At 40.9% G+C, this 72,089-nt stretch overlaps 2 protein-coding genes and 2 long non-coding RNA genes across 7 annotated transcripts; 1 reads left to right on the top strand and 3 right to left on the bottom strand.

Moving 5' to 3' along the window:
* Positions 1-16,530: 16,530 nt before the first annotated feature.
* Positions 16,531-16,986, bottom strand: LOC130137074 (uncharacterized). The gene has a single exon (XM_056307805.1). It carries the CDS (start codon positions 16,984-16,986, stop codon positions 16,531-16,533), a length of 456 nt encoding a protein of 151 aa, XP_056163780.1.
* A 24,279-nt stretch (positions 16,987-41,265) lies between these two features.
* LOC130137095 (uncharacterized) lies at positions 41,266-44,416 on the bottom strand. Its single transcript, XR_008815748.1, has 2 exons — positions 44,174-44,416; positions 41,266-41,628 (listed from the first exon to the last, which is right to left on the bottom strand). It is a non-coding gene; the product is annotated as an uncharacterized LOC130137095 (long non-coding RNA).
* Positions 44,417-44,687: 271 nt separating this feature from the next.
* Positions 44,688-46,862, bottom strand: LOC130137094 (uncharacterized). Of its 2 annotated transcripts, none has more exons than XR_008815746.1 (2): positions 45,594-46,862; positions 44,688-44,862 (listed from the first exon to the last, which is right to left on the bottom strand). It is a non-coding gene; the product is annotated as an uncharacterized LOC130137094 (long non-coding RNA). The 2 variants fall into 2 exon arrangements; XR_008815745.1 differs by having other exon boundaries at positions 45,961-46,862.
* Positions 46,863-55,869: 9,007 nt separating this feature from the next.
* On the top strand, positions 55,870-64,812 carry LOC130137093 (uncharacterized). 3 transcript variants are annotated; one of them, XM_056307832.1, is made up of 3 exons: positions 55,870-56,455; positions 57,078-57,179; positions 57,294-57,650. In XM_056307832.1, exons 1-3 carry the CDS (start codon positions 56,372-56,374, stop codon positions 57,384-57,386), a joined length of 279 nt encoding a protein of 92 aa, XP_056163807.1. In that variant the 5' UTR covers positions 55,870-56,371; the 3' UTR covers positions 57,387-57,650. The 3 variants fall into 3 exon arrangements, 2 of the variants coding, with proteins under 2 accessions (XP_056163807.1, XP_056163806.1); XM_056307831.1 differs by having other exon boundaries at positions 57,270-57,650; XR_008815744.1 differs by lacking the exon at positions 57,294-57,650 and adding an exon at positions 64,797-64,812 and having other exon boundaries at positions 55,874-56,455; positions 57,078-57,190.
* The last annotated feature ends 7,277 nt before the right edge of the window (positions 64,813-72,089 follow it).

The raw sequence follows: 72,089 nt of genomic DNA, 5'->3' as shown, positions 1-72,089 counted from the left end.
TATATATCAAGTTTCTTTACTAACTATATTAAAGAATTTATCTTTTTTCTTTACTATTAGCGAGATTTTATTACGCAAGGTATGTAAGATGTTATAGAAATATGTAAGAATACACTAAAAATATTATACATGACAAGATATCTTGATCTCTTTTCATTAACACTTTATAGATGATATTAATTTTTATTAATCTAAAATAATGAGATTTCACTGGCAGTTTAAAAAAAATTCTTATTTTATGCAATGTTTTGATTTAATTAAATTTCATCTTTAGAGTTTCATATTGGAGAATGTAATTGTAATTTTATTTTGGAAATTCCTTAAATAATTTTTTTTGCTTCATTTGATCATATATATACACAGACCTTTGTAGAACTTTCTGATTTTTACGATTATATCAGAGACATTGAACCTATAGACTTCTTTCATATGCTTTATAAATCCAGTTCTAATAAACGTAAACGTTCAGATTAAGTTTTTTCAAAGTATTTGGTCGGTATAAGACCTTCTTTTATACAATTAAGATTTGCACCATTGTCAAAAAGGGCTGTTATTTTCAAAATAAATTCATTATGAACTTTTATAGTAATATTGATAATCCATTTCCTAGTTGTTATCTAAGAAAGCATTGAAAGGAAGTTTGTATCAGAAGGAGAAGGGAGTTTATATATATATATATATAAGAAGACTAATAGACAAGATTTGATGGTGATATGCACAACAAAAGCGAAAGTTTACAAACAAATGATTGTGCTAAAAAAATGTCTAGTTAAATTATTTCTAGATTCTACTTGACAATTTATCCATAAATTTGATCGACAAGTAGGTTTCTTGGAAATTTCTCTTTTTGACAAAACTAATTTTTATGGAAGTAAATCTAAACATTAAAAAAATAGTGCCTTTGAATAATACACGGGAATTTTGTCTTTTTGGTAACTTTATCCCACATAAAAATAGAAGCATTGAAAAAAGGGAAAAAACCACCAAAATCCCCAAACTTTGCCATCTGTGACACATTTACCTCGAACTTTTTTTTGTGACACCAAAAATCCCGAACTTTGCTTTTTGTGACACATTTACCCCAATGTATTTAGTCCATGGCCATTTTCGTCTTTTTTGTTTTTTCTTTTTTTTTTCCTTTCCGGCGAGGGTCCCCCTCGCCGGCGTCGAGTGAGGGCGGCCCTCGCCGGCGTCGGCCTCGCCCTCGCCTGGGCGAGCGAAGGCGGCCCTCGCCCGACTCGGGCGAGGTCGACCCTCGCCGCGTCGGGCGAGGGTCGACCTCGCTGAGTCGGGCGACCCTTGCCGGCGTCGGGCGAGGTCCGCCCTCGCCCGGGCGAGCGAGGCGGCCCTCGCCCGATCTGGCGAGGTCGACCCTCGCCGACGTCGAGCGAGGCCGCCGCTGGGCGAGGGTCGACCTCGCTGAGAGTCGGGCGAGGGCCGCCCTCGCTCGCCCGGGCGAAGCGACCCTCGCCGCCGCCGCGAGGTCGCCCTCGCTCGGCGCCGGCGAGGGCTCCCTCGCCGACGCGCCAACGAGGTCGACCCTCGCCCGACGCCGACGAGGGTCGACCTCGCTGAGTCGGGCGAGGGCCGCCTCGCCGCGTCGGGCGAGGGTCGCCTCGCCGGGCGAGCGAGGCGCCTCGCCGATCTGGCGAGGTCGACCTCACCGGGCGAGCAAGGGCGACCCTCGCCAACGTCGAGCAAGGGTCGCCCTCGCCTGATCTCGGCGAGGGCCGCCCTCGCCGGCGTCGGGCGAGGCCGCCCTCGCTCGCCCGGGCGAGGGCGACCCTCGCCGGCCGGCGAGGCCGTCCTCGCCGGATCTAGCGAGGCCGCCCTCGCTCGATGCCGGCGAGGTTGACCTCGCTGGATCGGGCGAGGCCGCCCTCGCACAGGCGAGCGAGGGCGGCCCTCGCCCGAATCGCGAGGTCGACCCTCGCCGGACGCCGACGAGGGTCGACGTCGCTCGAGTCGAGCGAGGGCCGCCCTCGCTCGCCGGGCGAGGCGAACCTCGCCGGCGCCGCGCGAGGCCGCCCTCGCTCGGCGCCGGCGAGGCCCCCTCGCCCGACGCCGGCGAGGCCCCCTCGCCGGAAAGGAAAAAAAAAAAAAGAAAAAGCAAAAAAGACGAAAATGCCCATGGACTAAATACATTGGGGTAAATGTGTCACAAAAAACAAAGTTCAGGGTTTTTGGTGTCACAAAAAAAGTTTGGGGTAAATGTGTCACAAATGGCAAAGTTTGAGATTTTTGGTGATTTTTTCCCAAAAAAAAAAGGAAGTAAATAAATTGTGGACCACCACATTAAATTGTAATAAAATAATTGAGGGCAATCTTTTTCTTTTCCAGTAAAAGTTGGGTGGATTTCGTCATATCCCGTCTAATCAGATGAAGCTTCTCCTTGAATTGCTCGCTGCACCGTGCTCCACTGCATTCATATTCCGAAACGAAAAAGGGTTGCTAAAATGGGCTCGTCCATCAAACTTTCCGTAATATTCGTAATGATTCTTGCCTTCCCACAAGCTGGCTCCGCAGATCGAAGGATATATGCTGAAGTCAAAATGTTCAATGCTTTACCAGACAGACCGCTGCTTACTGTTCACTGCAAATCTAGAAAGGAAGATCTCGGCACCCATGAGATCCTTCCTGGTTCTGAATGGGGATTTCAACTCCCCATTCCTCATGTCACCATGCTATACTTATGCAGCTTTGAATGGCTTGATACATCTCACACTTTCCTAGTATATGTTGGGTCTAGAGATATTGGCCGATGCCGCTATTGTGATTGACATATACTACCTACTAGTCCGTGTTTAAACGAGACGTTGATCCGTGAAAAATGGTTCTCCTAAAATCTGTGCCACAAGCGAAACTATTGCAACAAAGGGTTCTAATGATTCGACGTTTGGTTATCGATAAGATGTTATTGTAAGCTCTCGTTCGGATGAAATTATTATTGTTGTGTATGTTTTTTCATGGTGTCTGTTTGAATAATTAAATATTAAACCAGCCTTTCATCTAACATCTTAAATTTTTAGAAAAGTTGGTAGGCAGTAGTCCTACAAAATCTCACAGTGTCAATGCACGAAGATGTCCTTTTGTGCCTTCACTTGCATACGCAAGTGTAATAAAAAACCATCGCATAATTCCTTTTTTTTTTTAATTAGGGGGAGAGATTTGTAGAAGTAGATGGAGAAGAAGAAAGAAAAGTAGCAAATAAGGAGTTGGTTTGAAGTCGACACTGATGTACGTGTGGGAAGAGACCGGGATTGAGTTTTTCTTATATGAATCCAAACCCTTTCTGCAAAAAAATGGATCAATGCCGCGTTAATACCACACACCGAATCGTTATTTTTTTCAGAGATGCTCATCAAGTGTTTGATGGAACGCGTGAGTTATATCCGCGACCCTTGACTCGTCTTAATGATCGATTAGGAAGCAAAACTGACATATTCTAAATGATTTTGTACAAAATGCTGATCAATTGATTGAAAGTTTTCTTCATCTATCTAGGGCTGATCTGATTTCTATTATATCTTGTGGTCTCTGGACTCACGGCTGAATATATCATTCTGCTGCTGTTGTTGCATTTGTGTGGCTCCGTTATGATTGGTGGTGTTTCCAGACGAGGAATATTGGCGGAAATCTCTTATACGCTCATTTGGGTTACTAGACGATGGTTGCGGCCCGGTGGCCAGAGTCGAACGACGGTGGCGGTCCGTTCAATGCTAGGACGTATTGAAGACGCATTGTTCACTGATAGGGTTGAGACTGCTCGATTAGTGAAATGGAGTTCTCAGATACCAAGAGGAGGACGACATGATGGGAGTGGCAAAGCTAGAAAAAAGAAAAATGAATAAAAAGAAAATAATAATGGGCTTACTATGATTAAAATGGGAAAAGGGGTAGTCATACTAGAAAATGGAGTTACTGTGTGGGCTTTAATAGAAATTTGGCTAAATAGTGTGATATTTGAAACTGGGCTTTGAAAGTTATTTTTTTAATTGAAACGGGCTTGCTGTAGGAACCCAGTGGTGACTTAAGCCCAGATCCATGCCTGAGGGCCAGGCCCGAGTAGGAAATGTAGAAACAATCAAGATATTTGAAGCTAACTTAATCTCTCTCTTTCAACTCTAATTGCAATCTCTTTGTTTTCTCCACAAGTAAAAAGAGATTGGAAATGCCATACATTTCTAAGAAGCTGTAACCGTAGATATAGATACAAATAGATGTCAAGAAAAAAAAAATTACGAATATAGATATTGTAATAAATGAATTACTACATTTTCCCACACTATAAATCTATGTGGCCGTCATATTTGTCATCTTAACACTTGAATAGTTATCCATCTAGTCCCTAGTTTTGACACATGCTTTTCTGTGTCGCAACCTTTCTGCAGGTGAACCACCTATGGGAAAATTAATAGATTACTAAACAAGAATGGAGGTTCCTCTCATGAGATAATTGTTCTCATTTAGCGCGGACTCTCCCAAGTCTTACCAACTGTAATTTGGCATTTGATTCAACATGCTATTTATTTTACCTTTTGGTGCGCACTAGCGCCTCAGGGGAGGTAGTAGTATCAATATTAAACTTATACTGCTTGAGGAATGCATCAGACAACTCTTCCCGGGTCTCCATCTGGCTAATCTTCTTGATGATGTACCACTATAGAGCAAGCCTATCTAGGATTTCTTGAAATGTTTGAATCATGAGGCACATTCTCGGCATAGTGTGTCATCTTGACTAGATAGTATTCTAGGTGGACTTAAGGACATGTAGTGTCGTCATACTTGCAAAAATCTAGCGTTTTGAATCTTTTGGGCACTTTGACCTTTAATAGTTGGGAAGGATTCTTAGGAACATCCTCTTCAAAGCCCATGAGAAGCCTTAACTTTTCCTCGACTTTCCGGATGCGTTTGTCTCTTTTATCTTCAGGCGGGTGTACGATTTCCGGGGAATCGTCAATCGGTATACCTTTGTCTGTGTCTTTCGGGTCAACTCTTGCAGGGTGCCCAGAGCAGATGGGCCATCATGGAGTTGCACAGGCAAGGGGGAAGCCAGGGGATTGATTGGCATTTGCTCTTATCGTCAGGACAGTCAAGTGAAGTTGTCTAACGTTGTCCATCTTGATTTCAAGGTTGGTGATTCGAGTGATTTGCTCGTTTGAATCGGCCATCTTTGCTCTGGAACGAGTGTGGATCAACAATCTCCTTTTGGTCGTGATGTGAAAATATTACCTTAAGTTAAGAGAAATGGACAATATGTATAACAACTTGGAAAGATCAGTCCACAACAATGGTCAAACGTCACTTTACTTAATGAAAAATTGTTCGATTTACAAAATCAAATTCTCTAGAACATCAAACTAGGAAAATGACATTACGAACTAGAAACCATCAGTTTAAAGTATTTTTTAAATTGCCTACTTGCCATGGACCGACTTGAAATTGAAAATATGACAAATAAATGAATAATATGGAGAAAAGTGTAAGAAACTTATTTGAGCAATGAAGGGTAACAAACACAGAGACATGCGTATGTATGGGTGAAGTTCAATACTAAAGGTGAGATACACTAAAAAGGCTTGAAAATATGGTCCAAGAGGATATACAGACTAGCCAAACATGCCTGTTGGCTAAATCGGGTCCTCTTGATATTGGCTTAGTCGAAAGGTCCTCAGACTCATGGGCTTGCGGGTAAAGAAGAACACTTTCGACACCCAAAAAAAGCGGGATTAAAAGGGTGGCTCGTGGTTTGCATGCCTACAGATTGAGCGGGATCCTCTTAAGACCATCCTTGTTGTCTTCCCAGTATGTGACCCAGGTCCGATCACGGGACATGTGTGCAAAGGTGTAATGCTAAAGCATGTAAAATAGGCACAACAATTTATATTATGAATACACCGCTTCAATAATAAACTAAAGCATTCATTCAGAGCAACTCCCTGCAAAACAAATGTTAGTTTACACTCCACCTCTTCTAACACCCATTTGTAAAACAACTTAACACCTAACATTAGTAGCGTACCTGACTTCCGTGCTGCTAAGCAAGAACATTTTTCGAAAAGAGAAATCTAAGCCTAAGTCCACTATGAATTTTAATTCAAAGTCCTCACGGTATTGCCAAGCTATCGTGATAGTTCCTCAAGTGAATCACCCAAGGGAAAGCTAATGGATTATTAAACAGGAATGAAGGTTCCTCTCATGAGGCAATTGTTCGCATTTAGTGCAAACTCTCCCAAGCCCCTATCAATTGCAACTTGGTATTCAATTCAACATGCTATTTATCTTATCTTTTGGAGCAGCCACTAATTGGTTATTGGTTGATTAGACACCCAAGTAAAATGTGGGAGTTCATTTTACTTTTGTGAAGTAGAAATTCAATGGATTCAAGGATTTAATTACGCTAGATTAATCTAACACCCTTTCTGTACCGGTTTCCTTTATTCCGAAAATGTTTTGCATGCAATCTTTATCCATTTTTATCCTATGCCACTAACATGTGAGAAGTGATCATGCGGGTGCACAATCAAGAAAGTAACAATCAATAATCGAAGTAATAAATAGATTGCAAAAAATTTAAAGAACCTGGATGTGATGGGCAAAGCAAAGCATATCACTACCCGTCGTCACGAAATTTCTGCAAACCATTACTCAAGAAAATATGCAGACAAAATGCATGAACGGTTATGCATGATTGTGTGTGATAAATTTTAAATAAATATACTATGAAATTAATTCTAAATGTTACCTATTAATTGTAAATGATCTACTAAATGCCATGAGATATAGATTTTACAAAAATAGTAACCTAATTAATGCAATTCACAGGAGACTCTCTAATGTATTTTTGTTCTTTTTCTTTACAAAAAGACAAATGCCCTAAAGTCTATAAATCAAATTTTCTTATTTTTTATTTTATAAAAATGATAAATCCAAATCCTATAACTCGAATAATCTAGCTATACAACTAACAATTATATGATGCAATGCTATATGATATGAGGCTAACTAAATAAAAGTTTACATGGAACCTAAGTGAATTCTAAAAGACATTTTTATGTGATTTTTTTTAGTTTATGAAAACTATGGACTATCCTAAATCTATATGCATTATGAGACGAATCATGCATACCCTAATATGAAAACCCTAAAGTGTAAGTGACATGCAATGACGATTGATAATATTGCGATGCAATGAAACACGCATTATATTTAAAATCCAACGTATTATTGATAACGTGCTACTTTCAAAGCAATTGAATTGCAAACCAGTCATTGGAAGTCATGCGAGATGATATTAGGGTTTGACCTTACTGCCTAAAGGTTAGGAAGCCTACTATGCCTTACCAGGAGGAATGGTGCTCACGGTTCATTGTAAATCTAAAGACGACAATCTCGGCTTTCACCAGATCCCTGCTGGTTCTATGTGGGGATTTAAATTTTGACGCAGTTTTTTTGCGGCACGCTATTCTTCTGCAGCTTTCAATGGCCTGGTGAATTTCACTATTTCAATATATCTGTCCAGGATAGAGATGATAACCGATGCAGCTATTGTCGTTGGAATATATATCCTACTGGTCCATGTTTATCCGACATGTACTGTGAAGATTGGAACGACTCAAACCTATGCCACGATCGGAACTTGTGCTGCAAAGGGTTCCCATGATTTGACATTTAGTTATGATTAAGATGATATCCGTTTGGATGAAATGAATATCGTTGTCTATGTTTTTTCATGGTGTCGATGTGTGAAAATGTCTTTTTGTGCCTTCCCTTGCATATGCAAGCGTAATACAAATCGATTGCATATATCTTTTTGTTTTTTATGAGGAGGAGAGATTTGGAGAAGAATATGGAGAAGAAGAAAGGAAAGTAATAGCAAATAAAAAATGGAGAAAAAGATTTGACAAAAACTGAAGAGAGTGAACACGAAAAACAAATGTAAAGCAAAGCAAGCTTCTCTCCCCCGGGAAGCGATAGAACCGACCGGCTTGTTTCTTGATTTCAATCTTTTCGAAGTGAGAATCAATGTTGATTCCCAGTTCTAGGCCGAGATCCGAGTCAATCTACTTAAGATCCGATTACCCTAATCTGGGCCCATTATGTCCAAAATGGTCAAAGGTTTCTAAGGGTAAATGCAAAAGATCGTGTGAATGTGTTCAAATAATTTAAAGTTTGCTTTAATTTATCTAGTACTTTTTTTTTGGTAAAGTAAGATAGTATATATACTTTTCACAGCGAAACATACAAGGAAACTAGTCGTACACAAAAAACCTCGCACTTGAGGCGGCACAACAAGTGTCCCGACAGGTGCAAAGGTGTAACGACTCAAACAAGGGCTACAAGCAACAGAAAAGCCACAGAAAAGGCCAACCGAAGCGGGGGCCAACAGACTACATTCAAAGTAATCCCACAGAAAAGGCCAACCGAATCATGGCCCAACAGACTACAGACACAGTAATCAGAGGATTAATCAAAAATGGAAGAGGAGATGCCCCATTTTTGCTGAATTCTTCTGTTGTGGTCATTGTCTACAACAGGCTTCATGGAAAAGCCTTTGTCCCTTACCAATTTGGTGAGGTGATTGCGGAGAGCTGGCATTAAGAGGGAATGGTCCCTGAATAGGATGTTGTTTCTCACCGACCAAATTATATGGCACATTGCGCCAAGTGCAAAACGAGCAATTTTTTTATGGAAGTTCTGCCCCCCAATGATACGGACAGCCCAATGGAGGTTTTCTTGCCAAGATCTATTACGCCACATAAGGTTGCAGTTATTTGCCCAGAAAGCAGCAAGGGACCCGGTAACGGCACATCCAAAAAAGAGATGGTCAATAGAATCGGGTCTGCTTCTACAGAAGGCACATACACTTTCGGGAATTCTGTGATAGCTTAGCAAAATAACTTGCGTAGGTAGTCTATTCAGAGATATGAGCCATAGCAAGAAGCTGTACCTTGGCGCAATGGCTCGATCCCATATGAAGGAACTCCATGGAACATTCGTGCCTTTGTTTCTTATGAGTTCCCCCGCCGAAGAAGTGGAAAACTAACCAGAAGAGTGGCCTTTCCAGGATATGCGGTCAGGTCTTTCGGCATCAAGAGCTGGTATTCTATCTGACCAAGAGTTGAAACTGGCCAGAAAGTTAGAGTGTTGCCAGACTGAAGAGGAAAAATCCCGAACCGATGCATTTCTCGGGATGCCTGAATAGTATATATCTTTATCGGAAAAAAATTTATAGAGAGGACTCCTGGGATGCTAGTTATCAAACCAGAATGATACAGAGGCCCCGTCGCCTATCTTCCACAGGAAGTTTAACTGGAAGTCCGAACGAAGTTCAAGGATTTTTTTCCAACTCCAAGAACAGAATGTCGGTTTGTTTGCTACCCAGAAATTTTTCTTCTTGAGAAAGTTGAAGTAAATTCATTGGCACCATAAGGACTCCTTATCGATGAATAGGAGCCATATGTGCTTGAGCGCATGCCAAAGTGTGAAAAATTGGGTGGTTATCCATATATTGAAATAGATCGGAATCTACTAAAGTGGAAGAAGTGGAGCGCACTCGAGAAGGAACTGTTCGCGAGAAGTTAGGTGGCTATCTGTGTTGACTGACACATGAAATTTTTTTTGATTGGTATCCCGAGGAAAATTTTTTAACAATGAATGATTGCAAAGACTTGGGTCAACTCAGTTTGACCGTAATTGACTCGGCCCGTTAGGCCCGGCCTGATAGAACTCGACCCTACCCGGACCTCAACTGTGTGTGTGTGTCTCTCTCTCTCTTTGGCCGAAATTCTCATGCCACATGGCACGCTCTCATTAGTCAAAATTCTTACCATCTACAATTAGCCACACGGCCAAAGGTGTAATCACTTTGACCTCTATCTCTTAAGATCGCGCCACTTTGCCAGCACTCGCGCCCCCAAAGCCTCCTCAGGCTGCGACAATGCCTTCCTGGAGAAGTTCCTCAGTTTCCTCCTCGTTGCTGCCTCTGCCTCCAATAAGACAGCAAGGTTTCGTGCTCGCCGGATCATTTCGGAGGTAATGGCTCGGAAATTCAATCCTCATGAGAAGTAATATTTTTATTTGAAGTTACTTTAGCTGAGAATTACTTAGACAGAGAAATAAAATTAGGGCCGAGTGATATTTTGTGAGGTAGAAACACAAGGCGATTACCCGTTTAAGCATTTTTGAGATGGAAGATAGTTTACTTCGCTTCCATTGAATATATACTTCAACTTTTATCAAGGAAGCATGTGTCCCGACAAGAGAAAGTTAATGAACGATCGTTTCTCTAAATTTACTGCCTTATTTTGTTTTCCTGTGGAAATTCTTTCTCCGAATTATATTATGGTAAATAATGCTGGTTTTGATATTGTTTGGTCATTGCAGATTATGTTACGACTTCCAGACGATGCAGAAGTGGACAATCAAGTGTGGGATGAGGTCTTTCGCGTCTTGTGAATGATTCCGGAAATGCTGGCATCCTTGATTTGTTCCTCGAAGCAATTCCATTGGAGCCCTCTCCTGTGAGATATGCTCGTTCTTATTTTAGCTAATTCTTTTGGGTTTTGCTATTGAAGATGGAGGTGTAGACTCAAGATACCTCATTTGGACTTGCTGAGATGACATAGAAATAAGGAGTACTTGCTACCGTTGGGCAATAATAAAGATACATTGACCAAAAGGCCGATTCACCTGGCTATTGTTTTTGCTTAATTTCGTTCCGCGCACAACGAACTTGGCGCTTGCTAGAAGAGTTCTTATAAGCAAATGTTATTTTCATGTCAAAGGTTAGCTGATCGGATTTTCTCTTATCAAGAGTTATTTTTTTTATAAATATTTCAATTTATAGGTTTTTTACGTTCTTTATTTTATTTACTAATTTTTTATTGTTTATATTACTTCTTTAGTTTGATGTGAAGTTTTTATCCAAGTAACATACACAAGTGAAGAGCTTAAAGTGCGTTAAATGGATGAGTACGAGTTATTTTGGTAATATGAGTTGGGCCGGGTACAAGTCATTAAAATTTACATTGCATAGAAATGAGTCAAAACGAATTAAATTGGTCGAACCATTTTTAACCTAACCCGACCCATTTGACGACCCTACTTGTCACTACTACACAAAACCCTAGGAAAAAAAACACCTCTTCTTTTCCTCTTTAGGGCAATAAGCGGTAGAAGAAGAGAGGGAAAAGAAGCCCCTCTTTTGTTTTTCAAGGTTTTTACCTTCATGGAGGGGACTAACGTTCACTAAGGGGGGCATCGGTGCAACCGAGAGAGAACAATGGTGTGGAAGAAATACATAGAGAAACACTCCTTACCATGGTCGAGAAACACTCTGTTACCGTCAGTGCATCTGAGGGAGTTGAACCTTCGTTCGAAGCCTTTACATCAACGCGCATCGCCATAGCCGGCTTATTTGGAGTCACGGTTCTGCACTCCATCACTGCTCGTCACCGTGGATCTCGTTTCCGTGAAGTATCACCAACAATCTGTCTTGCCCTGCTTCATAGTTGAAAACTCTAAAGCGGTCGAGTCCCACTCGATCTCCCCTAGTTGATTTCAAGTTCGTTTGTCGATGCTTTCCTAAACTTCTTCGGACAAGTTTAATCAGCAAGCGTGGTTGACATCCCTCCTCGGCCAAGTCGGTCTTGAAACATTTTGCGTTGGTCATTTCATAAACGAGGATTTGGTTTGAAGTCGATACTGATGTATGTCTGGGAAGAGACTGGGATTAAGTTTTTCTTATATGAATCCTATACCTTTCGCAAAAAAAAAAAAAAAAAAAGCATTTGGATTAATGCGGTGTTATTGATCTTTATTGCCCCCCGATTTTGGATTTCTTTCCATAATTTGTTTCTCGATCACAGCCCGGATTTCTTTGGCACTTAATCTCTACACCTTGAATTTAGGTGTCAACATTTTTTTTTTCTTACCGAATGAAGCATCTTAATCCTCCATAAATTGCCCGCTACACCGTGCTCCACTGCTTTCATATTCCACAACAAAAACCACGAAGGTTACGAACATGGACTCGTCAATTAAATTTTTCGCAGTGTTCGTAATGATTCTTGCCTTCGTACAAGCCAGCTCCGGAGACTCTGCCCATACCATCAATAGTTTACCAGAAGGACCGCTGCTCACGGTTCATTGCAAATCTAAAGATGGCGATCTCGGCTTTAAGTAGATCCCTGCTGGTTCTGAGTGGGGATTTTCATTTGGACGCCCTTTTATTGGCGGCACGCTATTCTTCTGCAGTTTTCAATGGCCTGGTGAATTCACTATTTTAATATATATATATATCCAGAGTAGAGATTCCGGCCGATGCCTCTCTTGTCGTTGGAATATATTACCTACTGGTCCATGTTTATTCAACTAGTACTGTGAAAAATAGAACAAGTAAAACCTATGCCACGAGCGAAACTTGTGCTGCAAAGGGTTCCAATGATTTGACATTTGGTTGTGATTAAGATGATATTGTAAGCTCTCGTTTGGATGAAATAAAGATCACTGGCTATGTTTTTTTTTGGGGGAAAAGTGTAAAAAAAGTGTTAAACCTATTGTATTGGTGCCAATTTAGTCATAAATCTTCTATCTTTGTGCTAATTCAGTCTTTTCAGCTAATTTAGTCTTATCTTACTAACGTAGAGCTTGACCGACCTACATGGCATCACTTTTAATAATATTTTATTAATTTTCACTTTTTGAAATTATTTTTTTGATTTTTTTTTTCCTTTTTTTTTTTCTTCTACCTTTGGTCAGTGGTCGATTGGTCACTGGCCAAAGGCGATGGCCGGCTGGGCTAACCTCACCTGGGCGAGGTCGCCATTGTCCGCCACAAGGGAGGCCCGGCCGACCTTCACCCTTGCCTAGGCGAGTCTCAGCGAGGGTTGGCCTCGCCCAGGCTAGATCTGGCGAGGCCGACCCTCGCCTAGGCAAGGTATGCCTCAGCGAGAGCTCCCCTCGCTAGATCTGGCAAGGCCGGCCCTCGCTAGATCCAGCAAGGCCGGCCCTTGCCTAAGCCACAACGACCTTGCCGGACATTGCCTGCACCAAGGTGACTCTTGGCAAGGCTGCCATGGCTTGGGCGAGGGCCGGCCTTGCCATATTTGCTAGGGGAGTCCTCGCCGGGGCTCGCCATCGCCTAGGCAAAGGTTCAAGGGTTCACTTGGCCTTGCTTATGGTGGGTGATGACAACCTCACCAAGGCGGGGCCAGCCTGGCCGCAATGGCTGGTGGCTGGCCATCACTTGTGGTCGGTCATTGGCCAAAGGTAGAAGAAAGTAAGAAAAAAAAAAGAAAAAAAGGAAAAAAAATCAGAAAAAATAATTTAAAAATCGAAAAATATTAAAATAACATTACAAATTGCCCACGTTAGCGTCAACGATGCCACGTATGCTGGCCAGCGTCCACGTCAGTAATATTTGGCCAAAATTAACTAGATTGACTAAATTTGCACAAAATCAAAAGGTTTAGGACTAAATTGGTACCAAAAAGGCAAAAAAAGATTTATGACTATATTGACACAAATGCAATAGATTTATGACTTTTCTAACATTTTTCCCTTTTTCTTGGTGTCTAAGCGTGAAAATGTCATTTTGTGCCTTCACTTGCATACGCAAGTGTAATACAAATCGATTGCAAAATCTTTTTTTTAATGAGGGGAAGAGATTTGGAGAAGAATATGGAGAAGAAGAAAGAAAAGTAATAGCAAATAAAAAGTTGAGAAAAAGATCTGACAAAAAAATTGAAGAGGGGTACACGGAAAACAAATGCAAAGCAAAGCAAGCCTCTCTCCCCAGGAAGCGACGGAACAGGGCGGCTCGGTTCTCGATTTCAATCTTTTGGAAGCGAGAGTCAATGTTGATTCCCAGTTCTAGGCTGAGAACCAATCTACTTAATCCAGGCCCACTATATCCAAAACGGTGATAGGTTTCTAAGGGTAAATACAAAAGAATATGTGAATGTGCTCAAATAATTTAAAGTTTGCTTTAATTTATCTAGTATTTTGGCACATGCCAAAGTGTGCGAAAAATTGGGTGGTTATCCATATATTAAAATAGATGGTGACGGATTCTAGAGGGTTTTCGCGAGCGACGCGTACTTGGACCTGCAAACTAGGTATGTCTTCTCGAATTCCCCCTCTCCACTCCACTGAGCTTTCGCAACAAGAGGTGGACCAACTTGATAGAAGTAAAAAGAAGGCAAAATTGAGTTTTGAAGCTCGTATTGGTACGCGAGGAATGATGAATCGCCCTTCTTATCGTGAGCCCCTCTTGGGTAAAAATATTGGAATTTCCATTGAAATGGAAGAGGATTCGTCAATCTGGGACGATTCTGATGAAGAAGTAATTGATGAGGAATATTTCGATTGTCCTGTCATCGGAATTTGTAGGGAAGATAAAAGCCGACTCAGATCCCCTTGGCGCAAAGCATTGATAATCAAATTGTTGGGTCGTAATATAGGGTACTCCTTTTAATATAGGGTACTCCTTTCTCCTGCTATGACTATTGACTATGTGGAAATCGAATGATGAACTGTCAATGGTTGATGTTAGCAATGGATTCTTTGTTGTTAAGTTTAATTTGGTCGAGGACCATGAGTCGGTTTTGAAAAATGGTCCTTGGATGATTTTCGACCATTACTTGGTGATACAACCTATGGTTCCCAACTTTATTTTAGAAAAGGCTACTATAAACAAAGTGACAGCTTGGGTTCACATTCCTCGGCTATCACTTGAATACTTTGATGAATAATTCTTAATGCGCATAGGGAATTGAATTAACCTTCTTCTAAAGGCGGATGCTACAACACTTGCTGCGGAAAGAGGTAATTACGCCCGGATGTGTGTTCAAATTGATCTCACTAAATCTCTTATTATTGCTGGGAATCAATTCAAGATTGAATATGAAGGCTTGCATCTAATTCGCTTTCATTGTGGCTGTCATTGACATAGAACGGAAGATTGCGATGGTAGGATTGTGCCTGGGGAAGCTGAACAAGGCGAAAGATTTCCTACAGAAAATGCTACAACTAGAAGAGATAACTCTGATGCTCCAAAACAAGATGAAAAATTTGGAGAATAGATGGTGGTACAAAAATCGAGGAGAACAAGAACTCAATGAGGACTTTGGGACAATATCACTTGGCTCATGGCTGGCCCTTACAAGGTTAGTGGTGACTTCCTCACATGATAAAATTCTCTTAAGATTGATTGAATCTAAATAAATTTTCCAAACTTACCGAGGTAAGGGCTTGGGAGAACTCGCCTTAATTGAGGACCGTTGGTTCGCAACTTGACAATACCTCTAAACCCATCTTTTCCCCGTCCGTCAGGAGGGTCGGGACAATCTGTAGGCTAAAATGGTTGGTAATCTATTGCAGTGGAAGAAGTGGGCAATTACAAATGATATGCAAACTTGGAAAAGAAACCATTCACTTTATAGTCGAGTAATAGATTGCTGGGTTTACATTGAACATTTCGGTGGAGGGAAACCAACTTCAAAAATTTGACTTTATGAGGTAGTATAGGTGACACAACTCTGCCTAACATTATATCATTGGTGATGTTTGAATAACAACCATATGAGGATGTTCGGGATTACAGCCATTACAAATGCTTGGAATTTGCAAAAAGATCACTAGAGTTGGACGAGAGCAGTTTTGGCATTAATGAGCAAGTCTGACAAAAGTACACTGACACTGTTTTGGAAACAGTCATTGCCAAAGAGCTGTTCTGACAATTTCTAGCGACGTCTATTGTTGGCAACGGCTAGAACCAACGGCTACTTGAGGATCTCGATGGGCAATGGTCTGGATGGCTGGCGCTATATTGAGTCCAAAAGAAGTAATTAGGTTGGGAGAAAAACAAACACAATGAGTCTTGTCCTTTGAGTCTTCTTCTTTGCTCGGTTTTTGTTATTAGCTATTGTTTATCCTGATGTCAATGTCTGTGTGGTGATATTGTTTGTAATCAATGACAAGAGCAAGTGTACAAGAATGATAATAGTACATGACTCCTGATAGTGTGATATATTGAAATGCGATATTTGTTGATTGTAACTTGTCTTGAAGATTACTAGTAGATTTCAGCCTTATTGTAGTTGTTAGTATTGAAAGTGGATGTAGGCTTGGGGATAAAGCCGAATAACTGTCACGCCCCGAACCCCATCGAGCACGCGACATCCCTCTTCGGTCGAATTAGTGCGACGTCCCAGGAAACGTCGCCGACCCAAATGAACCCATCAGAGTTTAATCGCGGCGGAAACAACAAACACCCAGACAATGATTTACCAAGGGTACTAGGGAGAATAAATTGCTAAACCACCAAATCTTATACTATACCTCGATTTAAGTACAATATCCATTTACAATATAAACTTATGCCACAACCGCCATTTACAAACCACGAAGCAAAATATGCACACTGAACTACTAAACTGCAAACCACCGATATCACAAAAAGATTAGTAGTATGGGTAGGCACTACACCAAAATGGGACACTTCCAAACTCTTCCTCAGCTCCAAAACTAATCCCTACGCCCTCTAGATGGCATCCACTCTGACACACTCTTTTCGGAATCCCCATTCGAATCCTCATCAGGCACATGCTCATCCGACGACTCCGAATCAGCCTCAATCTTGATCGGGTTATCCTCATCTCCCGACTTTATCTGACCCTCAATCCTCTCCTCTTCTGGCTCCTCTACTAGCTCGTCCTCTGGCTCATCCTCCGGCTCATCCTCCCTGGGTTCTTCCTCGGGTATTACTCCTAGATCTACATTCATTGGATCATACCTTGCCTGGGATTCTTTCGACTCCGGATCTAGTTCCGGTACTGTAGGATCAGGCTGATGTCCGGACTGGGCTAGACTAGTTTTCAAACTAGTCATCTCTCCATCTGGAAGGGGTATGGCCGACGGATCCCAGTCCCCTATTCCGTCAAAGGGCACATCAACTCCTCGGAGGGGTCCGAGCTCGTCCATCCCGTCCCTAAACATCTAGGCAGTGTAGGTATGGGCCTGCCAAAGAGGTTGCCCTATGTCTACCCATACGACAGAAGTATGCTTAATCCAGGTCAAATTCTCGTCTATCGGGTATTCTACAACATCATGATCAGTATGCATAACAATCCCAAAACGCTGCGGCGGCGACGGCGGAAGGTTCATGGCTCGGGTGGGTGCTCTGAAATGGTTTGGTTGATACAACCATGAGACACTTCTCAATAAGTACACAACCTAAACCTTACCTAGGCTACCACGTATTCCAGACAAGTCCAGACACCGAATCAAGCAACACACAAACAACATCCACACAATCGTACTTACCTGGTTCTCGATACACGCAACCTGCACGTTAGTCTTACATTCACATTTACAAATCGCATGCACTTTCCAACCCAATCTCATGCTCGAAGGCACATGTCAAACACACCACATTCCCGAACTCCACAATTCACACTCGTTCACACACCACCACATCATTTTCATTTAACTTACCACATCGCACCATCTCGTGCTCAATCACTTTCCTCAGCCCGCGTAAACACGCATCAGGCCTACATGATCGCGACCCGCGTAAACACGCCTCAGGCCCGATCCCATTCTCACTTCCTTTCCTCAGCCCGCGTAAACACGCCTCAGGCCTACATGATTGCGACCCGAGCATAACACACCTCGGTCCGATCCCACAGTCGTATCACGACCCGCGTAAACACGCCTCAGGCCTGTTCAATTCCCCACGTAAACACGCCTCAGGGATTTAGTGATCACACAAACATACCAACACACCGTATTTTATCTGTACCCCACGTAAACACGCCTCAGGGCCTTTTAGTGATCACACGCATATCGCACGCCTCAAATCTCACACGTGCACACACTTGGGCATCAATTAAATGCACATCAATGCATCAATTCGAACCATTTCAATTCAGCCTACATACACACATACAACTATCACAAATCACGTCATTTTCTCAGCAAATCACAGCATAACAATTCCCGGCACCACACGACGATTTCACGCAATTACGAACCGAATCAAATTATCCACTCGCCAATCCAAACAGAATTTTCCAGCACCTAAATCAACATTTTTCAGCCCTTAATTGGCCTCTAAATTTTTCACCAAAATACCTCAATCTCGTCCCTAAGGCCCGCAATCAAATCAATCCCTAAATTACCCTAAACCGCATCTAAATGAGTCCGATAATACCCGATGTCCTAGGCAAGGGTTAGATTGCGACTTACTTGGAAATTTCCAAGCAAAATCAACCTATCCAAGGTTGACTAGGCGGTTGGAACAAGGTGGCTACGGCGGTGACCTTGCAGCGGCGACGATCGGCAACGGCGGCGGTGGCGGCTCGGCTTGGGTCGGCTTGTCCACGGTCACGAGAGAGAGAGAGAGAGAGAGAGAGAGAGGGAAACGGCGGTGGCGTGAGGTAGTGAGGGCGAGGCTTGGCGACGGGACGGCGGTGGCGCGGCGGATGGCGGCCGGACGGCGGTGGCGCGGCCAAGGGGAGAGGGGCAATTGGCGGTGAGGGGGAGGAGAGGGAGTTGCCGAGAGAGAGGGCGAGAGAATGGGGGAGAGAGAGAGGAAAATGGGTTTAAAAACCAATAATTTGTGCCCCTAATCGCAAAATGACCATCTTGCCCCTCTCTCTACTTTTCAATCGACGGCCAATATTCGTTCTTATCCTGAGATCGACGGCCGAGATCAAATCTTTTCCAAAAATATCCATGGATAATTTGGGAATTTCATAAAATTCTAAGGGCAAAATTGTCCAAAAATTGTCAATTCTAAAGTTAGGGCGAAATGACCAAAATGCCCTTCCCCAATAACACTTGGCCTTAACAAAGTTCCAGGGGTAAAACGGTCATTTTCCATCCTTCGCCGAAATTCAGTTTTTCTAAAGGATTCGGATAATTCCAAGACTGAACATTCCAATAACAACGTCGTCCAAATATCCTGTAGTGACTTCCTAAATTTTTGATACCCAATTTGATCTCTAATTATTAACTGAATTTTATGTAACGTAACTTGAGCGTGCCTCAGACTAACGGGCGGCTTTTGGGGAAATTCGCATATTCGACCCGTGACTGATACTAAATCAAGTCACGTCCAAGTTCATTCGGATCATGACGACCTCGGTTGTCAATTTAATCGCGAGGATCGATTGCTAGTTCCGATGGGCACGATCGTTCGGTATAGGTTCTGGATCGTTCGTCAACTCACCTCGTGGTCAAACGGAACCACCCGTGATCCACTCGTATGACAATGACGAACCGGCCCATAACTATCCTAAGATCGGCCTACATTGGCTCAAAATGTCACATCGACGATTCTATGGTCGAAAGTCAGTTCACGACCGAATTTCTTTAGTCGCGCGAATTTAAATCCCTAATTAGCCCTTCCCTAACGGTTAGTATCCTAGGAATGATCAGTTCCGAGCGAGACCTAACTACAAGTACGTTAATAAAACCACTCATTTCATAAATCCCAAATGGGCAAATTTCAGAATGTCACAACTCTTCCCCCCTTACAAAAATTTCGTCTTCAAAATTTACAATTCAACCTACTACTCGAACAAATGGGGGTATTGACGTTGTATTAGCTCCTCACTTTCCCAAGTCATGCCTTCTGTCCCGTGATGTTCCACACAACCTTGACCATCGGGATCGTCTTGTTCCTCAGAACTCGCTCTTTCCGATCCTCGATCCTTATTGGTCTTTCAACATACGACACCCTGTCGTCAACTTCTATTTCTTCATAGTTTAACACATGAATCGGGTCCAGTTCATACTTTCTCAGCATCGATACGTGAAACACATTATGCACTTGCGCCAAATTTGGTGGTAATACAAGGCGATAAGCTAGATCTCCAATTCTTTCCAACACCTCAAATGGTCCAACGTACCTCGGACTCAACTTGCCTTTCTTGCCGAACCGAGATAATCCTCTCATGGGCGATACCTTACGAAATACGTGATCCCCTACTTGAAATTCCAAAGGCCTTCGCCTTCTGTCTGCATAACTCTTTTGACGGCTTTGCGCTGTTTTCAGCCTTTCGCGAATAATCTTAACCGCCTCAACCGACTGTTGGACTAACTCTGGCCTGGTTATACTTCTTTCTCCAACTTCGTCCCAACATACGGGCGTTCTACATGCTCTGCCATATGGCGCTTCAAACAGCGCCATCCCAATACTCTGCTGAAACTGTTATTATAAGCAAATTCTACTAAGGGCAATTGTTCTTCCCACTTACCTTGAAAATCAAGAACACATGCCCGAAGCATATCCTCTAAAGTTTGAATCGTCCTCTCAGACTGTCCATCCGTTTGTGGATGATAAGCTGTGCTAAACTGCAGCTTTGATCCCAACGCCGTCTGCAGACTTTTCCAAAAATTGGCGATGAACCTAGGATCACGGTCCGACGTAATCGTCACTGATACTCCGTGCAATCGAACGATCTGTTGCACATACAATTCAGCATATCAATCCAATACGAAGTCCTTTCGCATTGCTAAGAAATGTGCCGACTTGGTCAATCTATCGACAATTACCCATCACAAAATCCATAGTGATATGCTCCCATTTCCACTCCGGAATTTCCAAAGGTCGCAATAACCCTCTGGGTTTACAATGTTGCGCTTTTACTTATTGGCACGTCAGGCACTTAGCCACGTGCTTAGCGATGTCTACCTTCATACCATTCCACCAGTAGTACTGCCTCAGATTCTGATACATTTTCGTACTACCAGGGTGGATGCTATAACTACTACGATGCGCTTCCGATAAAATCTCTTCCTTAAGTTCCGCATCGTCAGGCACGCACAATCGTCCTCGGAATTTTAAGATCCCGTCCTCGGATACTTGGAAGTCCGGTTTCCTCTTAGTAGCATCCATCTCCAGAATCCTCTGAGTTTTTGGGTCTGTAGACTGCAAAACCTTAATCTTAATTTGAATCTCCGGTTCAATCCTTAACGTGGCTAGCAGACTCGAGACTTGACTTACTTCAAACTTAAACTCCGAGTCTCGCACTTTTTCCAACAAAGTCCATTCCTTGACCATCAAGTGCGCGATGCTTGACTTCCTACTCAATGCATCCGCTACCCGGTTTGCCTTTCCGGGGTGATATAAAATATCATAGTCGTAATCCTTTAGTAATTCCATCCAACAACGCTACCTCATATTTAATTCCCTTTGAGAAAATAAATACTTGAGGCTCTGATGATCGGTATAAATCTGAAATTTTTCTCCGCACAGATAATGTCGCCAAATCTTCAGGGTGAACACTATTGCGGCTAACTCCAAGTCATGCGTCGGATAGTTCAACTCATGCGGTCTTAACTGTCTTGACGCATAGGCCACTACTCGTCTATTTTGCATGAGTACACATCCCAATCCTTTCAACGACGCGTCACTATAAATTTCGTATCCTCCGGATCCTGACGGAATAGTCAACATCGGTGCCGTCATCAATCTATGCTTTAATTCCTGAAAACTCCTTTCACATTTGTCGGTCCATTCAAACCTCGTTTCCTTTTTCAATAAATGTGTCAACGGTGTTGCTATGGCCGAAAACCCTTCCACGAAGCGTCGGTAATATCCGGCCAAACCTAAAAAGCTTCGAACCTCTGTTACTGTCGTTGGTCTCGGCCACTTCATTACAGCCTCAATCTTTGCTGGATCTACTTAGATTCCTTCTCCAGAGATCACATGCCCAAGAAATGCTACTCGATTGAGCTAGAACTCGCACTTGCTAAACTTAGCATACAGTGCGTTTTCTCTTAAAGTCTGCAAAACCTTACTCAAATGAAACTCATGCTCCTCCAGGCTCTTCGAGTACACTAGTATGTCGTCTATGAAGACTATGACAAATTGGTCCAAAAACTCTTTGAACACCCGATTCATTAAGTCCATAAATGCAGCATGGGCATTCGTTAACCCAAACGGCATTATTGTAAACTCATAGTGTCCATATCTCGTCCTGAATGTCGTTTTCGGTATATCCTCCCTTCTAATCCTCAACTGATGATATCCCATTCTCAGATCAATCTTAGAAAATACCGAAGCCCCTTGCAATTGATCAAATAAATCATCAATCCTTGGCAAAGGATATTTATTCTTAATCGTCACTTGGTTTAACTGCCGATAATCGATACACAACCTTAGTGACCCATCCTTCTTCCTCACAAACAAGACTGGCGCTCCCCATGGAGACGCACTTGGACGAATAAAACCTTTGTCTAGTAACTCCTGCATTTGCACATTTAATTCTTTCAACTCCGACAACGACATTCTATAAGGTGCCTTCAAGATTGGTTCAGTCCCAGGTGCCAACTCGATTACAAACTCTACTTCTCTTTCTGGCGGCAATCCCGGCAATTCCTGAGGAAAGACATCGGGATAATCGTACACCACGGCTATGTCCTCTAGCCTCAGCTTCTCAGCCGTCGAATCAATCACAGCCGCTAGAAATCCTTCGCATCCTTCATCCAACAACTTAATCATTTCTAGCGACGAAATCCATGAGATCGAGGTTCCCCCTCGATTTCCCACAAATTTGAATTCCGGATGTCCAACAGGATTAAATTGGATCACCCTGCTACCACAATCTACTACGGCCCTCTGCTTATTCAACCAATCCATACCCATTATCACATCAAAATCATACATCGCTAGAACCGCTAAATCAATTCTCTCTTCCCTATCACCAATTACAATCTTACAGTTTGGGCACCCCAACGAGACTAAAATCTTGTCATTCAAGGGAGTGGTAACACACAACACAACATCAAACAATCGCGGCTCCATACCAATCAATCTAACAAACTGTTCAGACACGAACGAATGTGACGCCCCCGGATCGAATAAAGCATATGCAGCATGATCACAGAGAAAAACCGTACCTGTGACCACGCCTGGCGCATTCTCAGCTTCCCTTCTAGCCATCGTATATACTCGTCCTTGAGCCGGTGGCCTATTCTGGTACGTGGGTAAGGGCGGCCCAACTTAATTTCCAACTCGGGGCGGTGGCGGCAGCACAGACGGCCTAGCTTGTCTGTTATTGGGACAGTTCCTTGCTTGGTGGCCCACTCCGCCACATCTATAGCATATAATGCTCCTACTCGGACAGGGTCCAGTCCCATGTCTTCCACCACACGACTGACACACAGCACCCTGATAACGATTCGGCTTTCCGATGTTGCTCTTAATGGAAGGAATAAAACGCTGATTCCCCGACATCGGTCTCTTCCCGAGATTCCGATTGTCCCTAGCCGAAGTGTACCTCGACCCAGAAGCAGTGGCTCTATCTGCTAAGTCACGCTCAATTGCTTGAGCTCGCTCGTAGATCTCATTATAATCCCTTAAATTCAGAGAAATCATCTGGCTGCGAAGGTCCGGCTTCAAACCATCCCGAAACCTCCGAGCTCTGTCCAATGGATCTTCCACCATCCTCGGGGCAAACTTAGATAACCGAGTGAACTCAGCCTCATACTGGTCCACTGTTCTCTGCCCCTGACGGAGCCTCATGAACTCCGCCAACTTCTATTCCCGGGCACTCTCAAAGAAATACTTACCATTAAAGGTTTCCACAAACATCGCCCAAGTCTGGGCGGTACCAACCGGGAACACTCTTCCTCTAGTGGCTTTCCACCAATCGCTTGCATTTCCTTGCAACTGATACACTGCTAACGTTACTTTCTCCTCATCTGTACACCCCAATACCTTGAAGGCTTTTTTCTAATTCTTCTATCCAAAGTGATGCAGCCTCAAGGTCGCCTCTACCATCAAACTTAGGGGGCTTTAACTTCAGAAACTGCTCGACTAGCTGATGCATTAGTCGATTCGCATTTACCTGCCCCTGTCCTTGATTTCCATTGTTGCCAATAATGGCAACAGCTACAGCGGCCTCAACCGCTTGGGCAATAGTGGCATCTCGCTCCTGAGTCTACCTACCAATCAAAGTCCCAACTTCCTCGAGGGTCCTTAAAATTTCATCCACTCAGGGGTCTACTGCAACTCTAGGATTAACTCTGAGATCCTCTGCAGCTCTAACATCAACTCTGGGGTCCTCTACAGCTCGAGCACCACCTCGACCCCGTACTCCTCTTCCTGCACCCCTTCTTATACCTCTTCCTGTTCCTCTTCCTACACCTCTTCCTTCGCTGCTCATCGTCACAATTCTACCACTCTCCCACCTGCTATAATTCCATACAGGAATTAGAGACCTAGGCCAACTATACCAGTCTAGTCCTAGGCAGTAAATGACAATAATCCACTTAGCAGGCAATTCACCAACACAACACAAATCACAATCAATAAGTTTCGTGTACATACCTCAGGTCCAGACGCACCTGCACTTCAATCATTACAACACTCAATTCAATCAACAATCACCACAACAGTCTGGAAATACGCGTAGCGCTAGACACACCTACGGTTCACTAAGGTCTCCCTAGCCAACTACAGCTACCTTAGATGGCTACCCCAGGATTCCCACTCCTTATCACTCCAGGCTTCGACCGACTTAGATCGAGCTATCCTCGCTCTGATACCAATTCAACTAGGATGTCACGCCCCGAACCCCATCGAGCACGCGACATCCCTCTTCGGTCGAATTAGTGCGACGTCCCAGGAAACGTCGCCGACCCAAATGAACCCATCAGAGTTTAATCGCGGCGGAAACAATAAACACCCAGACAATGATTTACCAGGGGTACTAGGGAGAATAAATTGCCAAACCACCAAATCTTACACTGTACCTCGATTTAAGTACAATATCCATTTACAATATAAACTTATGCCACAACCGCCATTTACAAACCACGGAGCAAAATATGCACATTGAACTACTAAACTGCAAACCACCGATATCACAAAAAGATTAATAGCCTGGGTAACCACTACACCAAAATGGGATACTTCCAAACTCTTCCTCAGCTCCAAAACTAATCCCTACGCCCTCTAGATGGCGTCCACTCTGACTCACTCTCTTCGGAATCCCCATCCGAATCCTCATCAGGCACATGCTCATCCGACGACTCCGAATCGGCCTCAATCTTGATCGGGTTATCCTCATCTCCCGACTCTATCTGACCCTCAATCCTCTCCTCGTCGTCGGACTCCTCTTCTGGCTCCACTACTGGCTCGTCCTCTGGCTCCTCCTCTCCGGGTTCTTCCTCGGGTATTACTCCTAGATCTACATCCATTGGATCATACCCTGCTTGGGATTCTTCCGGCTCCGGATCTGGTTCCGGTACTGTAGGATCAGGCTGATGTCCGAACTGGGCTAGACTAGTTTTCAAACTAGTCATCTCTCCATCTGGAGGGAGTATGGCCGACGGATCCCAGTCCCCTACTGCGGCAAAGGGCACATCAAATCCTCGGACGGGTCCGAACTCATCCATCCCGTCCCTAAACATCCAGGCAGTGTAGGTATTGTCCTACTAAAGAGGTTGCCCTATGTCTACCCATACGACAGAAGTATGCTTAACCCAGGTCAAATTCTCGTCTATCGGGTATTCTACAACATCATGATCAATGTGCATAACAATCCCAAAACGCTGCGGCGGCGGCGGCGGAAGGTTCATGGCTCGGACGGGTGCTCTGAAATGGTTTTGTTGATACAACCATGAGACACTTCTCAATAAGTACACAACCTAAACCTTACCTAGGCTACCACGTATTCCAGACAAGTCCAGACACCGAATCAAGCAACACACAAACAACATCCACACAATCGTACTTACCTGGTTCTCGATACACGCAACCTGCACGTTAGTCTTACATTCACATTTACAAATCGCATGCACTTTCCAACCCAATCTCATGCTCGAAGGCACATGTCAAACACACCACATTCCCGAACTCCACAATTCACACTCGTTCACGCACCACCACATCATTTTCATTTAACTTGCCACATCGCACCATCTTGTGCTCAATCACTTTCCTCAACCCGTGTAAACACGCATCAGGCCTACATGATCGCGACCCGCGTAAACACGCCTCAGGCCTACATGATCGCAACCCGAGCATAACACGCCTCGGTCCGATCCCACAGTCGTATCACGACCCGCGTAAACACGCCTGAGGCCGGTTCAATTCCCCGCGTAAACACGCCTCAGGGATTTAATGATCACACGAACATACCAACACACCGTATTTTATTTGTACCCCGCGTAAACACGCCTCAGGGCCTTTTAGTGATCACACACACATCGCACGCCTCAAATCTCACACGGGTACACACTCGAGTATCAATTAAATGCACATCAATGCATCAATTCGAACCATTTCAATTCAGCCTACATACACACATACAACCATCACAAATCACGTCATTTTCTCAGCAAATCACAGCACAATAATTCCCGGCACCACACGACAATTTCACGCAATTACGAACTGAATCAAATTATCCACTCGCCAATCCAAACAGAATTTTCCAGCACCTAAATCAACATTTTCCAGCCCTTAATTGGCCTCTAAATTATCACCAAAACACCTCAATCTCTTCCCTAAGGCCCGCAATCAAATTAGTCCCTAAATTACCCTAAACCGCGTCTAAACGAGTCCGATAATACCCGATGTCCTAGGCAAGGGTTAGAATGCGACTTACTTGTAAATTTCCAAGCAAAATCAACCTATCCAAGGTTGACTAGGCGGTTGGAACACAGCGACTACGGCGGTGACCTTGCAGCGGCGACGATCGGCAACGGCGGCGATAGCTCGGCTTGGGCCGGCTTGTCCACGGCCACGGGAGAGAGAGAGAGAGAGTGTGTGTGTGTGAGCCGAGAGAGAGAGAGAGAGAGAGAGGGAAACGGCGGTGGCGTGAGGGTAGTGAGGGCGAGGCTTGGCGGCGGGATGGCGGTGGCGCGGCGGATGGCGGCCGGACGGCGGCGGCACGGCCAAGGGGAGAGGGGTGATCGGCGGTGAGGTGGAGGAGAGGGAGTTGCCGAGAGAGATGGAGAGAGAATGGGGGAGAGAGAGAGGAAAATGGGTTTAAAAACCAATAATTTGTGCCCCTAATCGCAAAATGACCATCTTGCCCCTCTCTCTACTTTTCAATCGACGGTCGAGATTCGTTCTTATCCTGAGATCGACGACCGAGATCGAATCTTTTCCAATAATATCCAAGGGTAATTTGGGAATTTCATAAAATTCCAACGGCAAAATTGTCCAAAAATTGTCATTTCTAAAGTTAGGGCAAAATGACCAAAATGCCCTTCCCCAATAACACTTGGCCTTAACAAAGCTCCAGGGGTAAAACGGTCATTTTCCATCCTTCGCCGAAATTCAGTTTTTCTGAAGGATTCGAATAATTCCAAGACTGAACATTCCAATAACAACGTCGTCCAAATGTCCTGTAGTGACTTCCTAAATTTTTTATGCCCAATTTGGTCTCTAATTAATAACTGAATTTTATATAACGTAACTTGAGCGTGCCTCAGACTAACTGGCGGCTTTTGGGGAAATTCGCATATTCGACTCGTGAGTGATACTAAATCAAGTCACGTGCAAGTTTATTCGGATCATGACGACCTCGGTTGTCAATTTAATCGCGAGGATCGATCTCTAGTTCCGACGGGCGCAATCGTTCGGTATAGGTTCTGGATCGTTCGTCAACTCACCTCGTGGTCAAACGGAACCACCCGTGATCCACTCGTATGACAATGACGAACCGGCCCATAACTATCCTAAGATCGGCATACATTGGCTCAAAATGTCACATCGACGATTCTATGGTCGAAAGTCAGTTCACGACCGAATTTCTTTAGTCGCACGAATTTAAATCCCTAATTAGCCTTTCCCTAACGGTTAGCATCCCAGGAATGATCAGTTCCGAGCGAGACCTAACTACAAGTACGTTCATAAAACCACTCATTTCATAAATCCCAAATGGGCCAATTTCAGAATGTCACAATAACTATATATCTGCTTGCAAATCTTTTATCTCTTCACTGTTAGTATTACTTGATCTTTATTATCACGATTTGTCAAACAACAGCACGCACTTGATTTCTACAAATTATATCTGCCAATGTTTGAAGTTGAACTTGTTATATTTCGTAAATGTTTTTCATAGTTTTCAAACAACCTATTCACCTCCTACTAAGTTGTATTGTTAGCCCCAATAGACCGAATATTTGTTCTGCATTGAAGGAGTTATCAAGTCCTTCGTAACTTAGTCATTCTCTATAAGGGAAATACAAAAGTGACAATACTTTTTTATTTGATTATAATAAATGGTAAGATATAAAGGAAAAAAGAAGAAGGAAAAAATAGTTCAAATCTTGCTGCGATATGACCTGACTGATCAACATGGATTTTGGCTAATGAGATGTAGAAATAGTTTGCCATCGTCTCAAATAGATAAGTTATAGACATCTATTTAACCACAAAAAAGATCACAATCGTAAATATTATTATCTTAGATTTCTAAAAAATATCTTGCGTGAAAAAGTGACTTGTTCTGTGTCAAAAAGTCGAAGTTAAGACAAAACACCACTAGCTTATAAAGTGACATGATAATTGGTAAATACATTTCTTATCTGTCTTGCACAAAGAGGCTGAATAAAAGAAATATAATCGAGTTTAAATCTTGAAAGGCTTTTCTATTCTTACTCCACACATATTTTTTTTGGAATTATGTCTATATAATTTATATCTTTAGATTATCTAATAATTTTAATGTTACGCAATAAATTAATTTTCTTGAAGATACCGTTAGTTTCATAAGACTCATATAAGAGTTACTTGTATCTGTGGTATTCAAGCAAGGGCTGCATGAGAAGAAAAAGAAGGCCGAGACCAGGTCACACTTTAACTCCATTGTCGGCCGTGATGGAGCTCGAAGCCACCATCAACCGCCGACGGTGGAGGAAGCGAGGGCTTTCTTATGCTTCTGAAATTGGTTCAACCCATGGCATTGTTGGCTAAGTTCCCAACTTCCCATAATTTATGCCCATTTTTCTTACACGTCACCCTTTATCTCCCCTCTCTTTTCAATTGAAAAACCCCAAATCCGCCATGAACACATCGCCACATGCTATTATAAGTTCCATCACTCTCTGTCTACCTCAAATGAATTCGAAATCACGACGAAATGATGAGCACCATTGACCTCGAAAGAGCCCTAGCGATTGGTGATGTAGTCTATTTTTCCTTTTATGAAAGTAATAATTCCTTTTTTCATTTTACAATTAGTCTTTAGATTATGTAGAACTAGTTGTTTACACAAAAATAGTTATGTGTCATGAATTCAAAATGGCTTATGCAAAAAAAAAAAAACTGCACCAATAGTGTATTGAAGATTTTAAAAGAAAAAATCCATTTCTAAAAGTTTGTAGATTTTTATTTGTTCCGATTCCTATTATGAAAGTATATGTATTGATCGAATTATTAGACAAAGAGGTGGTTCAATGGTCACAGTTATTTTTTGGTACGTAATTTAGCAGAGAGGGGTGAGAAGGAAACTATTGAGGTAAAAAAATGTATGAAGTGGCCACAAGTGCTCCGTCATTTTTCATTCCTAAAAATGACGGCGCGGTCATGCTAAGCGGGATTCATCCTCTTAACAAATCTTTTTGATCGATTGGGCATCTCCCTCTAATAAAATTGCTTTGACCTAAGTCCTACTTATGTTATACTTAGCCCTCGTAACTTACTAGATACCAAGCAATAAAATAAGAAAAAAAATTTACTTCTTGTGATCTTTTTTAATTTGCATTTTCTTTCTTTCTTTTTTATACGAATCAGTCTTGCTGACTAAACAACAAACGATGATCCATGATTACACAAGGAATACCACCTTAGGTATAAATTCTTAGTAAACTACAACTGATTTAGAATTGTTTTTTGTAATATTGTGGAATTAAGTTTAACTTAAGATGTGGTAGGATATATACATACAACGGAGATATTAAAACGACTTAATCTATTTCTTTCAACTCTAAAATTGCAATCTCTTTATATTCTCCAAAAGTAAAAAAAGATTAGAAATGCCATATATTTCCAAAAAGTCGTAACCTATGGACAACAAAATGTTATTACAAAACCAAATCATCTCTGGTCTTTGAATAATCCAAGTAATTAAATCAATTTGTAAATCCCATCTTCAACATTAGTTCGTTAATCTCACGCCCTTTCAAATCTTCTCCAACATTTTTAGACTAATCGCACATTCAAATTACAAAAAATGAATGTATAGTTGGAGTTCTACATAATTTTCCCTAGCAAGCAATTGGTATAGCTAGCATCACAGCAAGATTCTTAAAACTGAAAATGCCAATTAAAAAGCTTCTTTCCATATATTAGTGTGAATTTGCGTAGATACAGATACAAATATAGATGTCAATGAACAATTACAAATATAGATATTTTAATAAATAAATTACTACACTTTCCCACACTAAATTTGTCATTCTAATGCTTGAATAGGTATCCAGTCCTCACTCCTCACACATGTTTCTTTCTTCTATCTTACCAAATGAAGTACCTTAATCCTCCTTAAATTGCTCGCTCCATCGTGCTCCACTGCATTCAAATTCCAAAACAAAAACACCAAGGTTACGAATATGGCCTCGTCAATCAAACTTTTCGTAGTATTCGTAATGATTCTTGCCTTCCTACAAGCTAGCTCCGGAAGTTTTGTGAAAACAACTGAAGTCCAAATCATCAATAATATACCAGGAGCACCACTACTTACTGTTCATTGTAAATCTAAAGACAACGATCTCGGCTTTCATCAAATCCCCGGTGGTTCTCTGTGGAAATTTTCATTCAAACCCAATTTTCTTGGCGGCACGCTATTCTTTTGCAGCTTTCAATGGCCTGGAGCATTTCACTATTTCAATATATATGACGAGGACAGAGATATTGACCGATGCCGCTTTTGTTATTGGAATATAAAACCTACTGGTCCGTGCTTATACGACAAGCTTTGTGAAAAATGGAACTCATAAAATTTACGCCATGAGCAAAACTTGTGCTCCAAATGCAAGTGTAGTAATGATTCAACGATTGGTTATGGATAATATGATTATGTTAGCTCCCGTTTGGATGAAATAAAGATTGTTCCATAAGTTTTTTCATGGTGTCAATGCGTGAAGATGTCCTTTTGTGCCTTTACTTGCAAATGCAAGTGTAGTAAACATCGATCGCATAATTCTTTTATTTATTTATTTATGAGGGGGAGAGATTTGGAGAAGAAGAAAGTAGTGGCAAATAAAAAGTGGAGAAAAAGAGTTGACAAAAAAAGAGAGGAAAGAGGACACGAAAAACAAATGCGAAGCAAAGCAAGCCTCTCTTCCCTGACAAGCGACCGATTTCAGAACCGATTAGCTTGGTTTCCAGTTTCAATCTTTTGGTATTGAGAGTCACAAAGGAAAAGAATATGTAAAAGGAAAAGAAAAGGAAAAAAATAGCTCAAATCTAATTTGTTCATATGCACTTCTTTTCATCACAAGTGATTAGCTCGTTGCGGTATGAACAACTGATAAACATGGATGTTGGCCAATGAGATGTAGAAATAGTTTGCCATCCTCTCAAATAGATAAGTTATAGATGTCTATTTACACATGAAGACAATCACAATTCTAAATATTATTATTCTATATTTTTGAAGATATTTTAATATCATGCATGAAAAAGATCCAAGGTCAAACAAAACATCACTAGCTTATAAAATAACATGGTAATTAGTAGGTAAATTTCTCATCTATCTTGTGAAGAGAGGCTAACTAAATGAAGTATAATTAAGTTCAGATCTTGAAAGGCTTTTCTTTTCTTTTTCCACACATATTTTTTGGATTTATATTTATGTAATTTATTTCATAAGACTTAGAGTAGTTACTTGTATATTAAGTATCCGAGCAACGACCGTGTGAGACTAAAACGAAGATGGCAATTCCAGGTCACACTTTAACTCCACTGTTGACCGTGATGGAGCTCCAAGCTACCGTCAACGGCCGCCGATGGAGGAAGCAAGGACTTTCTTATGCTTCTGAAGATGGTTCAACCCATGGCATTGTTGACCAAGTTCCCAACTTCTCATTCTTTATGCCCATTTTTCTTACACGATCCATTTTATCTTCCCTCTCTTTTCCATTGAAAAACCCCAAATCTGCCATGAACGCCATCATCACATGCTATTTAAGTTCCATCCCTTGCCGTCTTCCTTGAATGAATTCGAAATCACGACGAAATGGTGAGCACCATCGACCTCGAAAAAGCCCTAATGATCGGCAAGATAGTCAATATTTCCTTTTACGAAAGCAATAATTCCTTTCTGTTTTTGTACAAAGCAGTCGTTAGATTACGTAGGACTAGTTGTTTACACAAAAAAAGCAGTTAGGTGTCGGGATTTTAAAATTGCTTATCTAAAGCAAAAACTACACGACTAGTGCTTTGATGCTTTTAAAATTAGTCCATTTTCTATAAGTTTGTAGTTTTTTAATTTTGCACATTCCTATTGTGAAAATATATGTATGGATTGAACTATTAGACAAAGAGGTGATTCAATGGTCATAGTTATTTTTTGGTACGTAAATTAGCAGAGCGAGGTGAGAATTAAACTATTGAAGTAAAGAACGTATGATGTGGACAAGGAAGTCTCTAACAACTCCCTTTCATCGATTGGGCTTCTCCCTCTACTAAATTTGCTTTGGCCTATGTCATACTTATCTGTATTACTAGATACGAAGGAATGTTGACACCTAAATTTTGATTAATTATTTAGAAATTATGAGCATAGAAAATTTAGGGATTGACCACCCCGACCCTAAAAAAAATTAATTAATTAAATGACATAAGTTTAGGATCATTTTGATGAACCGGCGGTGGATGTTTTTAAACTGAATTAAATTATCTAGACTGAGCTCATAGGTGAGCTAAAATTTGGCCAGCCCATGCACACTCAGTGGCCGAAATTCCCTAAGAGAGGGGAGGGGGTATTGAGCTTAATTGAGTCAAAATTGGCTCATGAGAGCTGGAATTGATTAAAGGCTTTGAGCGTAATGTTAATTAACCCATAAAGATTAAGCCTTTTATCATTAGAAAGCTCGTACAAGACCCAGGTTAACACTATATAATGTCTTAAGATCTCACAATTCAGCGTGGTCACATTGGTCAGCAATTTTAGAGAAAACACAGAGAGAGAAAAGAGAGAGCGAGGAAAGGAGAGCCTCGACCGAGCCCCTTCACGGCCCAGCCTCCACACGGCTGCAACGATCCTTGCCGCCATCAACCGCCTTTGCCCTTGCACCGGCAATGAGCTCCACACCTATGTTGCCTCCCTTAGTCGAGACTCATGAGTCCAGCTGCATCACCAGCTACCTATTGACCCCGTGACGGTGCTATTGCCGTTCCTTGACCTGTGACGGTGCTGCTAGCCGCGACTCCTGGCCGACACTCCCTGCCACATCGTGAAGCTCCTCCACCGCAACGGGCCTGCTATTGATCTCGTGACCTGTCCCGATGCTGTCACGGCCTGCTCTTATCTGTCCCTAGTCACGAGCCGCCTCGACGCAACTCTCTCCCAGTCGAGCTACCTCCACCGATCTGCGAGAAGCCCAGCCACCGCGAGCATTTGGCGGTCACCGATGAGCTGCTACTCTCCTTGCCCGTGACGCGATCCTAGCCAGCACCTATTAGTGATAGGGACTTGTTCCTGATCTGTTTTGTAGGATTCCCAAGTCAAGTTGTGACATCCGTGTTGCAGAAGAAAGCGATCGAACGATAAAATACATAGAACAAGAAAATAAATTGGATTCAAATTTGCGTGATTCGGTCGTAGTGACCTACGTCTACGGGGAGAGTAACATCGAATTCCACTATAGATCAAGTGATACAACGGAGATTACAACTACACTCGAGTCACTCATATACTCTAAGTGTTTTCCAAGCCCCAATTACACCCAATAACTCATACAATGTTTAGTCCAATAATTCCTCATGAAATAATCTCTCAATCTCACGAAGGAATTACACAAATCTTAACACAAGATTTAATTGACTTGCATTCTATAATTGAATATCTGGAAATCATGTAATTTAAATATGGTAATCACATATCTTAAATAGTTTTCCTATTTTAGCTTTAAAATAAAATCACTAAAAAATAAAATGCACATTTCATTGTTGTTGCCATGTCATAAATTCCATGTTGTTTTTATGCCCATGTCATCAATTCCCCGTCATCATAATATCAAATGTCTTAATCTGGATGTCATTGCATATCATGTTAGATTAATTTATACTTATTTTATCCGTCATTAGAATTAGGTTGTATATAGGTCACATTTAAGTTCATATCACATGTTATTAATTCATATTCTAATTCACACATAATTTAGATTAAAATTGCATCTATAAGAAGAAAAACTCAAAAAGCATTTAATGTCATTGCATTTAGAATCATGTTTAGGCTATGCATGCATTTTTTTAATTTAATATCTTGTAGATATAAAGATATTAATCAATAGTGAAGTTATGCTGTGCTTAATAGATCGAGGTTCGCTCTATTTCTAGCAATTTATTTATTGCTTTGATCTATTGAGTGCTACATTATTGATTGTGCACCCGCATGAACATCCATCACATTTTAGTGGTTTAGGATTAAAATTAACCAAGATTGCCTGCAAAACCTTTTTGAAATAAGAGAAAATGTATCTAAAGGGCATTAGATTTATCTACTGTACCCAAGTTCCCGTATCTACGATATCTCTGGTTCGTAAAAGTAAAGTGTTCACCTATACTTTAATTGGGTTTTTAATTGACCCATAATAAATCAGTGGCGACTCTTAATTGGATTGAATTGCATCTTAAATGAAAATGCCAATTAAAAGCTTCTTTCCATATATTAGTGCGAACTTACTTAGATACATATACAAATATAGATGTCAAGAAAAAAATTACAAAAATGTATATTTTAATAAATAAATTACTACATTTTCCCATGCTAAATTTGGACGTGGCCTTCATATATGTCATCCCATTGCTTGAATCGGTATCCAGTCCTCAATCCTCACCCATGTTTATTTCTTTTGTCTCACCAAATGAAATACCTTTGTCATTCTTAAATTGCTCGCTCCACCGTGCTCCACTGCATTCATAATCCAAAACATAAACACAAAGGTTTAGAAGATGGACTCGTCAATAGAACTGTTTACGAGAAGTTAGGTGGTTATCCATAGGCCAAAATGGCCGGCAATCTTTTAAAGTGGAGGAAGTGTGACATTTCGAATTTCGGCCCATAGTTGGGATTTATAAAACGTGTAATTCGTCAGTGTGCTTATAGTAAAATCTCGCCCGGGAACTGATCACTCTCGGTTATTGTTTTAAAATTGAGATTTCGCTAGAATCGCGCTCGATCGAATTTGGCCGTTATTTAGACCCCGAACTTGACAGTCGATTTTCGGGAGTTTCAGGACGAAATAAATTGGACGGTGTCAATATTATCGTAGCCAGCGTTGAGATTGTCAGGAATAATGGAAAAAGGGGAGTTTTTGACCGGGTGCGAATTTGGACTAGTAGACCTCTCTCGCTATAGTTTGATTTAATTAATTCGGCCTTTGTCCATTTTTATATACGAGGCTTATTTTGGACCGGTAGATCGCTTTCGATTTTGAATTTGGGTCATCGGATCGCATTTAATATTTGATTGAAGTTAATTTTTTTATTATTTTTCTCTCTCCTCTCTCCTCCGCGCGCACGTTCCCCCTTCTGACCGCGCACGTTCTCTCTCTCTCTCTCTCTCTCCCCGGTCACCTTTTCCCCTTGCGCACGTTTGCCCCCCTGTCAGACCCATCCCTTCTCCTTCTCTCTCTTCCTTTTTCTTTTTCTTCTTCCTTCTTTCTTCTTCTTCTTCCTCATCCTTCGCCGCTCGATCATTTCTGCTTCTGCTCGCACCAGCCGACGCCGACCGAGCTTGCCTCCAGCCCCGTCGCCGTCGCTGCCGTCGCCGCCATCGCTCGACCGAGCTGTGCCGCCGCTCGTCGCCGGCGACCGCCGCTCGTCGGCCTTGTCCGCCTGTCGCCGGCCCCGTCCACGCGCACGCGAGCAAGCCAGCCGCGCCGTCCGCCGTGGTCCGGGCGCCTCAGCCCGTCCGCCGGCCTGTCCTCCGTCGCCCGGCCACCCGAGACGCCGCCGTGCCACCTCCGGCCGCCGCGCGACCCCCTCTCCCCCTGTTTCTCTCTTCCCCGACGCCTTCCCCAGTTTCGGCTCCCAGCTTCGCCGCCGCCGCCGCTCGGCCTCCGCCACCCAGCCTTTCCCCCCAGCCACTTCCGCCGATCTGCCGCTCCCCCCTTAGCCGCCACCACCTTTCTTCCTCTGTTGTTCTTCCTCCCCGACGCCTTCCCTGTTTTGGGCTCTCCTCGGCGCTGCCTCGACCAGCCGCCGCGCGTCGCCGTACCGGCCGCCGTCGCTGCCCCGTCTACCACCACCTAGCCCCGGCGACCCTGCCCAGCCAGCCCGAGCGTGCCCCGGGCCGTGGCCGAGCCCGCGCCCTTGCTCGTACGGTTCAGCCGAGGGGGGGTCACTGTTCATTCCGAGTACTGTTCATCCGGGCCCATTACTGTTCATTTCGAGTACTGTTCATCCGGGCCCATTACTGTTCATCCGGCCCGTTTTTGAGCCCGTGCGGGTTTTTCCCGAGCCAAATTGAAGTAAGTGACTTCCTAAACCCTACCTAGTACTTTGGGTATTTTATAGGCTTGTCTCGGGTTTAGAACGGCTATGGCGTATTTTAATTAAATTATATTATGATATAATTGTGCTAATTGGATTGGATAAAATAATGTGCATGATTTGGGTGATCATACGTGGCCGACTTGAACGTCGGGTTTGTGGATTGACGTGGCGAATTGTGAATATGGATCCTTTGATGCAATTGGCGTGAAATTGATTGAATTGAATGGCGTGTGCATGCCTGTCGATTTTAAGCCCGGATTGATCGGAGGGCTACGGACTTGGGACGTGTTGACGGCGGTCCGTGTGAAGGCATGAATGGTCGATGTGCCAAATGGATTCGGGCTTGAGACGTGTTGACGGTGGCCCGTTAAAGGTGTGTTGGACCGGGACGTGTTTACGTCGGTCATTGGAAATTGATTGAATAATATGGCTTGGGACGTGTTGACGGCGGCCACTGGAAATTGATTGAATAATGTGGCTTGGGACGTGTTGACGGCGGCCACTGGAAATTGATTGAATAGTGTGGCTTGGGACGTGTTGACGGCGGCCACTGGATTTGTTTGAATGGTATGGCTTGGGACGTGTTGACGGCGGCCATTGGAATTGATCGAATTGTGTGGCTTGTGTGCCTGTGAGACCGGACTTGAGACGTGTTGACGGTGGTCCGTGAGAGGAAAGTTGGTTGGACACGTGTGTGCGATGTGACTGATTGGTTTGGCGGATTGCGAGTGGGAGTGTGTGCCGAGTGATTGTGATATGGTGGTGAACTATTGTTGCGTTATCATGTTTGGACTAATATGCAGGGTTGGCACGTGGTTCGAGGCGAGGTAAGCTTGTCGTGTGAAATTGATTGTGTTGTTTGGCTATTCGCATGTTAGACTTGTCTGGGTACGCATTGGCCTACGTGGGGTATAGGGGGTTGCTTATTGAGACTCGTTCTCACGGTTATTATATAACCATTTCAGATCCGCGATCGTGATCGATTCGGAGATGCCGCCAGAGCTCCACAGGGATTGAAAGATAAATAATTTACCCTGTCTTTTGAGTACCTTTTGTAGAGGAGATAAGTTTGTCAACCACCGCCCCCTTTTGAAAATTGTGGCTTTAAATTTGGTAGACTGGGTTATTGTTTTGTAATAGTGACTGCTTTATGATGTATGCAATTACTGTTGCGTGCTATCCCTTTGTTATTGTTTATTGTCTGGGTTAATTAATTTCGCTTCCGTTTGCCTTTATTGTTGGGTGTTTCGTTTGGGTCGGCGACGCGTCCTGGGACGTCGCGTTCAATACGACCGTGGAAGGGGTGTCGCGAGCCCGTTGGGGTTCGGGGCGTGACAGGAAGTGTCTAATTACAATTGATATGCAGATTCTGAAAAGAAACTGTTCACTCTATCATCGAGTAATAGATTACCGAGTTTACATTGACCATTTCGGTGGTGGACACCAGCTTCAAAAATTGACTGGACGAGGTAGTTTAGGTGACAAGGCGCTACCTAACACATACAAAGAATATGTGCAATTGATCACGCTAACCGAATAGTTGTCAAGCATTGAAGGAGTTGTCAAGTCCTTCGTAGCTTATTCTTTCTTTATAATGAGAAACACAAAAATAACAATACTTTTTTTATTTATTATGGTGAATATGTAGAAGGAAAAGAGAAGGAAAAATAGTTCAAATCTAATTTGTTCATATGCATTTCTTTTCATCATAAGTGATTAGCTCTCTGCGGTATGACCTGACCGATCAACATGGACTTTGGCCAATGAGATGTAGAAATAGTTTGCCATCCTCACAAATAGATAAGTTATAGATGTCTATGTCTATTTATGCACGAAGACAATTACCATTCTAAATATTGTTATTTTATATTTTTTAAGATATTTTTATACCATGCGTGAAAAAGCTATAGGTTCAGTTTTAAAAAATCGAAGGTCAAACAAAACATTACTAGCTTATAAAGTAACATGGTAATTAGTAAATTAGTTTCTTATCTATCTTGCAAAGAGAGGCTGAATAAACGAAGTATAATTAAGATCAGATCTTGAAAGGCTTTTCTTTCTTATTCCACACATATTTTGCTGGATTTATATTTATAGAATCTATTTCATAAGACTCATATTTTTACTTATACATGCAGTATCCAAGCAAGGACTGCGTAAAAAGAAGAAGACGACAGTAATGCCAAGTCACACTTTTACTCCATTGTCGACCATGACGGAGCTCGAAGCTACTGTCTTCCGCCGACGGTGGAGGAAGCGAGGACTTCCTTATGCTTCTGAAGTTGGTTCAACCCTGGCATTGCTGACCAAGTTCTCAACTTCCCATAATTTATGCCCATTTTTCTCACACGTTGCCTTTAATCTTCCCTCATTTTTCCATTGAAAGATCCCAAATTTGACATGAACACAATCACCACATTCTATTTAAGTTCCATCCCTCTCCGTCTTCCTCGAATGAATTCAAAATCACAACAAAATGGTGAGCACCATTGACCTCGAAAAAGCCCCGGCGATCGTCGATACAATCTATTTTTCCTTTTATGAAAGTAATGATTCCTTTTTTTTAATTTTACAAAGTAGTCTTTAGATTATGCAGGACTAGTTATTAACACAAAATAATAGTTAGGTGTCGTAATTTCAAAATTGCTTATGTGAAGAAAAAACTACACCGATAGCGCATTGAAGCTTTTTGAATAAGTCCATTTTTGATAAGTTTGTATTTTTATTTTTCGCACATTCTTATCTTGAAAGTATATGTATTAATTGAACAATTGGATAAAGATGCGATTCAATGGTCATCATTACTTTTTGGGGGGTGAATTAGCAGAGAGGGATGAGAAGAAATTTTGTAAAGTAAACAATGCATGTAAACAAAGAGTAACCTATTTGCTTGGTTTCTAGTTTTTAACTATCGGTGGCCACAATTGCTCTGTCATGACGGGAGTGGTCATGCTAACAGGATTCATCCTCTAACAACTCCCTTTCATCGATTGGGCTTCTCCCTCTAATAATTTCGCTTTGACCTATGTCCTATTTATCTGTACTTTGCCTTCCGAACTTACTAGATATCAAGGAATAAAATAAGAAAAAAAACCTTTACTTCTTTTGATCTTTCCTAATTTGTATTTTCTTTCTTTCTTTCTTCTTATACGAATCAGTCTTGCTTACTAAAAAATAAAGGGTACTCCATGATTACACACAGATTACCACCTTAGGTGTTATTTCTTAGTAAACTACAACCAATTTTGAATTGTTCTTTGTAATGTTGAAGAATTATGTGTAACTTAAGATATGGTAGGAAATATAGATATAACCAACATATTAAAACTACTTAATCTATCTCTTTCAACTCTAAAAAGGCAATCTCTTTATTTTCTCCATAATTAAAAGAAAATTAGAAATGCCATATAATTATAAAAAGTTGGGGAAAATTCTAAATAAGGACCCAAAGTGCTCTCATTTTCTCAAATAGGGCCTGAAGTGGACTTATGTTATCAAATAAGGACCTGAAGTGGCTATAACAGTTTCATAGAGGCCTCACCCCGCCGGCTCTTCGGCCGGCCAAGGGCATTTTCATCCAAAAATAATTTTAACATAAATTTTAGTTAAATTAGATTTAAAATTTAAAAAAAGTTAAAAAAAGAAAAACAGGGGACAGGGCTGGCAGCCAACCCTCCCTGCCTGTGGTCGCCGCCCCATCGCCGGTGGGGTTGCCAGTGCCTCAGTAAGGGCCTGATGGCCCTTGCCAGAGCCGGGAGAGGGAGGCGACCCTCTCCCAGACCTGGGCGAGGGCCAGCAACCCTCGCCTAGATCGAGGCGTGGTTCAGCAACCCTCGCCCACATTTGGGAGAGGGTCGCCGCCCTCTCCCGGCTCTGGCGAGGGTTGCCGACCCTCACTGAGGCGCCAGCGGCCCCGTTGGCCATCGCCGCCGCCGCCCCACCGGCGATGGGGCAACGGCCACAGGCGGGGGTTGGGCTCCCCCTTGTTTTTTTTTTTTTTTTAACTTTAGCTTTTTTTTTCATTTTTGAGTTTGTTTTTTATGGAAAAAAACTGAAAAGGAAAAAAAATAAAAAAAAAATTAAAAGACGAAAATGTCCTTTTTTTTAGATTGATATGGTTATTTCAGACTCTTATTTGAGACAAGGTTCACTTCGGGCCCTTATTGAGAAAATGAGGGCACTTCAGGTCTTTATTTGACACATGGTTCACTTCAGGGCCTTATTATCACTTTGGGTCCTTATTTGAAATTTTCCCTAAAAAGTTGTAACCTATGCACAACAAAATGTTATTACAAAACCACATCATCTCTGGTCTTTGAATAATCCAAGTAATTAAATCAATTTGTAAATCCCATCTCCAACAATAGTTCATTAATGTAGACACATCCCACATTCAAATTACCAAAAATGAATGTATAGTTGGAGTTCTACATGAATTTTCCATAGGAAGCAATCGGTATAGCATCACAGCAAGATTCTTTAAAATGAAAATGCCAATTAAAAAGCTTCTTTCCATATAATAAATTGAAAGTACGTAGATATAGGTACAAATATAGATGTCAAGAAAAAAAATTCCAAATATAAAAATTTTAATACAAAGTTACTACATTTTCCTAATGCTTGAATATAGATACAGATACAAATATAGATATTTTAATAAATAAGTTACTAAATATGTATGTTGCCTTCATATTTGTCATCCTAATGCTTGAATAGGTATACAGTCCTCAGTCCTCACATATGTTTCCTTCTTCTGTCTTACCAAATGTAGCATCTTAATCCTCATTAAATAGGTCGCTCCATTGTGCTCCACTGCATTCATATTTCAACACAAAAACATGAAGGTTATGAATATGGACTTGGCAATCGAACTTTTCGTAGTATCCGTAATGATTCTTGCCTTCCTACAAGCCAGCTCCGGAGAATTTCTGAAAAAAGTTGACGTCCAAATCATCAATAAATTACCAGGAGCACCGCCGCTTACTGTTCATTGTAAATCTGGAGACAATGATCTTGGCTTTCATGAGATCCCTGCGGATTCTATGTGGAAATTTTCATTCAAACCCAGTTTTTTTGACACCACGCTATTCTTCTGTAGCTTTCAATGGCCTGGTGAATTTCACTATTTCGATGTATATGACCAGAAGAGAGATGAAAACCGATGCCACTTTTGTAATTGGACTATAGTAACAACTGGTCCGTGTTTATACAACATCTGTGAAAAATGGAACTCGTAAAATCTACGCTAAGAGTGAAACTTGTGCTTCGAAGGGTTCTAATGAAATAAAGATCGTTGTCTATGTTTTTTCACGGTGTCGATGCGTGAAGATGTCCTTTTGTGCCTTCACTTGCGTTGTAATAAAAATCGATCACATAATTTCTTTTTTTTATTTATGAAGAGAGAGATTTGGAGAAGAAGAAAGAAAAAGTAGTAGCAAATAAAAAAGGGAGAAAAAGAGTTGACAAAAAAGAAGAAGAAAGAGAACACAAAAAACAAATGCAAAGCAAAGCAAGCCTCTCTCCCCCAACAAGCGACCAATTTCAAAACCGACCAACTTATTGGAAATGGGAGTCACCTGGTTGATTACTAGTAGTTCTAGGCTCATAACCAATCTACTGAGAAACCAATCACCCCCTAATCCAGGTCCACTACGTCCAAAATGGTCCAAGGTTTCTTAGCATAAAAGCAAAAGAATGTGTGAATGTGTTACATTAATTTAAAGTTTGTCTCAATTTAATTAGTATTTTGGCACATGCCAACGTGTGTGAAAAATTGGGTGGTTATCCATATAGTGAACTGGATTGTTCAATGGAAAACTGAAAGAAGTGGGCGTTATAAAAGACAAGCATTCGAGAAAAAACTGTTCACGAGAAGTTAGGTGGTTATCCATAGGCGGGAATGGCCGGTAATCTTCTGAAGTGGAGGAAGTGGCAATTACAAATGATATGCAAACTTAGAAAAGAAACCGTTCACTCTATCATTGAGTAATAGATTACCGGATTTACATTGAACATTTCGGTAGTGGACACCAGCTTCAAAAATCGACCGTACGAGATAGTATAGGTGACAAAGCGCTACCTAACACATACCAAGAATATGTGCAATTGATCACACTAACCGAATATTTGTCAAGCATCGAAGGAGTTATCAAGTCCTTCGTAGCTTATTCATTCTTTATAATGAGAAACACAAAATAATAGTACTTTTTCAATTAATTATAAAAGAATATGTAAAAGGAAAAAATAGTTCAAATCAAATTTGTTCATATGCACTTCTTTTCATCATGAGTGATTAGCTTGCTGCGGTATGATCAACATGGACTTTGGCCAATGAGATGTAGAAATAGTTTGCCATCCTCTCAAATAGATAAGTTATAGAAGTCTATTTATGCAAAAAGAAAATCACAATTCTAAATATTATTGTTTTATATTTTTTAGGATATTTTAATATCATGTGTGAAAAAGCTAAAGGTCAGTTTTCTAAAATCGAAGGTTAGATAAACATCACTAGTTAATAAAGTAACATGGTAATTAGTAAATTAGTTTCTTATCTATCTTGCAGCTAGAGGCTGAATAAACGAAATATAATTAAGTTCAGATCTTGAAAGGCTTTTCTTTTCTTATTCCACACATAATTTTTTGGATTTATATTTATAGAATCTATTTCATAAGACTCACAGTAGTTACTTGTATATGCAGTATCCAAGCAAGGACTGCATGAGAAGAAGAAGACGACGCCAATACCAGGTCACACTTTCACTCCATTGTCAACCATGACGGAGTTCGAAGCTACCGTCTACCGCCGATGGTGGAGGAAGCGAGGACTTTCTTATGCTTCTGAAGTTGGTTCAACCCAGGCAATGTTGACCAGGTTCTCAACTTCCCATAATTTATGCCCATTTTTCTCACAAGTTCCCCTTTATCTTCCCTCTCTTTTCCATTGAAAGATCCCAAATTTGCCGTGAACACAATTACCACATGCTATTTAAGTTCCATCCCTCTCCACCTTCCTCGAATGAATTTGAAATCACGACGAAATGGTGAGCACCATCAACCTCAAAAGAGCCCTAGTGATCATTGATACAATCTATTTGTCCTTTTATGAAAGTAACAATTCCTTTATTTTTCATTTTACAAAGTAATCTTTAGATTACGTAGGACTAGTTATTTACACAAAAAAATAGTTAGGTGTCATAATTTCAAAATCGTTTATGTGAAGAAAAAACTACACCAATAGTGCATTGAAGTATTTTTATTTTTGGTCGAATTTTGCAGCGTTTTAAATAAGACCATTTTTAATAAGTTTCTAGATTTTATTTTTCGCAGATTCTTATCACGAAAGTATATGTATTAATTGAACTATTAGATAAAGATGTGGTTCAATGGTCATAATTACTTTTTGGTACGTGAATTAGCAGAGAGGGATGAGAAGAAAACCAATAGATTAAAAAATGTATGAAAACAAAGAGTAACCTGTTTGCTTGGTTTCTGGTATTTGACTTGAAAAACCGGTGGCCACAATTGCTCCGTCGGGACGGAGTGGTCATGCCAGCGGGATTCATCCTCTAACAACTCCCTTTCATCGATTGGGCTTCTCCCTCTAATAAAATTCTCTTTGACCTATGTCCCACTTATATGTACTTTGCATTCCTAACTTACTAGATATCAAGGAATAAATTAAGAAAAAAAAACTTTGTTTGTATTCTCTTTCTTTCTTTTTCGTATACGAATTAGTCTTGCTGACTAAAAAATAAAGGATACTCCATGATTACACATACATTACCACCTTAGGTATGATTTCTTAGTAAACTACAACCAATTTTGAATTGTTCTTTGTAATGTTGTGGAATTAAGTTTTAACTTAAGATATGGTAGGAAATATAGACATAACCGAGATATTAAAACTACTTCAACTATCTCTTTAAACTCTAAAATGGCAATCTCTCTGCTTTCTCCATAAGTAAAAAAGATTAGAAATGCCATAGAATTATAAAAAGTTGTAAGCTACGCACAACAAAATGTTATTACAAAACCATATCATCTCTGGTCTTTGAATAATCCAAGTAATTAAATCAAATTGTAAACCCCATCTCTAACAATAGTTCATTAATCTCACGCCCCTATAAATCCACGCTTCTTCCTTCTCCAACATTTGTATCATCCTACATTTAAATTACCAAAAATGAATGTATAGTTGGAGTTCTACATGAATTTTCCATAGCAAGCAATCATTATAGCATCGCAGCAAGATTCTTTAAAATGAAACTGCCAATTAAAAAGCTTCTTTCCATGTATTAATTTGAATTTACGTAGATATAGATACAAATATAGATGTCAAGAAAATAAATTACTACATTTTGCTAATGCTTGAATATAGATACATAAAGCTGGGGAGGAAGTTCTCTTGAAAGCGGTAGTCCAAGCTCTACCGCAATATGCGATGTCGATTTTCAAAATCCCAATATCCATTTGTAAAGCTATTGAGCAAATGATTGCTTCCTTTTGGTGGAAGAACAATGACTCGAAAGCTGGAATACATTGGAAAAGCTGGAAAGTACTGAAAACGAGGAAAGATAGTGGAGGAATGGGGTTCAAAGACCTTATGACTTTCAATAGGTCAATGTTGGGTAAGCAAGCGTGGAGAATGATAGAAAAATGATCTACGCTGTGGATTCAGCTTTTTAAAGGACTCTATTTTCCTAACACAGACTTCTGGCATGCAAGGAAGGGGCACCGAGCATCGTGGGGATGGCAGAGTTTACTAATTGGAAGGAATGTAATATCAGACTCAGTTCAATGGTCAGTAGGCAATGGAGAATCAATTAGAATCCGCGAAGATAAATGGTTGAAGCAGGGCATAATTACAGGACCTACTAATCGAGAGGATCCTCACCTTGTTACCGAGTTGATAGACAAACACAACTACTCATGGAAGGAAGAAACAATCCAAAACATGTTTGAAGATAGAATCGCTAATGAAATACTGGCGATCCCCATCCCATCCACCGGAGAGGAAGACAGAATAGTATGGACAGCAGCAAAGTCCGGAACCTATTCAGTCAAAAGTGGGTATAATTTGCTCAGGAAAGGGGACAAGGACTTAACTCATAAACAAGCATCGTCCTCTTACCAAAAGCCTAGAACTTTGTGGTGCAAAGTGTGGAATTTGCAGACCCTACCCAAAATCAGAATTTTCATGGGGAATCTATGCCAAAATGCACTCCCTACGAAGGAAAATTTATTCAAACGAAGAGCTTTACCTGACCCGATGTGCTCTTTGTGCAGAACGAGCCCAGAAACAGCAGAACACTTGTTCCTACTCTGTCCCTGGACAACTGAAGTATGGTCAGACTAAAATCTACGCATACGGATACAGAGAGAAGGTCTCACCAGTATAGATCGATGGCTTCTAAACTACAAGAGTGACTTGCCCGATACACCTAACCTTGAGGTAATGGCTGAAGTGCTCTGGTTCATTTGGAAAGAGAGGAACGCAGCCATTTTCCGAGCTAAAATGCCAGATCCACGGGGAGTTGTGTCCGAAACACTTGTAAAGCATGAAAATTTTTAAATCTTGGTGCTCGAATCAGAAGGTTAACTCAGCAGAAGATCAAAACTCAACCTTCAAATGGATTCCGCCGGCTTTGGGTTTGCTTAAAATCAACGTTGATGGTGCTTTCGTTGCCGGAACTTCTACTGGAGCGATCGCCGGAGTGTGGAGAGACGCCTCCGGAGTGTTGATGGGTGGGTTCGCCCGAGAGGTGAAGGGCGCAATCAGCACTGCATGCTGAAACCCTAGCAGTAATTGAGGGTTTGAAGTTCGCCTCCGAGTGGGGAGAAGGAAAAGGGCACACGTGTGTTAACTGTGGAGTCTGACTGTCTCACTTTAGTTCAGACACTTCTGGGAGCAGATCAAGAACCGTGGGAAGTCACTGTACTTATCAAGAAAGGCCAGGCCGCACTCTCTTCTTTGCCAAATTTAAGTTTAACTCACTGTTTCAGAGGGCAAAATAAAGCTGCGGATTGGGTCGCCAAAGCCCAACTCCGTCAGTCCCTCCCTCTAAACTGGACCTCTAGCCCTCCCCAACTTTTGTTGGATGTTCTTTGTTCAGAAGCCCCGTTGGATTGTTATCCTACTTTAGCTATTTGAAATGAAATGAGGTTTATTCGATTCAAAAAAAAAAAAAGAATATAGATACAGATACGGATACAAATATAATAGTATGATAATAAAATTTGTATAGATACATTATCCTAATAAATAAGTTGCTACATTTTACTAAAATTTGTATGTGGCCCTCATATTTGTCATCCCAGTGCTTGAATAGGTATCCAATTCTCAGTCCTTACGGGTTTCTTTCTTCAGTCTTTACCAATGAAGCATCTTAATCCTCATTAAATGTGCTCCGCCATGCTCCACTACATTCATAATCCAAAACGAAAACAGAAAGGTTACGAATATGGGACTCGTCAATCAAACTTTTCGTAGTACCAGCTCCTTAGATTTTACGAGAGATTGTGAAGTCAAAATCATCAATAATTTACCAGGAGCACCACCCTTGCTTGCTGTCCATTGTAATCTAAAGAAGACAATCTCGGCTTGCATCAGATCCCTGCCGGTTCTATGTGGGGATTTTCATTCAGACCTAATGTTTTCGACCACACGCAATTCTTCTGCAGCTTTCGATGACCTGGGGCATTTCACTATTTTCGATATTTATGTCGCGAAAAGATATGTTAACCAATGCTGCTATTGTGATTGGAATATAATACCTATTGATCCGTGTTTATACGACACATTCTAAGAAAATAGAAACTCATAAAATCTACGCAACACAAGTGCAACTTGTGCTGCAAAGGGTTCTAATTATTCGACATTTGGTTATGGTTAAGATAATTTGCCTACCTAACTTACTTGATATCAAGGAATAAAATAAGATAATATTTCCTAATTTATATTTTCTTTCTTTCTTTTTTGTATACGGATTAATTAGTCTTACTGGCTTAACAATAAAGGATACTCAACAATTACACAAAGATTACCACCTTAGGTATAATTTCTTGGTAAACTATAACCGATTTAGAATTGTTTTTTTGTAATGTTGTGGAATTAAGTTTAACTCAAGTTACGGTAAAAAATATAGATACAACCGAGATATTAAAACTACTAATTATTTCAACTCTAAACTTGAAAAGTTTTTAATTTCTCCACAAGTAAGAAAATATAAAAAAAAATGCCATAAAATTCAAAAAAGTTGCAACCTCTGCACAACAAAACGTTATTACAAAACCAAATCATCTCTGGTCTTTGAATAATCCAAGTAATTAAATCAATTTGTAAATCCCATCTCCAACAATAGTTTTTATCTCACGCCCCTATAAATCCACGCTTCTTCCTTCTCCAACATTTGTAGACCGATCCCACATTCAAATTACCAAAAATGAATGTATAGTTGGAATTCTAAATGAATTTTCCACAGCAAGGCGATAGGTACAGCTAGCATCACAGCAAGATTCTTAATATGAAATTGCCAATTAAAAAGCTTCTTTCCATATATTAGTGAGACTTTAAGTGTATATTGATACAAATATATATGTCAAGAAAAATCATTACAATTATAGATAATGTAATAAATAAATTCCTATATCTTCCCACACTAAATTTGTATCTGTGCTTTATATTTGTCATCCTCAGCCCTCACACATGTTTGTATCTTCTGTCTTACCAAATGGAGCATCTTAATCCTCATTAAATAGGTCGCTCCACAGAGCTTCACTGCATTCATATTCCAAAACAAAAACACCATGGTTACGAATATGGACTCGTCAACCAAACTTTTCGTGGTAGTCGTAATGATTCTTGCCTTCCTACAAACCAGCTCTGCAATTTTTCTGAAAGATATTGAAGTCAATATCACCAATAGTTTACCCGGAGCACCGCTGCTTTCTGTTCATTGTAAATCTAAAGACAATGATGTCGGCTTTCATCAGATCCCCGCTGGTTCTACGTGGGGATTTTCATTCCAACCCAATCCTTTTGGCCGCACGCTATTCTTCTGTAGCTTTCAATGGCCTGGTGCATTTCACTATTTCGATATATATAAACAGAGCAGAGATGACGAGCGATGCCGCTTTTGTATTTGGAATATACATCCTACTGGTCCGTGTTTGTACGACGAGTTATGTGAAAAATGGAATTCCTAAAATCTACACCATGAGTGAAACCTCTGCTGCAGTTTGGATGAAATAAAGATCGTTGTGTTTTTTTTTTTGTGGTGTCGATCGTGAAGATGTCCTTTTGTGCCTTCACTTGCAAATCCAAGCGTAGTAAAAATTGATCACATAATTCTTTTTTTTATGAGGGGGAGAGATTTGGAGAAGAAGAAAGTAATAGAAAATAAAAAGTGGAGAAAAAGAGTTGACAAAAAAAAAAAGAAGAAGAAAGAGGACACAAAAACAAAATGCAAAGCAAAGCAAGCGTCTCTCCCCCAGCAGGCAATCGATTTCAGAACCGACAAGCTTTGTTTCCAGTTCCAATCTTTTGGTACTGAGAGTCACAAAGTTGATTCTCGATTCTACACCGGGAACCAATCTTTTGAGAAACCAATCGCCCCTAATCCAGGCCCGCCACGTCCATAAAGGTCCAAGGTTTTTTAGCAAAAAAGCAAAAGAATGTGTGAATGTGTTGCATTAATTGAAAGTTTGTTCCAATGTAATTACGTATGAAGTGGCCATAATTGATCCATCATTTTTCGCTCCTAAAAATGATGGAGCGGCCATGTTAGCGAGATTCATCCTTTAACGACTCCCTTTCATCTATTGGGCTTCTCCTCCAATGAATTCACTTTGACCTATGTCCCACTTATCTGTAATTTGCCTTCCTAACTTACTTGATATCAAGAAATAAAATAAGATAATCTTTCATAATTTATATTTTCTTTCTTTCTTTCTTTCTTTCTTTCTTTCTTTCTTTCTTGTTTCCGAATTGGTAAGGATACTCCACGATTACACATAGATGACCACCTTAGGTATAATTTCTTAGTAAACTACAACCGAGAAATTAAAACTACTTAATCTATCTCTTTCAACTCTAAAATTGCAATCTCTTTATTTTCTCCACAAGTAAAAAAAGATTAGAAATGCCATATAATTCAAAAAACTTCTAACGTTTGCACAACAACATGTTATTACAAAGCCAAATCATCTCTGGTCTTTGAATAATCCAAGTAATTAAATCAATTTGTAAATCGCATCTCCAACAATAGTTCATTAATCTTAAGCCCCTATAAATCCACGTTTCTTCCTTTTGCAACATCTGTAGACCAATCCCACATTCAAATTACCAAAAACGAATGTATAGTTGGAGTTCTACATGAATTTTCCATAGTAAGCAATCGGTATAGCTAATATCACAACAAGATTCTTAAGATGAAAATGCCAATTAAAAAGTTTCTTTCAATATATTAGTGTGGACTTACGTAGATATGGATACAAATATAGATGTCAAGAAAAAAATAACAAATATAGATATTTTAATAAATAAATTATCACATTTTCCCACACTATATATGTAAGTGGTCTTTATATTTGTCATCCTAATGCTTGAATAGGTATCCAGTCCTCAGTCTTCACGAATTTTCCATAGCAAGCAGTCGGTACAGTTAATATCACAGAAAGATTCTTTAAAATGAAAATGCCAATTAAAAAGCTTCTTTGCATGTATTAATGTGGACTTACATACATATGGATACAAATACAGATGTCGAGAAAAAAATAGCAAATATAGATATTTTAATAAATCAATTGCCACATTTTCCCATATATATGTAAGTGGCCTTTATTTTTGTCATCCTAATGCTTGAATAGGTATCCAGTCCTCACACGTCTCTTTCTTCTTTCTTACCATACGAAGCATCTTAATCCTCCTTAAATGGGTCGCTCCACCGTGCTCCGCTGCATTCATATTCCAAAACAAAAACACAATGGTTGCGAGAATGGACTCGTCAATGAAACTTTTAGTAGTATGGGTAATGATTCTTACCTTCCTACAAGCCAGCTCCGCTGAGCGGACATCCGAAGTCCAAATCATCAATAATTTACCGGGAGCACCGCTGCTTACTGTTCATTGTAAATCTGGAGACAAAGATCTCGGCTCTCACCAGATCCCTGCTGGTTTGCATTGGGGATTTTCATTCAAACCCAACTTTTGGGGCACCACGCTATACTTCTGCAGCTTTCAATGGCCCGGTGCATTTCACTATTTTGATATATATGACAGTGACAGAGATTATAATCGATGCCGCTTTTGTTATTGGCATATAGTACCTACTGGCCCGTGTTTATACAACACATTATGTGCAAAATGGAACACCTAAAATCTACCGTTTGGATGAAATAAAGATGGTTGTGTATTTTTATTAATGGTGTCAATGTGTGAATATGTGCTTTTGTACCTTCACTTGCATACACAAGTGTTATAAAAATGGATCGCAAATTTTTTTTATTTTATGAGGAGACATTTGGTGAAGAAGATGGAGAAGAAGAAAGAAAAGAAATAGCAAATCCAAAGTGGAGAAAAGGAGTTTACAAATAACAGAAGAGAGTGGTCGCGAATAACAAATGTGAAGCAAAGCAAGCCTCTCTCCCCTGGGAAGCCACCGATTCCAAAACCAATCCGTTTGTTTATGGATTCCAATCTTTTGGAACCGGGAGTCAAAAGGTCGATTCCCAATTCTAGGTTCAAAACCAATCAACTTAGGAACCGATTACCCTTAAGCGAGGCCTACTACGTCCAAAACGGTCCACAGTTTCTAAGGACAAAAGCAAAAAAAACATGTGACCGTGTTAAATTAATTAAAAGTTTGTTTTAAAATTTAACTAGTAGTTTGGCACATGCCAACGTGTGTGAAACATTGGGTGGTTATCCATATATTGAAATGGATGGTTATCTAGTAAAGTGAAAAAGCGGGCGTTATAAACTATTTGCATTCGAGGAGAAACTGTTTGTGGCTATCGGCAGGCTGAAATGGCTAGCAATCTACTGAAGTGAAAGAGTGGGCAATTACAAATGATGCAGACTCGAAAAAGAAGCCGTTCACTTTACGGTCAAGTAATAGATTACTGGGTTTAAATTGAACGTTTCGGTGGTGGAACTTCAAAATTTGACTTTATGAGGTAATCTAGTTTTTTTTTTTTTGTTCATAAGAGGTAATATAGTTGACAAAGCACAGCTTAACACATACCAAGAGTATGTGCAATTAATCATACCGACCGAATGTTTGTCCAGCATTGAAGGAGTTATCAAGTCCTTCGTAGCTTACTCATTCACTATAACGATAAACAAAAAAAATGAAAATAAATTTTTATTTGATAATAACAATATATAAAGGAAAAAAGAAGAAAAAAATAGTTCAAACCTAATTTTTTGATATGCACTTCTCTTCATCATAAGTAAATAGCTTGCTGCGGTACGACCTGCCTGATCAACATGAATTTTGGCCAATGAGATGTAGAAATAATTTGCCATCCTCTCAAAAAGATAAGTTATAGATGCTTACTTACCCACAAAGAAGATCGCAATCCTATACATTACTATTTCATTATTTTGAAGATATTATAATATCATGCATGAATAAGTTATGTGTTCAGGGTCGAAAAGTCAAAAGTCGGGCAAAACGCCACTAACTTATAAAGTGACGTGATTATTGTCAAAAAAAATTTATTATCCATCTTGCAGAGAGAGGCTGAGTAAACGAAATATAATTAAGTTCAAATCTTGAAAGGCTTTTCTTTTCTTATTCCACACATTTTTTTTTTTGGATTTATGTTTATGCAATCGATTTCTTTGCATTATCTAATAATTTAAATGTTTCGCAATAGATTAATTTTGTTTAAGACCCCATCAGTTTCATAAGACTCACAATAGTTACTTGTATCTACAGTATCTAAGCAAGGCGAAGAAGAAGATGACGCGAGACCAAATCACACTTTAACTCCATTGTCAACCGTGACGGAGCTCAAAGCTAATGTCAACTGCCAACGGCAGAGGAAGCAATGACTTTGTTCTGCTTCTCAAGTTGGTTCAACCCACGGCATTGTTGATCAAGTTCTTAATTTCAAATAATCTATGCCCAGTTTTCTTTCGTTCCCCTTTGTATTCCCTATCTTGTCCATGAACTCAAAATCACGATGAAATGTTGAGCATTATCAACCTCGGAAAAGCCCTAACAATCGACAATATAGTCTATATTTCCTTTTACGAAAGTAATAATTCCTTTTTTTTTCATTTTACAAAGTAGTCTTTAGATTACGTAGGACTAGTTATTTACATAGTTATGTGTCATGATTTTAAAATTGCTTATGTAGAGAAAAATCTACACCAATAGTGCATTGATGGTTTTAAATAAGTCTATTTTTTATAAGTTTGTAGATTTTTATTTTCCGCAGATTCCTATCCTGAAAATATATGTATTGATCGAACTATTAGACAAATATGTAGTTCAATGGTCATAGTTATTTTTTGGTACGTAAATTAGTAGAAACGGATGAGAAGAAAACTACTATAGTAAAAAATGTATGAAGTGGTCACAATTGCTTCGTCAATTTTCATACCTAAAAATGAGGAGCCATCATGCTAATGGGATTCATCCTCTAACAACTCCCTTTCATCATCGATCGGGCTTCTCCCTCTAATAAGTTCGCTTTGACCTATGTCCCACTTATTTGAACTTTGCCTTCCTAAATTACTATACATTAAGGAATAAAATAAGAAAAAATAAACTTTACTTCTTGTGATCTTGCCCAATTTGTATTTTCTTTCTTTCTTTCTTTTTTTGTATACAAATTAGTCTTGCTGATAAAACAAATTACATATAAATTACCACCTTACATATAATTCTTAGTAAACTCTTAATGCATTTAACATATAAGTTTGAACAACCAATTTTGAATTGCTTTTTGTAATGTTGTAGAATTAAGTTTAACCTAAGGCTCCGTTCGTTTGGCGGAAAATATTCTCCTTTTGAAAAATATTTTCCTGGAAGTCATTTTCCTGAAAAATATTTTTCCGAAACACAATTTTCTGGTGTTCGGCTAAAATCTGAAAAAGTTTCGAAAAATATTTTATGGTGTTTGGCGACCGGGCGGCGACCGGCGACCGGCGGCGGCGGCGGGCGAGTGGCGGCGGCGGCCAGCCGACCGGCAGCGGCGGCGGCAGCGGGCGGCGCCGACGACCGGGGGCAGGCTGCGGTAACCGGAGGGGGGAAGGAGGAGTTTGGCGGAAAATGATTTCCGCTTTTCAGAAGCGGAAATCATTTTCCGCCAATTTGGTCATGTTTTCCCTCATTGAGGGGAAAATGTTTTCTGCCCCCGAACACCGGAAAACCCGGAAAATGTTTTCCAGGAAAACATTTTCCGCCAAACGAACACAGCCTAAGATATGGTAGGAAATATAAATACAACTGAGATATTAAAACTACTTAATCTATCTCTTTCAACTCTAAAATTGCAATCTCTTTATTTTTTCTACAAGTTAAAAAAGATTAGAAGCCCATATAATCCTAAAAACACTACAAAAAAACAAGGATTTAGCCACGGAAAATTTGCGACGAAAAACTATTCGTTACTAATTTGCGACAGAATTTGCGACGAAAACTAAATTCATCGCTAATTAGCGACGAAAAATCTTTCGTCGCTAATTTGCGACGGAAAAAAAACTCGTCGCTAATTTGTGATGAAAAATCTTTCGTCGCTAATTTGCGACGGAAAAAAAACTTGTCGCTAATTTGCGACGAAAAAATATCCGTCGCTAATTTGCGACGAAAAAATATTCGTCGCTAATTTACGACGGAATTTGTGACGAAAAATTTTCCGTGGCTAATTTGCGACGGAATTTTCCACGAACAATTTTCCGTGGCTACTTTGCGACGAAAATTTTTCCGTCCCAAATTAGCGACGGAATTTGCCACGAAAAATTTTCCGTGGCTACTTTACGATGGAATTTGCGACGAAAACTTCTCCGTGGCTAATTTGCGACGGAATTTGCCACAAGAAATTTCCCGTGGCTACTTTGCCACGGAATTTACCACAAAAAATTTTCCGTGGCTAATTTGCGACGGAATTAGCGATGAATATTTTTTGCAACGGAAAAAATTCGTCGCTAATTTGTGATGGAAAAAAAAAGTCGTTGCTAATTTGCAACGGAATTTGCGACAAAAAATAAATTCGTCGCTAATTTGTAACGGAAAATAATCCGTTACTAATTTGTGACGAAAACGAATTCGTCGCTAATTTGCGATGTAATTTGTGACGGACCCCCATCCCCAATTTCTCTCTCTCTCTCTCTGTTGATTCCTCATATCGCCCTTCGCTGTTCTCCATCCCTCTCACTTTTTCGTTTTTCTCGATAAACTTCTCCGCACGCGCGCAAATCAATCTCGGTAAAGCTTTTCCGCCGGTAAGTGTCGTGGCTAATTTCGTGACTCTTCGTTGCAAAACTATTCATCGCTGGATTCAATTTTTTTTTATTTTATTGACTTTTTTCTGTTTCTTTTTTTTTCCTAACTTCTGGCGACCGGTTTGACTTCGCCGGCCATGGGCGAGGCCGCTCGACCTGAGCCATACTTTGAGTAAGTGTACATTTGCAAATATATGTATTGTGTGTCAAACATTTTCTAATATATAAATGGTATTTTAAATGGTATTTGTTAATAGGATTTTTCAAACTTCAAAGTATGGACTACCACCAAATGAGTTTGACCATTTGTGCGATGAATAATTTGCAGCATGGTTCAAAACATATGTAAGTTGCCTATGGACCAAAACCAAGTTATTAATATTTTATACATCATTTATTAAAATATATATTATTGACTTTGCGTGTGTGACCTTAGGTTCACAGTAATCATGATCAAGTTGAAGAGCAAGGATTGCTATATCATCTGTTATGGGGTCCAAAGTCAAGAGTACGAAGTTGGCCAGCATATTTCATAAACGGGTATAATTTTCCCACTCAAGAATATGGAATGGGAAAAGCCACAATAAAAGTGGTGTGTGTGTTCAGTCATCCAATGATGGCAGTTCAAAAGATGATTTTTATGGCTTATTGGATGAAATCATAGAGATAGAGTACCATGAACCAATCTTGGGCTAATGGCTTCTGTATATGTAAGTATCTCGAGTTTAGGAAGTTGTACAGCTAATTACCCGAAAATTTATAGGCTTAATGTAGGCCAAATCAATGGCATCTGAAAGAGCGCTTTGTGATGACAAACGCAAGCTAGTATTTATTAATTTGCTGGTACTCATGAAGAGCATGTTTTGTATTAATAATAACATTTCAAATATTTAAAAATTGGAAGAGGTATTTGTGCCCTTACGGTGCCTATAACTTTCTGCAACGTCTAGAGTATCCATGACTCTCGATGCTGCTGAATATCTTACACAATGGATCTCTCATGACTTAATAAAGAGTCAATTCTAAAGGTAAAGCAGTAATTATGCCATGTGAATAACAGGACTTTGTTAGAAGGCCATTTATCGCCAAGAACTATATCAATTAGTTCTTTCTGGTCATTATATAATCATCCTGTCTGTTGATTTATTGCCCTAATATGCTATTTTATTCATGGGAATTAGTGTGCACTTCTCAATTTGTGGTAATGTTTACTGCTGATGGTGACTCTGGAAGAAGCAAAAGGACTTGCAGTGCTTACGTGTCCCGGTCGACAAGAGGTCTGCGGTCATTGTTTAGAGCATGTAAGTCACAGCAATTGGTGTTAGCTTCTGTTGCTGCATGCTCCTTTTACTTGTTAATAGTGCTTATTCCGTTCTGTCAAAATTTCCTAAGTACTGTCACTTGATTGAATCTCTAGTTTGGGATCACCTTCAGGGCTTGCTCAGCTAGCAGGAACCATATATGGGATTTGTCAAGACTATTTTGTTTAGCCTATTTTATTCAACAGAAGTTTATTCCCGTGAGGCATCATTGTCCTGTTGTTAGCATTCAATAAAGATATTGCTGATGCATACATATCTTGTTATCGAAATATCTGGCTCGATTGCAAGTTGCTCATTAGCCAAGTTGTATAAGTGATCCTGAGATCAGTATAAGATTACATTTATTGCCCATTTGGACATGATCATGATCTGTACTTGTTGGCATTGATTTAGTTTCCGTCTGATGACCTTTTATTTCCGATAAAGAAAAGAAAGAATTTCTATTGTTGGAGGTCTTATCTATCATATTGGTCAAGCTATCATTGCGAAGGGTATGGCTCAATTAGTTGCAGTTGTCACATTGACCAAATTAGTCCCTTTTCTTGAACTTCCTTTTTTCTGGAATAATGCCTGACCTTTCGGTTTTGTCTGTTTTAATTAGGATATATGTTTTTCTATGCCTCTATGCCATTCGAAGGTGGAACAACTTGCTACGGAAGATCTGGTTGAGCTTTCAGAGACAGAGAAGCATAATTTAGGCCAGGTAAGGTTTGTGTCTAGTTATATCTTTGCCCTACTGCTCTCGCCCACAATGAAAACAATCTACCAAAAGCACAAACCCTTTTTTTTGTAGACTCGCATCAGCGACAAGGTGCAGAGGAAGGTTGCAAGGGAGATCAAAACCGAGGTTTTGACGAGGATTACGAGTATGAGGCCTTTGAGGGGACGGGTGGTGACATGGAATGAGTGACGCGATCTTGATGCCACCGAGGTTTCTGTGAGGATTGTCCATTTGACTTTTTGATCTCATCCTGGCATACTCCTTTGACTTCTCTTTCTTTCTGTACTTTCCAATTTTGGGCAAGTTCATAGCGTTGAATTAGAGCAGACCAGAGCTATGTAGAGATTTCTGATGTTGGATAAACTAGGCGCAAAGAGCCATTCTTGTGGAAAATGTTGATGAATGTATTCATTTTCATATTATTATAATATTTTGATGTTATTAAGTGCTTAATCAATGTTAAATATAAATTCTAGAAATTAATTTTGCTGTTAATTAGATTTAAAATCGAAAAATAAAAGAAATGATTTTATCATACGGTCACAAATTATAAAAGTTCGTTGCAAAAATAAAATTTCGTTGCTAATTTCGTCTCTAAACAATATTCGTCGCAGAGTTAGTCGCTAAAGAATTAATAAAAATTCGTTGTAAATTCGTTTCGGAACAAGGTTCGTCGCAAAAGTTAAAATTTTCCGTCGCTAAATTAGCGATGAATTTTGCCACAAATAAGTTCGTTGCAAAGTACCGACCAATAAAAAAAATGTTCGTCGCAAATTAGCGACGAATTTTGCCACGAATAATTAGCGACAAATTTTGTCACGAATAATTAGCGACGAATTTTGCGACGAATTTTTTTTCGTCGCAAAATTTTATGACGCCTTATTAGCGACGAATTTTTTTTCGTCGCTAAAACTTACTTTTTTTGTAGTGAAAGTTGTAACCTCTGCACAACAAAATGTTATTACAAACCAAATAATCTCTGGTCTTGAATAATCCAAATAATTAAATCAATTTGTAAACCCCATCTCCAACAATAGTTCATCAATTTCACGCTTGTGTGAACCCTCCTTTCTTCCTTCTCCAACATTTGTCATTAATCCCCTTCTCAAACTCACTAAAAAAAATGTATAGTTGGAGTCCTAAATGAATTTTCCATAGCAAGCAATCGGTATAGCTGGCATCACATCAAGATTCTTTATATAGGGATGCCAAATAAATAGCTTCTTTAGGTATTTAATAAATAAATTACTACCAGTACAACTGTCAGGGAAAAATTATACAAATATAGATATTTTTATAAATGAATTACTACATTTTCCCACACTAATGACAAACTTGGGCCTTCATATTTGTCATCTTAATGCTTGAATAGGTATCCAGTCCTCGCGCATGTTTCTTTCTTCTGCCTTATAAATGAAGCATCTTAATCCTCCTTAAATAGTTCGCTCCACCATGCTTCACTGTATTCATATTCCAAAACAAAAACATAAAATTTACGAACATGTACCCATCAATTTAACTGTTCATAGTGTTCGTGATCATTCTTGTCTTCCTACAAGCTAGCTCCGAAGCTTTTGGGAAGACTAACAGTCGCAAACGTCAATAGTTTACCAGGAGCACCTCTGCTTACGGTTCAATCTAAAGATGACGATCTCGGCTTTCATCAGATCCATGGTGGTTTCATGTGGGAATCTTCATTCAAATCTAGCTTTTTTGGCAACACGCTGTTCTTTTGGAGCTTTCAATGGCCCGGCGCATTTCATCATTTCGATATATATGTTGAGGAGAGAGATGTTGAACGATGTGGCTTCTGTATTTGGAATGTTAAGCCTGATGGTCCGTGCTTCCGCAACTCGGAATGTGAAAAATGGAATCCCTAAAACCTTCACGGCTGGCAAAACCTATGCCACAAAGGTTCTTAATGGTTAGACATTTGATTATGGTTGAGATGATATTGCTAAGCTCCCCGTTGGATGAATAAAGATGGTTGTGTATGTTTTTTTCACGATGTCGATGTATGAATGTCCTTTTGTGCCTTTACTTCATGCTATGCAAGTGTAAGAAAAATCGATGGCATAGTTGTATCGTTTTATTAGAGGGAGAGATTTGGAGAAGAAAATGGAGAAGAAGAAAGGAAAAGCAATAACAAATAGAAAGTGGAGAAAAAGAGTTGGAAAAAAAAATGGGCCCAATTCCATAAAAAACCCCAAACTTTAACCTTTGTCCCAATTATATCCCAAACTTTTTTTGTCTCATAAAAAACCCTAAACTTTTACTTTTGTCCCAAATCTACCCCGTTTACTATTCATCCAATTTTTTAATATTATTTTTTCGAATTTTTTTCTTTTTTCTTTTCTTTTCTTTTCTTTTTTATTTCACCTTCAACCTCCGGCCGGCGAGGTCGGCCCCGCCGTTGCTGGGCGTGGCCGAGCCTTGCCGACTCTGGCGAGGCGCGGCCTCGCCGTTGCTGGGCGAGGCCGAGATCGTCGGCCGCCGGCGAGGCTCGACCTCGCCCAAGAACGGCGAGGCCGAGCTCGCCGGGCTACGGCGAGGCTCGTCCTCGCCCGGCAACGGCGAGGCCGACCTCGTCGGCTGCCGGCGAGGCTCGGCCTCGCCCGGAACGGCGAGGCCGACCTCGCCCGAAGAACGGCGAGGCCGAGCCTCGCCAGATCTGGGCGAGGCTCGGCCCCGCCGGCTGCCGGCGAGGTCGGCCTCGCCCAAAGAACGCGCGAGGCCGACCTCGCCACCGTGCGGCGGGGCCGACCTCGCAGCTCTCGCTTTCTGAATGTCGCCGGATCGGCGACCGGCCGGAGGTTGAGGGTGAAAAAAGAAAAGAAAAGAAAAGAAAAAAGAAAAAAATTCAAAAAAATAATATTAAAAAATTGGATGAATAGTAAACGGGGTAGATTTGGGACAAAAGTAAAAGTTTGGGGTTTTTTATAAGACAAAAAAAATTTTGGGATATAATTGGGACAAAGGCTAAAGTTTGGGGTTTTTTAGGGAATTGGGCCAAAAAAAATGGGAAGAAGAATAGGGAGAATACAACTCAACAGTTAAGTCGAGCGAAGCATTTGCCCTAATTGGGTTTTGATAATCACAAAAGGACCACCCAGGCCCACTACGTCCAAAACGGTCCTACGTTTGCAAGCGTAAAATCAAAAGAATGCGTGAATGTGGGGAGTTGATTTACATATTTGTCTTAATTCAACTAGTATTTTCGCATGGGCTACACCTGCGTGAAAATTTGGGTTTTTATTTAGGGCTAATATCACCAAAAACCCTAAACGGTACATCAATACTACTTCAAATTAATTTTTGTGTCACAAAAACTCGCATACTGGTATATTGTGCCATATTTACCCCAAACAAATTTTTTGTCATGAAAAATCCCAAACTAGTAGCTCGTGCTACATATATCCTAAACCGGTATACTCATGCCATACTTACCCCATATTATGGTAAATTAGGGATTTTTTCGGGGGTAAATGTGTCATAGATCTATCAGTTTGGGATTTTTTATAACATAAAATTTAATTTTGTGTAAATATAGCATGGGCCTACTGGTTTGGGAGTTTTTGGGACATAAAAATTAACTTGGGGTAGTGTGGCACGGGTCTACCACTTTGAGTTTTTTATGATATATTCAGTGGCTGAAATGGATTGTCATCTGGTGAAGTGAAGGAAGTGGATGTTATAGAACATTTGCAATCGAGAAGATCCAGAGGTGAAATGGGTGGCTATCTACGGAAGTGGAGGAAGTGAGCAATGACACATGATATGCAGAATAAGAGAAGAAATCGTACGCTCTATTGTTGAGTATTAAATTAATGTGGTGACATTTTTTTTTGGTCGAAAATGTGGTGACATTGAACGGTCTATTGTTGAGCATTAAATTAATGTGGTGACATTGAACATTTTGGTGGTGGAAACCAACTTCAAAGTTTGCCTTATAGGGTCTTATAGACAACGAAGCACTACAAAAGTAATATTTATTGGGAAAAAGACACCACAAATGTCATAACTTTCGTACGGCGTTCACTTGAATGTCATAACTTTTTTTCGATCATTTAAGTGTCATAATTTATGTATAACGATTACTTGAGTGCCATTACTTTTTTCCAATCATTCAAGTGTCATATAACTTTTCAATAGATCACCTAAGTGCCATAACTCTTTAAAAACGTTCACCATAAATGATATGCCATGTTGGATTTCAAGCACTTGGGGTGAATGTTTTTAAAAATTGTTGGCACTTAAGTAATCAATTTAAAGTTATGACACTCAAATGAACGTTTTTTTAAAAGTTATGGCACTCAGGTGGTCGAAAAAAAAGTTATGACACTCAGGTGAGCGCCGTACGAAAATTATGACCCTTGTGGTGTCCTTATCCCAATATTTATTTTATTTTATTTTATTGGAGGTCAAAATTGAGCACAGACTGAAATTACACCTTTGTGACAAACAACAACCTGCTCGGGAAAGAAGAAGGAGGGAGCAAATGCTAAAAAGAAAAGTGAATGGTAAGACATAAAGTGAAAAAAATAAGGAAAAAAATTGTTGATATTTAAAAATTGTCTAATTCGTTCCTAAATTTCTTAAATTACTTTACTTATGTGTAACATTGCAGAATGTTCTTATGCTGTGTAACTGTTAAATTGGCCAAAATACCATCAACGCCGATGGAAGCGACGACTTTCTTATGCTTCTGAAGTTGGTTCAATCCACGGCATTGTTAACCAAGTTCCTAACTTCCCATAATTTGTGCCCACTTTTCTTACATTTTCCCATTTATCTTCTCTCTCTTTTCAATTGAAAAACCCGAAATCCGCCATGAACACCGTCACCACATGCTATTTAAGTTCCATCCCACTCCCTCGAATGAATTCGAAATTATGATGAAATAGTGAGCACAATCAGTGTCGGAAAAGCCCTAGCGATTGACAATATAGTCTATTTTTCCTTTTAGGAAAGTAATAATTCCTTTTTTTCATTTTACAAGGTAGTTAGATTACATGAGACTAGTTATTTACACACAAAAAAATAGTTATGCGTCATGATTTTAAATAAGTCTATTTTTTATGCGAATTCAATCCATGCTCCCACCTTCAGGCAGTGATGATGATGAGTTGCTGGTTTGGGGTAGCAATAGCAGTGGTTCATTCACTATTAAAAAAGCTTATGAATTGATTTCACCAAGAAATCATTTGCCTACAGATAAACTCTAGAGTTCATTGTGGAAATGGGATGGCTCGCAGAAGATTAGAAGCTTCTTGTGGCTGGTTTCTCACCAGTGCCTACTTACTAATTACAAAAGGTTCCAACATAAAATCACTGCGAATTCCTTTAGCGCTTCTTATCTGCATTCCTATGAAACAATTTTACATCGGCTTCGAGATTGTAAGTATGCAAAGGCTGTTTGGCAAAAGATTTTGCTAACAAGCTTAAGGGGCGAATTCTTTGCCCATGATCGGCCCAAGTGATTGTTGGCAAACTTATCTACTTCAACAACCCTAGTTTTTGGTGTACTTTGTTGGCATTGTTGTAGTTGGAGAAATAAGAGATTATTTTAAACAGACTTTTCTCTTTCCTGCACACCTATGGGCCTGATTTTGGGATATGTTAAGGACATTCTTTCGGCTCATATGACTGAAAATATATTGTCTTCTCTAAGGGAGAAACGGGATATGTTTGTGGGTTGGACATCCTTTCGGCTCCTTCTGGATGGATCAAATTCAATTCTGACAGGGCCTTTAAAGACAACTCGGGTCCAGCTTCAGCAGGTGGGCTTCTTCATAATGAATCGGCAATTGACTTGCTGGGTTCGCGCAAACTGTTGGAGTGTGATCTTCACTCAAAGCAAAACCTTGGGGCCTATATTTGGGTCTCCAAATGGCCATCTCGCTGGGCATTTGCAAACTTAGTATGGAGGTAGACTTGCAAGCGGCTATTTCCCTTCTTCAAAAATTAACTCCCTCTCTCAATTTTGGGGATATTCTCCTTTTCTCAAATTGTGAAGATGTTTAAGTATTTCCAGTTGGTCAAAATCGTAGCTTTTAGAGAAGGAAACTCATGTATAGATTGGTTAGCAAATTGGATACTTCAATTATCTTATGTAAATGACACTTTAGCATTAGCTAAGTCACCGAGAGGCTTACTTCCTTTGTTGATATGAGATCAGACAAGATCAAGTTTTATTAGGAGAGTAATGGTGTAACTCTTGGGCTTTACCCTCATTTCATACAAAAAAAAAGGATACTCCATGATTACACATAAATTACCGTCCTAGGTATAATATCTTAGTAAACTCCTAATACATTTAACATAATGGTGTACATGTTGAGCTCGAAGCTACCGTCAACTGCCAACGGCGAAGGAAGCGAGAACTTTCTTATGCTTCTGAAGTTGGTTCAACCCACAGCATTGTTAACCATGTTCCCAACTTCCCATGATTTGTGCCCAGTTTTCTTACACATTCCCCTTAATCTTCTCTCTCTCTTTTCCATTGAAAAACTCAAAATTCGCCATGAACACCGTCATTACATTGTGTATAAGTTCCATCCCTCTCCCTCAAATGAATATGACATCACGATGAAATGGTGAGCACCATCAGCCTCGGAAAAGCCCTAGCGATCGGCAATATAGTCTATTTTTTTTATTTTACACAAAAAATAGGGATGCATCGTGATTTTAAATAAATTGTAAATCTATTGTACCTTTGCTAATTCAGTCATAAACCTTTCAATTTTGCCACTTGAGTCCTAAACCTTTTCACGATTTACCAATTGAGTCCATCCGGCCAATTTTGGCTGGAAATCGCTGATGTGGAATCCGGCCATTCTAGGGGTGAGCGGTTCTAGGGTCGGTCGAAATTCCACATGGAACCCGGAACTTAACCTACATAGTCTAGAACCTAGAACCTACATTGTCACAAGTTATAAGGTTAGTTCCAAAGTCTACCCAGGTTCCACATTGTTCTTAATTGAATGATTGCAGTGAATCATTATCTCTAATTACCACCATTTGCAGTTACAATCCACTGACTACAGCTCATATTTGATATACAAAGAATATGAAATCTTAATAAAATAAAAGTCTCAACCATGAATATCGCCTGAAATGGAAAATCATACTAGTAGTTACATATTACACACTATCATCGGACGCCATAAAATACTGCAAGATTGAGCGAAGACATAGAACAAAAGAAACGCAAAGACTTGTTCCCGATTCCAACATGGAAATGCCGTTGGAATTAGTTCCCAAATTTTTGGAACCTGAAATCTACCATATATACCTTAGTACCTGGAACCAAACCGGTGAACGAGTCCAGTTCTCTGTTTTACTCTAAAACTATGCTCACCTCTAGACCGTTCTATGTAGCACGGCCGGCGCTGATGTAGACAAATTTTTTTTTTATTTTATTTTTTATTTTTTATTTCCCTTTTTCTCTTTGCTTTTTTCTTTTCTTTTTTTTTGTGCCGACAACCCTTTGCAGCCGCGAAGGCACTGGGCAAGGGCCTTCATGGCACCGCAAGCGAGGCGGTCCTCACTCGCAGCCAGCAAGGCTGCAAAGCCCTCATCGCAACCCTTCCGATTGAGAGCCAAGGTGCAAAGGCCCTTGCCAGATCTAGGTGAGGGCCACCTCGCCCGCAACCGATGAAGGTCGCCGATGACCCTTGTCGGCACAAGAAACAACATGGAAAAAATAAAAGCAAAGGAAAATAAAAAAATTTCAATAACAAATTCAAAAAATATTAAAATATTATTAAAATTTGTCCACATTAGCGCCGACCATACCACGTAGGACGGTCAATGTCCATATCAGTGATTTCCGGCCAAAATTGGCTAGATGGATTCAATTGGCAAAATGTGAAAAGGTTTAGAACTCTATTGGCAAATTAAAAGGTTTAGGATTTATTGGTAAACGTGCAATATGTTTCAACTTTTTGAACAATTTCCCCGACAATTTTGCCCCCAAAATCTATTCCCACCATCAAGTATCTTACAAATTTAATGCATGAACTTACTTTTATTAAACTAGTTTTTTTTTTAAGAATGAAGTCGTCAATTTGTATGATTTGTTTAGTTTTTTAAGTTATTTAAGACTTGGTTTGTTCAAGATTCCACTCAAGGTAAGTGAAAATCTTGGGATTAAGTTAGATTGATCTACTTAGTGCCATTGAACTTGGTTGTTTAGTGTTTGCTCATTTGATTTGAATTTTGATATTAAGTTTAATTGGACTTCAAGATTGACATGTCGAGTTATAGTGATTTCTTGCCTTAATTGTAATCTTGTCTACATGCCTAGAAGTGTTTGAAGGAATACTAAAATGTTTTATTGCATCTTGGATGGGCAAAAATGAGAATGGTAAAACTAGACCTAAAAGTGGCATTTTAGTAATTTTTATATACTTAGGAACCATTTTGTAAATTTGCAGAAATGAGCGGGCTCTTTAAGCAGTGATATTTTATGGTTTTAAGTGTTAAAAGAAATCAAACTGATTTAAAATAACTAGGTTTGAAGCTTTAGGGGGAAATTTGTCATGTCACCTAGCTATGAGACTAATCTACAAAAACTGGAAATTCTGGGGGCTACTCACAGTGTCACGCCCCGAACCCCAACGAGCTCGCGACACCCCTTCGATCGGTCGTATAAAACGCGATGTCCCAGGACGCGTCGCCGACCCAAAAGAAATACCCACATGTGTACGCAAGCGGAAGCGAAATAAAACAACCCAGACAATAGACAATGACAGAGGGATAATAATAGCACAAACAATAATTGCATAACGTATACTCGGCACCAGCTTACAACCTTCATTTACACCACAACCATCCATGCTACTAACTCCAAACCACGTTCATCAAAAGGGGCGGTGGTTGGTAAACTTATCTCCTCTACAAAACGGGGCACTCAAAAGATGGGGTAACTTGACCCATCCTTGATCCGCGAGGTACTCTGGCGGCGTCTCCAAATCAATCACGGTCGCAAATCTGAAATTGTTTGCATTACAGCAATGAGAATAAATCTCAATAAGCAAACAACCTAAACCCCACCTAGGCCAATGCATACCCAGACGACTCCCAACATGCAATCTAACAATCGACATAATCGAATTCATATAACACACTTACCTCGCCTCACATCACGCGTCACTTCTGCACGTTAGTCAAACACTATAGTGCAATCATAGCTCAAGGACATAACATAAACACTCGAGCGCCATATACACGTACATTCACCCAATTCAACCAAACACATTTCGTATACATGTCCAACCAACTATCCACGGCTCAGTCCCATGTAACCACGCCTCAAGACATTTCACTCGACCCGCGTAATCACGTCTCAGGTCATTCTTACTTTCCTTGCCACACCCGCGTAACCACGCTTCAGGTGGGCAGCCCTCCGATCAATACGGGCTTAGTCCCGGATAACCATGCCTCAGGACATTTTTCTCGACCTGCGTAATCACGCCTCAGGTCATTTCTTGCCTTTCTAGCCACACCCGCGTAACCACGCCTCAGGTTGGCAGCCCTTCGATCAATCCGGGCTTAGTCCCGCGTAACCACGTCTTAGGACATTCCTCATGCACATACGCCACAACACAATTTGCCATACTTTCACCATTACCAATCTAACACATCATAACATCCCAATTCAAGCCACAAGCTCACCACATTAGCCCACCAACCCGACGTTCAAGTCGGTCACATTCAAACATCAATTCCACCCACAAACGCCACGGCAATTTGGTCATTTAACCCACCATAACTCAGCCACACAATCACCACAATTTAATCTACAACCTACCACATTCTAATCAACAATTCTATTCCCTAACTTAGTCACTAAACCAACTCTAATCACCCCTAAACAAGTCTAATAATACCCAAAGTACTAAGTAGGGATTAGGAAGTCACTTACCTAGGTCCAAAGCCAAGGGGGACAAGCAAAAGCCAACAAAGGCCGGTCGGGGCGGCGTCGGGCTCGACGCGGCACGAGCACAGCGGCCGGCAAAGCGCTTGGCCACGGCCGGGGCGCTCGGCACAGACCTCGGCACAGCCCTCGGCCATGGCCCAGGACTCTCGGCCACGGTATGGCACTCGGCCAAGCGATGGGCGAGCGGCCGGGCGAGCGAACGGGCAAGCGGGCAAGCGGCTGGGATGGCTTGAGCACAGTTGGGGCAATGGCCAGGCGGGTGGCCAAACGGCTGGGCGAACTCGGCCACGGCCGGGACGGTGGCCAGGCGAGCAGGCGATGGCTGGGCACTCGACATGGGTACGCGAGCAAGCGCGAGGCCGGGCTGGCCTGCGTGCTGGGCGAACGGCGACGGCGGTGAGCTCGGCTAGGCGAGCGGCAACGAGCGAGCAGGCGGCAGTGAGCTGGGTGAGCATTCGGGCTGGCTAGCGAGCGAGCTGGCCGAACGGCGACAGCGGCGAGCTCAGCCAGGCAAGCGGCGACGGCAACGGCGAGATGGCAACGGGTGACGGCGTCAGGCGAGCAAGCAGGAGAGCAGCGAGCTGGGCTCACGGCGGCGAGCTGACGACGACAGCGACGGCGTCCGGTGGCTGGGCGGTGGCAACTCGGTCAAGCAACGAACACGGCGGCGGCTGGTGGCAAGCTGCCGGGCGACGACGAGCTTGGCCCGGCGAGCTGCCAGGCGCGCGGACGAGCGAACGGCGACGACGACGGCGTCCAATGGCTGGGCGGTGGCGACGGCGGAGGCTGTAGCTGGTCGAGCAAGCGGCAACGCAAGGCAAACGGCAAGTGGTGGTCGGTGGTGAGCAGCAAGAAGAGAGCAGAAGCAATGGCGCGGGGAAGAGAAGGAGAAGAAGAGAAGAAGAAGAAAAGAAGAAGAAGAAGAAAGAAGAAGAAAGGAGGAGAGAGAGAGAGAGAGAGAGAGAGAGAGAGAGTCTGCATGGGGCAGAGGGGGAGGGGACGTGCGCAAGGGGGAGGAGCCCGGCAGAGGAGAGAGAGAGAGAGAGAGAGAGAGAGAGAGAGAGAGAGAAAGTAATCGATCGCGATCCAACGGCCCACATTCAAACCTGAAGTCGATCTAATGGTCCACGAAAAACTCTAATTTATAAATTAAGAAAAGGCCAAAGACACTAACTAAAATAAACCAAAAAGAGATCTACTAGTCAAAATCCGCACCCGATCCAAATTTTACTTTTTGATAATTCCTGGCAATATCGACGCTGGCCATAATAATATCGACACCGTCCAATTAAATTCGTCATGGAACTCCGAGAAATTCGACATCAAAGTTCGGGCTCTAAATAACGGCCAAATTCGATCGAATGCGATTTTAGCAAAATCTCAAATTTAAAATAACCCGAAAGTGATCAGTTCTGGGCGAGAATCAACTATAAGCGTACTGACGAAATACACGTTTTATAATTCCTAAAATAGGTCAAAATTCGGAATGTCACACACAGCATTAGAAAACTTATGATAATAGGTAGTTAAGTTATTTATAAAAATGATTAAACAATTTATCTAACTAGTCAAAATCGGACTTAATTGCGCAATTAATTCACAAGAGGGCTATTTGGATAAAATTTTATACAATTTGTGGCATGTCTAGAGTGTAAATAATATTCATATGTTTAAGATAGGGAAAAGTGCTGAATAAGTCTTAAACCTTTTGGGGTGGTGCCAATTTAGTCCTAAATCTATTTTTAGTGCCAATTTAGTCCTAAACCTTTTGATATGGTGCCAATTTAGTCCTTTTGGCTGGATTTTGCTGACGTGGACGTCGGCCGGCCGGCGACCGGTCACCGGAGCTAACATGGACAAAATTTAATAATATTTTAATATTTTTTTGAATTTTTTTTCTTTTTTTTTCTTCTCCCTCTTCCTTCAGCCGGTCGCCGAAGCAGCGACAGGCCGGAGGCCAGAGCCGCCAAGGTCAACCTCGCCGGCCTCGGGCGAGCCATGCCGGCCACTAGCGAGACTCGCCCTCGCCGACGGCTGGGTGAGGCCCGACCAGATCCGGCGAGGTCGAGCCTCGCCCAGCCATGGTGAGGCTCACCTTCGCCGTAGGCTCACCCGGCCCTCGCCATGGCCGGGCGAGGTCGGGCCTCGTCTAGCCGCCGGTGAGGCTCGCCCGGCCCTCGCCAGACCTCGCGACCTGCCGGCGAGGGCTGGGCGAGCCTCGCCGGCGGGCCGGGTGAGGCCCGACCTCGCCGGATCTGGCGAGGTCGACCTCGCCCGGCCATGGCGAGGGCCGGGCGAGCCTCGCCAGCCATGGCGAGGGCGGCGAGCTCGCCAGGGCCATGGCGAGGGCCGGGCGAGCCTCGCCAGCCTGGCCGAGGCTCGCCGCTCGCCGCAACGGGCGAAGGCGAGCCTCGCCTGCCATGGCGAGGCTCGCCTTGCCGCTGGCCGGCGTGGCTCGCCGAGACCGGCGAGGTCGACCTCGCCGGCCTCTAACCTCCGGCCGGTCGCCCCTCCGGCGACCGGCTAGAGGAAGAGGGAGAAGAAAAAAAATTCAAAAAAATATTAAAATATTATTAAAATTTGTCCACATCAGCTCCGATGACTGGTTGCCGGCCGGCCGACGTCCACGTCAGCAAAATCTGGCCAAAAGAACTGAATTGGCACTATATCAAAATGTTTAGGACTAAATTGACACCAAAAATAGGTTTAGGACTAAATTGGCACCTCCCCAAAAGGTTTAAGACTTATTCAGCACTTTTCCCATTTAAGATAACAAATAATTTTCATTTGATATTTAGTTTAATTAATATGGTTTGATTAATTGAAGATTGGAAGTTAGGGGTGACAATTGCACAATGAGAAATTTTATTGAGGCATATGTAATTCTTGAAATTTAGAATTATAGGAAATTATTTTTAATTTTTATGATTAAGGTGAATCTAATCAATGCGGGGTCTTGGAAATGGAAATTATACGAGTTACTTAAATTATAGAAATGTTGATTCTCTAAGGAAAATTCATCTCCATGATATATGAATTTGCATAAGTTCTCCATTGAAGGATGATTGCATGTTGTTTTGAGGATGAAGATTTATATGTTGAAGTGGACAAAATTATTTGATTGTCACTATTTACACATAATATGTCAAGAGATTAGTGTGTTATTATTTGTAAATATGATTATTAAAAAATACGTGCCATTTGTTTCATGGAAATGATTCGCATATGATGGTGCTATATACAGAATGATAATTGTTCAATGAGTGGGTTTGTAAATAACAATAAATGTATATTTGGTTATATTGTTGACACGGGGAGTACCAATTAGATCAAAATGATATTATTTATCAGTGATGCCACGTGATGATAATCTTTCCCACAGCCTATTCACTAGGGAGCGAACTTCATTGTATGAGTATGTGTATAAGACTACGGGAAAAGACAGACCGTCTAAGACGAGTCTCTACAAGGTTGAGAGGATATAAAGTCTCTACAAATCATACACGAAATGATATGGCTTGTGTAGCCTATGATCCATTATTATAGAACAGCTATCATCATGCGGATATACAGTGGCGTCTTTATCTCTATTGATGTAAAGGACACTCGCAATGGATGGGTTGAGAGACATGGCATAGAGGTGTTTATGATTTCATCTCCCATGAGTTAGTAGTGACAATGTCTTATTGATTAAGATGCCTCATTAGTTAAAATGATTCATGGCTAGTGACGAGTAAAGAATAAATACTCACCTATGTACGTATATAGTGAGCTACTATGTGCTACTTGTGTATCATGATATTAGTATGTCATTTGTGTGCATTTGAGTGTTAAACTAAATATCAGATCATGGCTTCTAGGTTTAATTCGTTGCATACATGATTATAGTCACCTATTGATAATGCACGACTTATGTCTTAAATGAACTTAAATGATATGTTTGGAAAGTGTAAGTGAATACTCGTTGTTTAGAGTAAATTGATCTTCCTATTACTGAAGAGAGCAAGTGATGAAGAAATTTGACATGGTTGATTAGTATTTGAAACGGCTTTTGTGAATATGTACCGGAATATGTGGATCTTGACATGTTTGTCAATCTAGGTTGTGATACGTGCTCACAAAAGATAAAACAGTTAATATCTTAGATGTGGGTTGGGTTCCAAGTAATTGAATCATGTAGATTACATGTTGTATTTCCTTAAGCGACAGAATTATTCTATTATGAATGTAAATAATTAAGACATGAGGTTAATATATATTTTTACTCTTGTCAAATGAGTGACTGCCATTTTCTAAATTACAGTGATTCCTCAAAATGTAACTTGATATTACTTGTTGAATGTTATTATGCAATTGCATTCTTGGGTTGAGTAGTAAGATGATCTCCTATCTTAGATTTAGAGATTTCATTTACTGAACTTAGGATCATCCAAGATTTTATAAATTAGTCGAGTTCGGAGTTTAGAGACAATTAAGTTAGCGCTTCCAAAGATTTTTTGGAGGACTTGATCAGAGTACGCAGCAAAAGTAGGAGTTTATATTTTGCCCATGGAGGTTTGGTTGTGTATAGAAAAAAATATAATTTGTGTACATCATTTGAGGATAATCTTTTTTCATCTTTCGAGTTTTAAATTGTATGAAAAATTCAGATTGTGACCTGTACAATAGAGAAGAAACTATTCGCCAAAAGTTGGGTCAGTTCTCTATTATAGCGGAGGAAGCGGCACCAACTTCAAAGTTGACCTTTATTTTTTTTGGTCGAAACAAAATCATTTCATTTCATCAAGATAAGCTTCAGCATATACAAGATTCCAAAGGGTTTTCAAAGTTGACTTTATAAGGTAGTATAGATGTCGAAGCACTACTTAACATAGACCGAGAATGTGCGCAACTGATGATACTGGCCGAATATTTGTCCCGCAAAGAAGAAGGCAGGGAGCAAATGCCAT

The sequence above is a fragment of the Syzygium oleosum genome, unplaced genomic scaffold, assembly GCF_021117445.2.
Source record: "Syzygium oleosum isolate NSW1041296 unplaced genomic scaffold, Sole_v2.1 Sole_v2.60, whole genome shotgun sequence".
NCBI classification, from domain to species: Eukaryota; Viridiplantae; Streptophyta; class Magnoliopsida; order Myrtales; family Myrtaceae; genus Syzygium; species Syzygium oleosum.
The sequence above is the reverse complement of the archived record's forward strand: the minus strand, read 5'-3'. Positions and strand labels throughout refer to the sequence as shown.

Bases quoted from the DNA above. Each gene is read 5' to 3' on its own strand.
- LOC130137093 (XM_056307831.1), top strand. From the start codon at position 56,372: ATGGTGACTCTGGAAGAAGCAAAAGGACTTGCAGTGCTTACGTGTCCC. The intron at 56,456-57,077 runs GTAAGTCACAGC...TGTTTTAATTAG, and splicing joins GCGGTCATTGTTTAGAGCAT to GATATATGTTTTTCTATGCC. The intron at 57,180-57,269 runs GTAAGGTTTGTG...TTTTTTTTGTAG, and splicing joins AGAAGCATAATTTAGGCCAG to ACTCGCATCAGCGACAAGGT.
- LOC130137074 (XM_056307805.1), bottom strand. From the start codon at position 16,986: ATGGACGAGCTCGGACCCCTCCGAGGAGTTGATGTGCCCTTTGACGGA.